Source organism: Centroberyx gerrardi, chromosome 9 (genome assembly GCF_048128805.1).
Source record: "Centroberyx gerrardi isolate f3 chromosome 9, fCenGer3.hap1.cur.20231027, whole genome shotgun sequence".
NCBI classification, from domain to species: Eukaryota; Metazoa; Chordata; class Actinopteri; order Beryciformes; family Berycidae; genus Centroberyx; species Centroberyx gerrardi.
This window is the reverse complement of record NC_136005.1, coordinates 2,189,916-2,253,070: the sequence shown is the minus strand read 5'-3', so window position 1 is coordinate 2,253,070 and position 63,155 is coordinate 2,189,916. Positions and strand designations below refer to the sequence as shown.

The 63,155-nt window shown below is 42.4% G+C and overlaps 2 protein-coding genes across 4 annotated transcripts; both read left to right on the top strand.

Annotated features, from left to right (window-relative positions):
• Positions 1-34,227: 34,227 nt before the first annotated feature.
• On the top strand, positions 34,228-45,008 carry ifi44g (interferon induced protein 44g). The gene is made up of 8 exons (XM_071921572.2): positions 34,228-34,305; positions 35,976-36,091; positions 36,837-36,885; positions 38,263-38,458; positions 39,450-39,602; positions 41,473-41,644; positions 43,452-43,552; positions 44,444-45,008. Exons 2-8 carry the CDS (start codon positions 35,977-35,979, stop codon positions 44,630-44,632), a joined length of 975 nt encoding a protein of 324 aa, XP_071777673.2. The 5' UTR covers positions 34,228-34,305; position 35,976; the 3' UTR covers positions 44,633-45,008.
• Positions 45,009-50,039: 5,031 nt separating this feature from the next.
• On the top strand, positions 50,040-59,049 carry LOC139928866 (interferon-induced protein 44-like). 3 transcript variants are annotated; one of them, XM_078285482.1, is made up of 7 exons: positions 50,040-50,574; positions 52,401-52,452; positions 53,678-53,873; positions 55,771-55,923; positions 56,044-56,215; positions 57,133-57,233; positions 58,680-59,049. In XM_078285482.1, exons 1-7 carry the CDS (start codon positions 50,103-50,105, stop codon positions 58,872-58,874), a joined length of 1,341 nt encoding a protein of 446 aa, XP_078141608.1. In that variant the 5' UTR covers positions 50,040-50,102; the 3' UTR covers positions 58,875-59,049. The 3 variants fall into 3 exon arrangements, with proteins under 3 accessions (XP_078141608.1, XP_071777664.2, XP_071777665.2); XM_071921563.2 differs by having other exon boundaries at positions 50,044-50,585; positions 52,412-52,452; XM_071921564.2 differs by having other exon boundaries at positions 50,045-50,574; positions 52,404-52,452.
• The last annotated feature ends 4,106 nt before the right edge of the window (positions 59,050-63,155 follow it).

Sequence of the window (63,155 nt, the reverse complement as noted above, 5' to 3'; positions counted from 1 at the left end):
TTGTCTTTCATTCAAAGGAAAGCTGAAACCTGTCAGGTTTGTTTTTCTCGTTTTTCTCAGCCAAGCAGCTGTTTTTAAAGTGTTTTTTAAGAGTCATCTTTCAGAAAAACATGCGTGTTGGGTGAGTGGGCGGGGCTTGGCGGGGTGGGGGCGGGGTCAAGGAGGCTGACATGGCTCAATGGCGACGTCTCTGTCATCTTTGGATGTTTTCATCGGTGGAACCGGTTGGACAGTCTGTCAGTCCAACGCTCGACAACACATTCCTCTCTGCAGTCACCTGGAGGCTGCTGTTGTTTTCCACACGCCTAACATGACAGGGAACTTTTTTTTTGTCAATTTAAGAACTTTTCTCCCCAATATTTGCACTTACATGACAGGGAAGGCTTTTGTGGAACAAGTTATGAACTTTTTTCCTGAACATTTGTCCTAATATGGCAAGGAACTTTTTGGTCAAACAAAATAGGAACTTTTTTCCCTAATATTTGTCCTAATATCACAGGGAACTTTTTTTGTTGAAGAAGATGGGAACTTTTTTCCCCAATATTTGTGCTAATATGACAGGGAACAATTTTCCTAACAAGATGAGAACCTCTTTTCCCCAACTATCCTAACAACAGGGTTGTTTGTACCAATCATAGGAGTTTTTCCTGTTAACATGGTAGGGAACTTTTTTTTCCATCTAACTTGATGGGGAACGCTTTTCACCCAACATGACAGAGAACCTTTTTCCTAACAAGATAGAAAAGTTTTTCCCAACATGACAGTGTAGGTCATTTGTAATTTGTAGACAGTTTTCTCCTGACTAAATAACTTTTTTCCTAACAAGATAGGAACTTTTTTTTTCGTAATATGGTGGGGAACCTTTTTTCGCCCAACTTGACAGGGAATGGTTTTCATAATGAGATAGAAAATGTTTCCCCAATATGACAGGGAACTTTTTTCCTAACAAGAAAGGAACTTTTTCCCAACATTTGCAGGAAGATGACAGGGGAGCTTTTCCCATACTTAACAACTTACAACTTAACATTTCTGTTTTGTGAAAAAATTTTCTCAAACATGCCTGGGGACTTTTGGGTGTTGTGAAGCTGATCTTAAAGAGAAGTGATTAAAGTGACTAAACCAAAGCACATGACTCCAGAGTGAAAGCGGCATCACAGCCTGGTCAGGTAGAGGTTTTCCCCACACTGCAGAACCGGTCTGACATCTGAAGGCATGGATGACATCACTGTTACAACACAGTGTGCAATAACCTGGACTTCCCCTTTAATTCCAGTTCAGTGTGAACAGCCAGCCAAGTGATATTACAGTCATGTTGCACTGTGCTGAGGTGTGGCTGCGTGCTGGCATCACCAGAGCAAGGCAGTACGCCGAGGGTTAGAGGTTCCACTCCCATCGCGTCCGCACATACTGATAATTAGGGATGCACCGATACCAGGCTAAAATAGAATATCGGTCAGCCATGAGTAACATGTAAGAAATAAAAGCAAACTGTCTTGATTTTATGCATTTGTGGCACATAGAAGCCTGTATTTCTCAAACAGTGGGAAAAACAAGGATTTTATCTCAATAATTTTGTCCATTGACCCCAAACTAAAGAAGTAAGCCTGCACTGTTCAGTAAAAGTAACGGATCGGATCGGTACTCAGTATCGGCCGATACTTAAACTTTCATACTCGTAATCGGTATCGGCATTGAAAAAGTGGCATCGGTGCATCCCTACTGATAATGTTGCACTCATGTTACTGTGGCGAGGCACCACAGGTGGAAAGGACATTTTTGACTGGATTGGTCAATTTTGAGATATTATAATATTTTGCTTCTATAATTACACTAGTTTCATAAAATATGAAAAACACCCATCCAAAACAATTATAAATAGGTAATTTATCAGTTTTTTTATACCAGCTGTGTTAAGCGTACCTTGTAGATACAGTATGTCCACTAAGGTTGACCTGATGCTTCTTAAAGCCGCTGGAAAGTTGGCTTCAAATAGTAAACATGTATATATACAGTATAATAACACAGTTGAGCATCATATTAAGCATCCACCAAAATATGAATAAAGACAATATATTTGATGTTGGTGTGCTCAAATTCAGACTTAAGTTGGTGAAGTGAGTTTGTTCCAGGTGAGCGCAGGCCGGAGCCAACTGAGCCTCCAGGACACCCTGAGGAAAAAAGCATTGTTTAGTTTACTGACTGATAATTAGTTAATTAGTACTAATTAGTTCATTTAGTATTAGTTAAGTGGCTGGTAATACTGCCATGGTACTGCTGTGTGTCTGTCCTTTACATTCCTGATGTCAGGATCCGGTGGGAAGAAACTCACCAGGGAGTCTTCTGGGGAAACAGAACTGGGAAAACAGAAAGAGTTTATGTTGCTTCAACCCCCAGCCCACCAACGCCCCATGGGAACCCCAGCAGATTCAAACCCCATCACCTCCTCCTCCTCCTCTTCTTCTTCCTCCTCCTCCTCCTCTCCGCTCCTCCTCCTCCTCCTCCTCCTCTCTGCTCCTCCAGCCAAAAGCCCAGCTGGAAAGTCACAAAGTCCGGTCAGCTGATTTAATCCTGCGGCCGGGTCACAATAACACACAAACTGGGAAGACGACAAACAGACTAAACATGTTCGGCGTGTTGTTTTTAAGTTGAATAGGCCAAAATTTGGTGTGAAAAAGACATTTTCTCATTCTAAACATGGAACAGACAACAAATACAATAGATGAGAACAGTTGAAGAGATAGATAGATAGATAGATAGATAGATAGATAGATAGATAGATAGATAAATACTTTATTCATCCCCTTGGGGAAATTCAGGTGTCCAGTAGCTCACACAATCTGTATTAACATATAACTATAGATTAGAGACAATACACAATAAAAGGTAATGCAGCATGCACAGGGTTAAAAACCAAAATTACTTAAAAGCAAAGAGTCACATAAATAAATAAATAAATGAATAAAAGGTGCCAATAAAAAGCACCATATAGTCCAAAGAGGACACTTGCCACCACCGACTGATAAAACGTGCAGCATTTTACTGCACACATCAAAGGATCTAAGCCTCCTTGGGAAAAAGAGCCGGCTCTGCCCCGTTCAGTAGAAGGCATCTGTGTTCAGGGACCAGTCCAGCTTGTTGTCCAGATGCACACCTAAGTATTTATAAGTCTGCACCACCTCAATGTCCCCCCCCTCGAATGTTGACTGGCCGGAGAGGGGGCTTAGACCTGTGAAAATCCACCACCAGCTCCCTGGTCTTGGAGGAGTTCAGCAGTTCTTATCGCTCCGGTCGCTGAAGGTCTTCGTCAGCTTCCTGTACTCCCCTTCCTGCCCATTCCTGATACACAACAGCAGTATCATCCGAGTTCCCATAGTTAATCAAATTTCCCAGCTGTGAATGAATGAATAAAATGTGTCTTGTACATGCATACGTCAGGCAGTGGAAACCATTCAAACCCAGTTTACCCAGCTTTATATTTGTGGAACTGAGTTTACTCTCTCGTTAAGGCAGATTTAAATATTTATGACGTAAATGAATCTACTGCGTCACAGAAAGCAGTTTCAAACCCTGGTAAGCTATATCAAAATAAAGTCATTTCAGGGAAAAGGGTCATAAATTAACGCTTATCTGAAAATATAATTGATTTTTGTTTATACTGGTGGTTGTTTGCCTTATGATGATCACCGACTGGAGGCCATACACTTTATCCAGCTTTTTATTTACCACTACATCACTGGATATGACATATATATGGAAAAATTAAATCAAATAATTTTAAAATGTAAATTAACTATTAAAACACACATTTTAATCTCCCAGCCACGTCGCATTGAGTAAATTAGAAAGTAATTGGTTGAAAATAAGTGTTTTATCTTTAACAGCTCTCAGCATCTCTTTGTTTTTGTTCTCTGTATTGTTGTGGTTATAGTTTGCATACACACATACTGTACATATATATATATATACTGTACATATATATATATATATACTGTACATCCATACAGCCTGCGTGTTGTGTTGGGCAGCATCTGTCCTGCGTTACGCTCTGAAACGCTCGCCGCTCATTTTCCTGTCTGTCAAACGCTCAGAAACAAAACTTTGCAAAACAACTGCAAGGGATTACGCAAGCAGCCGCCTGCAGTCACGCAATACTTTAACACAAGACAGCAGAACAACATGGAGTAATGATGGAGGGGGGAGAGAGGAGAGAGAGAGAGATTGAGAGAGAGAGATTGAGAGAGAGAAAGAGTAGAGAGAGAGAGAGAGAGGAGGAAAAGAGAAGGCCCGAGAGAGATTGTGAAAAAGAGAGATAGAGGGCAAGAGAGGGAGATTGAGAGAGAGGAGAGATCGAGAGAGAGAGAAAGAGAAGAGAGAGAGAGGAGAGATCGAGAGAGAGAGAGATTGAGAGAGGAGAGATCGAGAGAGAGAGAAAGAGAAGAGAGAGAGAGAGAGGAGAAAAAAGAGAAGGCCCGAGAGAGATTGTGAAAAAGAGAGATAGAGGGCAAGAGAGGGACAGAGAGAGAGAGAGAGAGAGGGAGATTGTGTGAGGGAGGAATATTGAGAAAGAGAGGTAGGGAGAGAATGAGACAAGAGAGATAAAGAGGTTGTGTGCAAGGAAGGAAGATTGAGAGAGAGAGAGAGAGAGAGAGAGAAAGAGAAGAGAGAGAGAAGAGAAAGAGAGAGAGAGAAGAAAAAGAGAAGGCCCGAGAGAGATTGTGAAAAAGAGAGATAGAGGGCAAGAGAAGGACAGAGAGAGAGAGAGAGAGAGGGAGATTGTGTGAGGGAGGAATATTGAGAAAGAGAGGTAGGGAGAGAATGAGACAGACAGAGAGAGATAAAGAGGTTGTGTGCAAGGAAGGAAGATTGAGAGAGAGAGAGAGAGATTGAGAGAGAGAGAGAGAGAGAGAGAGAAGAGAGAGAGAAGAGAAAGAGAGAGAGAGGAGAAAAAGAGAAGGCCCAAGAGAGATTGTGAAAAAGAGAGATAGAGGGCAAGAGAGAGACAGAGAGAGAGAGAGGGAAGATTGAGAGAGAGGGACGATTGAGAGAGAAAGAGAAGAGAGAGAGAAGAGAAAGAGAGAGAGAGAAGAAAAAGAGAAGGCCCGAGAGAGATTGTGAAAAAGAGAGATAGAGGGCAAGAGAGGGACAGAGAGAGAGAGAGAGAGAGAGAGAGAGGGAGATTGTGTGAGGGAGGAATATTGAGAAAGAGAGGTAGGGAGAGAATGAGACAAGAGAGATAAAGAGGTTGTGTGCAAGGAAGGAAGATTGAGAGAGAGAGAGAGATTGAGAGAGAAAGAGAAGAGAGAGAGAAGAGAAAGAGAGAGAGAGAAGAAAAAGAGAAGGCCCAAGAGAGATTGTGAAAAAGAGAGATAGAGGGCAAGAGAAGGACAGAGAGAGAGAGAGGGAGATTGTGTGAGGGAGGAATATTGAGAAAGAGAGGTAGGGAGAGAATGACACGGACAGAGAGAGATAAAGAGGTTGTGTGCAAGGAAGGAAGATTGAGAGAGAGAGAGAGAGAGAGAGGAGAAAAAGACATGGACTGGGAGAGAGACAGAGAGATTATGTGAGAGAGGATTATTTGGAGAGAGAGGCAGAGAGAGAGAGAGAGAGAGAGAGAGAGAGAGGAGAAAAAGACATGGACTGGGAGAGAGACAGAGAGATTATGTGAGAGAGGATGATTTGGAGAGAGAGGCAGAGAGAGAGAGAGAGAGAGAGAGAGAGGCAGAGAGTGAGACTGAAACTTTATTGCAGGTGTCATATTATCATGTTGATGATGAAGCCTGTTGTGTTTGTACAGGAAACAAGAGTTAGAGTCTCTAACTGCTCAGCAGAAGCACAAAACATAATAGAAACAACAACAACAAACAATGCAAATGTGCAAAAAAACAAACAAACAATATGCTCACATCTCTGCTGTCATGAAAACCCTGTAACTTGTTTCAGGTTTTAACTTCAGCTGAAGGATTGCATGTTCTGTTATGGGAGGAGAAAGTTCTTCAACACTGTGGAGAGGAACGATTATTTCTTTTAAAGTGAGAAAGAGAGCTGCAGGAAGTGAGGGAGAGAAAGAAGAGAGAGAGGGAGGGAGGGAGGGAGGGAGGGATGGAGAGATAAATAAGTTTGGGCGTCCTGATGGCTCATACCATGCAACTGCTCCATGCTGCGTTCAGGTCCGTCCCTCTAGGTGAGCTTTGTCCTCATTCAGCTGTAGAGCAACTGTTATGCAAAAGTTTGAAATGTGGCAAAAACTAAAACGTGGATTAGGTGTTTCCACAAGCTGGGCTCAAATGAATAAATCGTCTTCCTGAACGTAAAAAAACCCAAAAACCATCCACTACAAAAACGAAGAGTCTGAAAAATTGATTCTAATGCTTCAACTAAAGGCCATGCAGCCATGATGGAGACTTAAACATGTAGGAGACAGAGTGTAACATGAGAGAGATATTTTAGATATTACATAAAGTCCAAAGCCACTTTTGAACTGCATCCAGTTGTACTAAGCTGTTATTATTTATTTGACAAACCTGTTTCCACCACAGTTTTCTGCTTCAAGCGAGCGTAAAACATTTTTTGCAACATTGAGGAAATGTTGAGGAAATGTTGAGGAAACATTGAGGAAAACGATAAAAAAACAAGAGTTAAAAACAGTAAAAACAAGAGAGAAGGAGAAAGAAAGTGAAATGGAGAGACAGAGTACATAAAAGGGGAGTGGACGGGGTGAGCAGGGGTGAGTTTGTTTTGTATTACCTCTGCTGCTTATCTCTGTCCTTATCACCAAACCAGGCGGGGGGGGGCAACCCAACCCTCACCCAGGGCACTGGAATTGGATACTGTAAAGGCGGGGGTGGGGGTGGGGGGGGTTGTTTGATGAAAGGCAGGCTGGGCATGCGATGCCACGCCTGGGACTCCCTGTACCTGGAACCAGGGACGCACAGGAATGCCTCTGACACAGAAGGCCAATTGTGCATCATATCTGACCTGAAATCAGCAAAACTGGCAACCAAACAACGAACTGACAGACAGACTGGTGGATGGATGGATGGATGGATGGATGGATGGGGGAAACAGAAGGACAAACAGACAGACAGGTGACCCGGCGGTGGGAACACGGCGTACCTAGACGACGAGCCAAGACAGGAGCGTCCTGGAAACAGGTTTGAGTCCCGCAGCGTCGAAGATCTGATCGCTCACACTGGCGGAGACGCGTCTGGCCTCATTAACAACCAAGTCTGAAGTCTGCCGTCCAATCAGCATCGCTCCTTTCCCTCATCCGTAGACTTGCTGTAGCGTTCACAGCAGCTGCAGACTGTACAGTACCTGCCGTCCTTCCTGTTTCCGTCTGTGAGAGTTGTAAAAGACGACTCTTTCTACCTCACATGAAAAGTAAATCCAGGCTGTGCAGCGTCACGTCCGATGACCCCACACCCGCCATGTTTGTTGTTGTTGACGACGCCTCCTCCCCGCCTGCTGCCTGCTTTGCATATATCTGACATCTGTAGTCGTCCACAGCTGCTGCCCGCTTCGTTTGGTGAAATCAGTTCAGTTCCTAAGCTGTTTTAATATGAATTTTTTACCGTGACATAATATCATATTGTGAAGACTTTGTGAAACCCAAACGTTGACGCTGAACTTGGCCTCCTCCTGCACGCCGCTTTATCATTTACATGATAAAGCTTCATGTCAGACTGAAAAGGTGCTAAACTCTGTTCTGCAAATTAAAAGGAAGGTAAAGTTTAGCAGCGTTTCTCCTCCTCTGCGTCGCTGCTGTACGTCTCTCTGCTAAATGGACAAAATAAAACTAGAACTACAGCCAGGGAAGGAAGGGAGAACTGCTGTAGGAACATCTGTTTTAGTGTAGTGTGTGTGTGTGTGTGTGTGTGTGTGTGGGCATGGATGTACACAAGCACATATACACACACATACTGTAAACACAGGGTCAAAAAGGGACATGCATGTATACTACACATACACACACACACACACACTAGACAAACAGGCATGAGTCACAATTGCTTTTTCCAATACCAAGCATACACACACACACACACACACACGCACACACACACACACACACACACACACAGGCTCCTCTGTGCAGCAGCACCAGCTGTGTCGAGGCTGCAGACATTTAACTGCAACAACATATGGAGGATGTGCGTGCCTGAGTGTGTGTGTGTGTGTGTGTGTGTGTGTGTGTATGTGTGTGTGTGTACATATTTGGTATTTGACGGAGCAATTGTGCCTCATGCCTGATGGGGTGTGTGTGGTGTGCAATGTGAATGTGCATGTGTGTGTGTGCAATGTATGTTTATGATTTGCTTGTTTATGCATGTATGTTTGCATGCATTCAAATACGTGTGTGTGTGTGTGTGTGTGTGTGTGTGTGTAAGTGGTGTGCACACTGTTTTCGTTGCTTCTCTAAGTGTCAGACTGTTTGCCACCATAAATAAAAATGTGAATGAAAACAGAAGAGAAAAACAATATACAAGCGGAAATGCAAAAACTAATTTCAAACAAGAGTAAAAATAGAATACAGACCATGCTAAGTAAAAATAAGTAAAAATGTTTTTAGTGTGTGTGAACGTGTGAATCTGTGTGAATGTGAGAAACGGCATGGAGTCAGCAAACCTGCAGAAATGAATGTTAAAAAACTAAAAGAACAGACTCAGAGTTGCTTTCTAACAACACTTGCCAGCAGGATGGGAGTCAACAACAAAAGAACAGCTTTGACCTTTGACCTCCTTACTGTTGCTTGTAATGTTGGTGATCTAGGAATGTAAACTGGTTCTGCTGTTGACCTCGCTGTACATCACTGGATAAGAGCATCAACAGCCTGAAATGTGAAGTTTAGAAACCAGTAATGCACAAATCCAATCTGCACATTCTGTATCTGCAGTTTCTGTCCACGTCCTTCTGCAGACTTCTGAATATGAATCACATTTTGCATCATGTGTTTCCTTCATATTCTCCAATTTCTTATATATTACACATATCTTGATCATTTGCAACTTCATGTTTTTGGTATATTTTCATATTGTACGTATTTTTGATCAGTTTTTCTCAGTAAGTTCTACTGCAGATTCTAGTGTTAAACTTGTTTTCTCTGTTCTGTTGTGTTTAAATCTTCTTTATATTTAGTTGTTCCTGTGTTGTCTGCTAGTATGATGATCTGCTGCTGCAGGGGATCGTTAAAGTTTTATCACATGTTATCATCAGCGTCAGGAGAACATCGAGGCGAGAACAAAGCCTCGACACACACTCAGCTCTGCTTCTGGCTGCAGGTCGGGAGTCGACAACAAAAGGGAAGCGAAACCAAAAACTGTGTGTGTCTGAGCAGGCAGACAGCTGGGAACAACAGGCCACGCCCCCTGCCCGCTCCCATTGGCTCTGCTGTTGTCAAGCTCATTTAACGAGGAAACAAGGTCCTGCTCAGCCAATCAGGACAGAGCTAGAATTTCCCCCAACTTACCAACAACACTGTGTGGTGATATCACACGGCCCTTTAAACGGCAAACCACAAGAGTTTAAATGGCTTGGCAAGGCAGAACACACGCACGCACACACACACACACACACACACACACACACACACACACACACACACACACCAGACAAACCTGTTGCAGCCCTGTGTGCCTTCTGCAGGCTGGCTGACATCTGACCTAGTTGGAGGCTGTTTGAAAAGTTTATAACAACAACGACACAGTAGTTTCTCCTAATATACTTCTGTATAGACTGATATATATAGTTTATTGTCTATATGTAGACTGATATATATAGTTTATTGTCTATATGTAGACTGATATATATAGTTTACTGTCTATATATAAAGTGATATATATAGTTTATTGTCTATATGTAGACTGATATATATAGTTTATTGTCTATATGTAGACTGATATATATAGTTTACTGTCTATATATAAAGTGATATATATAGTTTACTGTCTATATGTAGACTGATATGTATCTTTTGCACTATTCTTATTTTATTTTATTATTTTTTAATTACCTTCTCTTCGTTCTGCTACTGTACTGTACACTGCTGCTGTGACACCCGAATTTCCCCTAGGGGATCAATAAAGTGCATCCTTATCCTTATCCTTATCAAATTGATTGTGATACCTTGGTATAATTACTGTAAACAAATGAGACCAACACAATCTCATAAAATTTTGTGAAATGAGTACAAACTCTGAAACACAGACTGCGTTACATTCCTCCACCATGAATTCGATTGCGTGACAGCAGCAGGAATTGGACACGACATTTTCACTGCTAAGGGTTAAGTTTAGGCAAGCAAAACAACTTAGTTAAGGTTTGTGTTCAGGTTTTGGTTAAATAAGAAAAACTTAAGCTTAAAAGTTAAAACTTAAAACCCGGGTCATCCGAATTGAAGGCAAATCCACGCGCCCGTCCACCACGATATCTCAGTGTCAGACTTCTTCCTGTTTCTAGTCGTTCCCTCCGTAACATCCGCAGAATTCGCCCGTTCCTTACGAGGGAACTCCTGATCCAGGTCTTGTGTCCCGCCTGGACTCCTGCAGCGCTCCTCTGGCCGGCGACCCTCCGCCATCAGACCTCTACAGCGCATTCAGAACGCTGCAGCCGTCTGCTGTTCAACCAACCAAAATCCTCCCGTGTCACTCCCCTCTTCTGGTCACTTCATGGCTCCTGGCACCGGTCTCCCCTACAGGACGGGACCTCAGACCGCCCCTCCCTATCTACAAGCACCGGTCAGGTTCCAGACCCCGCCTCCTCCGCCCTCGCAGGTCGCCTCGCCCCTCCATCGCTACGTGGGCTCAGAAGTCGCTCATCCCGGTCGCGACTCCTCTCCTCCCTGGAGCCACATTGATGGAACAAGCTCCGCCCCCCTCTGTCAGAACGGCTGAATCATCACCCATCTTTCACCGGGGACTGAAGACACATCGCTTCGTTACACCTGGACCCCAACCTATCTATCATGTAATGACTTTCTTCCCCTTGTACTACTAATAATAAAACTCCCTGACTGCAAATATTACTTATTCCTACTGAAGGCTTAGCTGATGAAGACCGTTTGACTACAGTTGACAAAATGCACTTATTGTAAGTTGTATTTGCATTTTAAGACATCGTGCTAATTTCAAGAAATTTCAGGAGCTCAGGCTGAATGAGAGCCTGGAGGAGACGGTCTGTGGTTTTGTGAGTGCTCAGGTTTCTCAGTATTAACACCATATTTTCCATCAGCTCCCTGTTGCTGAGAGGGGAATCCAGGTGAGAGGGCAAATGACTTGTTTACGGTCCTGCAGAGGGGACACTTGGACCCCCTGCCTCTGGGACAGAGATCTGGGACAAAGGTCAGAGGTCAGAGCCAAGTGGGTGATCGACCAGAATTTATATTTGAAGGGTTTCTGTTCAAAAATGCTATATTATCCATTCTGGAAAAAAGAACCGCTACCTGAAATTCCTCATAATAAAAACATACTTCATTAATCCCCATGGGGAAATTCTGTTTTTGCTTTACATCCTTTCTATTGTGCTTTTACTTTCATCTTTCATTTTGTAAGTGTAGGTGTCAAATTTTTCAAATGGCAGATAACTCACTTTGGAATAAAACGTCCAAATTTCACTTTCCGTTTCAAGCCATTGCATTTAATTTCCAATTGTGCCTTACAAATTCAATTTTTGAATTGAACAGTTCAATATGAGCATGACAAATTCAAATTTCTGTAATTCAAATTTTCTGCTGGCACTAATTTCACTAATTTTGTGACATCGGGACCTGTCAATCTCTCTGATATCAAACAGTTTTAATATGAAATTTTACTGTGACATAATATACTGTGAACATTTGTGTTTTTGTTTGTGTTGATGCTGAACTTCCTCTTCCTGCTGTGTGCATGTTTATCACGACTTTGAGGCCGATTACTGCCACCATTTGGCGTCATGACTGATCTTTAACAGTAGATCATAATCCATTCTACACTGCAGATGTTAGCGTCGATAAAATGTTGATCGGTGACAATTATTTGCACATGATCTGCGTGTTGATCTGCGTGTTGTTTGTCCAGTCAGATCTGATGTGGCTCTGGGCGTTATTGGTGTTTTTAAGAAGACATTAAAGACCTATCTTTCTAATCTGGCATTTCATTTTACTTTTTAGTTTTACTCTTATATTTGTTCCAACTATTTTATTGCTGTTAATCGCTTAGCTTTGTGTGTCTACCACTTTGCTTTTTGTTTTTGTTCTATTTTTTATGTGAAGCAGTTTGGGCTAAATTTTGTATGAAAGGTGCTGTACAAATAAAGTTATTATGTCAAAACTATCTGAGGTGTTAAATGAACTGTGATGGATGCGGACTGATAGAAATACTAATGTTGATTTTTAACACTGACAGTTTTGCTGTGCATGCTGTTGAATAACAGCTTGAATAATCTCTCTGCAGTCGAAGTGATTCTCCTCCCTTCCTGCTTTTAGCATCAGTCTAACATCAGATCGTCATGCTGTGCAGGCGTGGATAAACTTAGCCTGCGTGTCGTCTGCACACACCCCTCAGTGCGTCAGTGAGCAGGCAGGAGGCGTGCACGCCAACACACACACACACACACGCACACACACACACACACACACACACACACACACACTCTGAGGCACTTTGCACACAGTGAGAGAGGAAGTGAGAGGAGAAGAGCATTTCCTCTGTTTCCTGTGTTCCTCGGCTTTGGACATGTGACTGATCGACTAGTGTGGTGAACAGGAAATTCACCACACACACACACACACACACACACACACACCAGCACCACTGTAGAAACTACTGTACATTAGATAAAACCTACCAAGTTCTGCCCTTTATTCCTCTATTCCACTAAACGCTATTGATCACTGTAAGGAAATCCTCTTTTCGCTTGGGTTAGTGTGTGTCTGTGTGTGTGTGTGTGTGTGTGTGTGTGCTCGACCGGCCTGTGACCTCAGCGTCTCCCTCCACTCCCGCTGTGGAACTGATAGGCAGCAGTTGTTGGATCGACACGCTGACACCGAAACAGCAGTGAGGCAAAACCTCGACCACAGCTACTGGCTTTCACCGCCAGATTTCCAGTTCTGATGTTCAGACCGCAGAGCCTGAATGGACAGAACGGGCCTTCCGCTGTTTACCATGGTAATTTGACTTGTACAGCATAAAATGACGATTATGGAATTTTAAGTGTTAGTTGCTATGGTGACAACACAAGCCTGGGCAAAAAAGCGCTGGAGCTGTTTTTTCATTATTTCCTATGGAAACGTTGTGCTTTCAGCGCTTGAAGCTGGACCTGTTCTCAAGTTCAAACAATTTCAACTTTGTCTGAAGTACATCGCTCATAAATGTCAATTCAGAGCTCCACCAACCAATGAGGATGAAGCAGGGGCGAGACCAAGGGCCGGCATCCTGCTGTTTTGTAGCTAACGTTAGCTAGGCTAACGTTTATCATAGCAACAACACCAGAGATGTCGTCTCAGCTCCCGCTCCAGCGCTCACCTGACGCTGCCAAGAGGCCGCCCCCTAAGGCTGTAAAGTCTGTCTCACTGTGAGAACTGAGCAGATGAGTCTGTTAGCAAACTGTCAGAACTCAACTGGAAGCTAACGTTAGCGACGAGGCTAACGTAGCTTCATCACAGACTGTACTTCTCTCTCTAGCTCTTCTAGTCAACATTAGCATGTTAGCAATCCATGGCAGCAAGGAGACAGAGAAGCTGCTTTGGTTCTTGCTGTAAAACCTCTCAGCTCAGTGACTTGCTGTGAGTCTCTTTATACAGAAGCTAGTCCGACGGGTCACAGCAAGATGGCCGCCGCTCCGACCGTCCAGGAACGCTGATTTGAACGGGAATAACTGTTCTATTCGTTCAAGTTCTGATACAGCGGTCAAACTGGAATGGCACAGAAGGAACTCTGGTCAAAATATAAATAAAAATATAACTGGCAGTGATTTCTTTTTTCATTCCTTCATGACCATGGCATCATGATGTTGAAGGTCAGCAGCTAGAAAACTAGTTTACCTAGATAGCTATAGGCTAGGATGGCTAGTTTTGTACATGGTAGAAATTGAGAGATTTTTTATTTTTACCTTGGCCTGAAATACAACTAAATATATAATATAAATATAGGCTTTTAACAGGTTTCAAGTTCTCAAGGACTCATGGAACTCACTCAACACGAAAAATAAGCACACCAAAATGTTGTTGACATGTTTTCCCAGTACAGCAGAAAAGTGTTATGCGGTTAATAAACTTCATAATAATAAGCACATGTTGGCTCCCTCCTCAGCCGAGGGGACGGAGCTCACACACACACACTCACACACACACACTCACACACACACACACACACACACACACACACACTCACACTCTCACACAGTCTGGGGAGTGCTGGGCCTCCATGTGTTTTTACAGTGAGAGCGTCGGGGCTAATTTGAGGAAGTTCTCTCACATTCTCCCCTTTAAACTCCAGAAAAAGAGCCAAGCTGAAAGAGCGTCCTTGAATGACGGCAGTGAGCTCAGCGCTTTTATGGGAAGTCGGCTCACCAAAACCGCTAGCAGCTCCCCAACAACAGGAAAAAGCCTTGTCAACTTGGACCTCTCCGGCTAAACTTTGTGTTTTGCTCCCAGATCAACAAATTCTCACACCGTGTCCAAAACGACTCTTACTGTAGACGACAGATCGACTCACAGGTCCAAAAACTAAACTTTTCCCTGCGGTGAAGCCTTTCGCTGACAAAAACAAACCAACCAAACCCCCTAATGAAGGTTCAGAGACAGGACAGAAGTGAATGTGGAAAACATACGGGTCTAAACGCATGTAAGGCTGCAATTACACCCAAACAGATTACTGGACCGCTCTTATGTGCTCAAGTCTTTCTAAACAGGGAGAAACAAGATGGATTCTGATTTTTTCTCCTTGTTTTTAAAACCCAGGAGATCACAAAGGGTTAAACATCCGATTCTCTGCTGCTGTGTAAATGCAGCCCAAGATACTCGTCTCGGGGAAAGAGGAGGAAGTGTGTGTGTGTGTGTGTGTGTGTTTTGTTTTGCTGTCCTTGTCAGAACCAGTTTGAGTTTTAGTCCTTAAGAGTGGGAACAATTTCATGAAGCCGATTCCTACTTCTACAAGGGGAAAGTTTAGGATCAGGACTTTAGGGTTTAGATTAGAATTAGGATTAGGTAAAGGGTGACATTAGTTTAGAATCTAGAAGGACTTTGTTTTAGGGCTAAAATCAGAATTATATTTTGGTTAAAGTAAATTTAGGGTTAGGACTTGGGTTTAGATTAGAATTAGGATTAGGTTTAGGTTAGGCTCAAGGTTAGGGTGAGGGGGAGAACCAAATGTTTAAAACCTTTATTTAAATCCTGTTGAGAGTCACACATTTACAACGTTATACACAAACCCAAAACTAAACAAAAACGAGGATGAGAAACATCAATCAAAGCAACTGCATTCCAATAAATAATAATAATAATAATAATAAGTAAAAAAAAACAGTAAAACCAAATTCATAATCAAACACCGCGGGTCACTCCAGGTAAGGTGAAGGTGAGGGGTCAGGGAGTGGAAACAGACAGTGGACGGTCCTCACAAGTATGCTAAAACAAGTGTGTGTGTGTGTGTGTGTGTGCACGGAGGAGGAAGCAGCAGGCGGGGGTGAGGAGGGGAGGGGCGGGGGGGGGGGGGGGGGGGGGTGTAACTCCCAGCACTGGCTCACGCCGGTTTGCGCTGCTTCGCTCTGGCCCGGCGCCACAGCCAGGCTGCACAGTCAGGAGAGGGGGTGCGTGGGGTTTTTTGGGCACGTTACTTAGCGCCTCGGCTGCCCTTTACGTGCCAGACGCAGCGCTGGGGGCCTTGGCACGGGCGTCCGGCGACATGCCGGCCGGGGATCTGAGTGTGGGAGAGAATGCACGCAGCGTCCGGCAGCCTTCCCTCCGCTAAGACTTCTGGACAAGATACTCAGTCAGATCATATGGGTGTTGGTTCACATGCACACTGCTGATTCACACATGCACACACACACACACACACACATGCAGTACAGGCATAATAGACACTTCACACACACACACACACGCAGTACAGGCATAATAGACACTTCACACACACACACACACACACACACGTGCACAGCATTGTTATTACTGCAGTGTGGTAACCTTTATTGGACTTCCCCTCATCACTGAGGTTCAAACCAGATTTACACAACGCTCAGAAAGCAGAAGTGAAAGTTAAATGATTACGACTTTTGACGCAGAATCCAAATGAGAAACAGCAAAACTGGAATTTAAAATAATTCTGTTAGTCAGATCAATATCTGACGAAAACTATGAAGATCCTGTGGGAGAACTGGATCCTTCATGGCTACTTTGGGCCACAGGTGAACTTTTCCCGGCTCTTACAGCAAAAATTCAGCCAGTCAGCCTCCGAACCAATCAGCCTCCTTCATGGTTGACAGCCCACCAATCAAAACCCGTTTCACCACTCGACTCTATCGATAATCACTGGAAAACAACAGTTGTGAAATGACTGGTACGGGCTACAATGAGAAAACAGCAATTATTTACAAAAGTGGCCTAACAAGGCTCTACAGCAGCAACATGATCTTGTGTTTACAGAAGATACCAGTGGAAGTGTGTGTGTGTGTGTGTGTGTGTGTGTGTGTGTGTGTGTCCAGTTAGCAGGGCAGGAGCCTGGTTTACTGCTCAGCTTTGTGTAGAGGACCCTCAGAGGGAATTCACCCTCCAGTCACTGGTCACACAGCGCTTCAACGTGTGTGTGTGTGTGTGTGTGTGTGTGTGTGTGCACGTGCGCTGGCCTGCTGTGAATAGAGCTACTGGGAATGGGGGTGAGGGGGGGTGAGGGGGGGGGGGGGGCGTCACTTACACAGCTGTTCAGCCCAAATACCAGCAGCAGCAGCAGCAGCAGCATTACTGCGGCGCTCGGTCTGTTTCAGTGGAAACAAAGCAGAGAAGATGTTAGCTTACACTGCTGTTTAGGACTGACTGCAGTGTAAGCTAACACTTACACTTCTTAGGCTGCGTTCACACCAAGCACGTTCTGAGCGGTTTACTCTGCAACGTTTCCTCGTTTGTCCGGGTGAGAACGATGGGCCTTATTTATCAAGTGATTTCCAAAGGGGTTTTGTTCGTAAATCCTTTGTATCACTGTGTTTACACATGAAAATCAGGATTTATCAAGTTTTCGTACGTCTGAAATGTACGCCTGACTCACACTGAACATGTGTGAACGTGTGTAAACTCCACAGTTCGTCTTTTACCTCAAGTCTTTCACTTTAATTAATGAAACTGGAGGGTAACTGGGCTGTTTTGAACGTATGCCTACTTTTTCTCAAATTATTACGTAGCATAAAGGAAAAAGAAAGCAATATTTTAAAGAAACGAACATTAATTTGTCCTAATTCAATTAATGCCTGAGCGTACGTCAGACGCACCGCCAGCACTGACCAACCGTCCCGAGCGTCTAATAAACCTGTTCAGCTAAAAAAGCGTTTCCCCCCCCAGTGATTCACTTTGTTCTGAGTGTCATGTTGAACACTGGCAGTCACACTGACTGTTATGACGAGGCCAGCGACGCTAAAAAGGAAAGTTTGTTTCTGTGATAGAAAGTCAAACATGATGCCGTTTCTCACCGCCAGACTCCTGCATGTCTGCCTTAGCACTGGATAAAGCAGTAGCTGTGGTACTAGTCACACTTTCTTGCATTTTTACTGCATCTATTCTGCAGAGAATGCTTTATTGAATAATACACAGCAGAACCAAATTTGTATATTGTAATACAGACCATTCCTTGTAACTTCTGGTGGCTGCAAAACTGGATTTTTCCAAACATTTCCTCTTGCAGACGGAGCCAAAGTGCAGCGGGAAAACGCTGAGCTTACAATGGACACAACTGTACGCCCATTCATCTTAAAGGGGAGGGCCGCGATGTCCTGAACCCTCCAGAGAAATAAATAAAATGCAGCTGGAGAGTTATGCAATGGAAAAACTAAGTGCTGCTGGCCGCCTCGCCTCTCTCCAGGTGGAACTGATTTTCGGCCGTGGATATTTTTAGGGGCAGATGGAGAGTTTTCGCCCCCAGAATGCTCGTCTTGGATCAGCAGACACGTTTTTCCAATCGATGGGGGTGGTGAAGATTTGGATTTGGAGAGGAGAAGCTCATTCAGCGTTTGTGCTTTTGGGAAAACGTTTTTTTTTAACCTTTATTTATCCTGGGGAAGTTCGCGGAGCGCCAGGCTCTTTTTCAGCGACGCCTTGCTTCATATTCATACAGTTCCACACATTCCTGCCCAGTACAACCACAGGCTGCTGCTGTCCGCCGCTGGGAGTTAAAGTGCCGCTGAACTTTACTAGTATCTTGAGTTGTTCCTGGCCGTGATAAAACCCCCAAAATGGGCGATCTTATCTGTAGAGGAGATTGGAGAATTGCTGAAATCCGGTCGGAGGAATTTATGAGTTCACTTCTTCAAACTGAAAGGTTTAATAAACATAAAGAAAGAGATTCACTTAAAAACATTTCAGCAGCATGACTCGTTTTTTAATATATCGTCAGAATCTGCTTTGTCGGCGTTCCTTTATGTGCTAGAAGTGATTTTCAGACTGTTCCTCCAGACGATGGCAGTGAATGAGAGAGAGAAAAAAAACACAATTCTCCAGTCTGCTCTACCGGAGCAACAGATCACAGAATCACTGATTTTGGGGTTTTATCATGGAGGAAGAGACACGACCCAAGACTCTACCAGAGTTATACAGAGCTTTAAGTTTTCCTCACCTTGACTGTTATTGTTGGAGGATGACCGAGGGTTTCTCATTCATTTTTACTACCCAAACCCTCCCAGCCAGTCTGGGGATTCGAACCAGCGACCCTAACCCTGTCAGTCTGGTCATGGCGCTACGTCTCTCATTTTAACATCAAGTAATCTTTACCACATTCATTTTGAGACATTAGTATATAAACAAACCAGAGCATCAGCGGTCAGCCTGTCAGCCTCTACCAGCCTCTACTCTGCATCCTCCATAGTTTCTCCACCTGGTGGATCTGGAGGGAAATCTGCTGGATCGCTTTACGGCACAAAACAGGAAGAGGTTCTGTTCTTCCAGAGCAAACGGAGCTAAAGCTGAAAGAGTTTCTGGCAGCAGATGGTGGAAGGAGGGAAAGGAAGATGGAGAAATCACTTCCAACATGTTGATCCTCTTCAGGGAGGGGGAGGGGGAGGGGGGGGCAGGAAGCAACGGGGCTGATGGGAAATGTAGTCTTAATGTGGAGAAACACTGGAGTGAGATACAGGCGACCAATCGTCTCCACCATGCTATCATTGGTTTACGGTATTTACACCAAAGTATCACAATTAATGTGACAATGATATATTTACGTTTAAAAATGATCCACATAGCAGCTTTAAGTTAATGCTCACACTGGATTGTTCGTCAAAAACATCTTGGAAGAAAGTTCATTTCAGTTTCGTTGTTAGTGAGAGAAACAAAGATGAACTTACTGTTAAGATGCATTCTGGTCTGTTCCAGCAAGTTGTAAAACCTCTGACTCAGCGCAGAGCGGATATGACTCACAGCAGAGTGGAGTGATGATCGTCCTGCATGCAGAAAGTCATTTCAGCAGTTACGGGGCGAGGTCAAAGGTCGGGACTCTGAACCCTGGCGCGGCCTCCTCATGAGCTCCGGACACTGGATCCAAAGAGTGTGTTTAGCCCAGGACTTTGGAGTCCCATAAACAAGACTCAGAAATAAGGTACAGCACGTGTTTCCTGCCCAGACCTTCACCTCATCTGTCATGTAGAGGCGGTCACAACAGTTTCTCACTTAGTAATAATCCACAACATTTTCATATCTACATATTTCCACTTTGCTACTCTGCATCTCTGATTATTATAACGCAACAGTGATTAAACCTATATATCACGGCACCAACATTTAAAACCCGTGTTTTTACCACTGACAGGCTCAGATTGTTATTATAAGTGTCTGACAACATTATGGAAAGGACCCTACAGAGAAATGAAACGTTTTTCTTTACCTTTCGCTTGATCCGGTCTGTGTGTAACCAAGTCTCGCTCAAGTCTCGCTCAAGTCTCGCGAGAGTTGGGTTGTTGTAGGAAGTTACACACAGACTGGATCAAGCGAAAGGTAAAGAAAAACGTTTCATTTCTCTGTAGGGTCCTTTCCATAATGTTGTCAGACACTTATAATAACAATCTGAGCCTGTCAGTGGCAGAAACAAGAACTTTTAGTGGACGTACATTGACGGTGCGATTTGCCCCGTCGGATTACATCGCAGCTCGTTTCGCGGATGCCGGCTGAAGCGATCTCGCTCAATACTGGACCAATTTCAAAAATTGTTGTCCCCTTTAGTCACTTAGACACAAAAAGATGGGAAAATAGGGTCCAGGTTGAAAAATACCGAAGTTACCCTTTAATATGAATTTTTACTGTGCCATAATATCATATTGTGACAATTTTTTGCTCGTTTGGGTTGATGTTGAACTTGGACTCCTCCTGCATGTTGCTGTCTGTCAAATGCTTGATAGTTGTCTAATGGCGGAAATCAATGATCCACATCACTGATATCTAATCGTTTCTTTGCCCAAGGCCTATCTGTCTACCAAATTTCATAGAAATCTGTTCAAACAAAAAAACGAACAGGGGTGAAAACATAACCTCTTTGGCAGAGGTAACAATAAATGAATAAAAATGTGCAAAGCCTCCCTCATATCAGCGGTGGATGAGCCGATGTCTGATATTTAATAAAAGGCCAATATGAGCCCGAATCATTGGTCTAACCTAATCTCCAGCATGGAAACTGTGGAGCTGAAGTGAATGGGTTGCAGTGTGCGGCGATGACAATTTTGCTCCGACGTGCGAAGATCGCTGGGAATGAAACCTGCGTATATTTAGATCGCTCCTGATCTCCGGTGACGAGACGCTGCAGAGTCACCCGGTCCAGGAAAATAAGTTTAGGACTTGGCAGCTGGCTGAGTCCAGGAATAGAGCCGGCTCTCGTCAGCCAGCTCACATCAGTCCTGACCGCCCAGACAGGAAGACACGCCCGCTGACCGGCCGCCGCTCCGCTAGCAAGCTTTCAGAACCAAACCTCTGGGTTAGCTCAGTTAGCCGCTAATGTACAAACCAGAGACTGTGAAACAGATGGAGTAGAGAGTGTGAAATCACCCGTTGTCTCCTGAAGGGCCGTTTGAAGCCTGGAGATTGGGTTTACGGTCGCCGCCATGTTGACATCTTTTGGCTGAGGGTCGTCCGCAGCTCCACCTGCTATTGGCCCATAATCCATGACCTGATGTTCACTGGACAAGCGACCTGTCAATCACTAACTAAGCAACCCCGTTTTATATCCATAATATCCCGTTAATGACACAATTATTTTGAAAATCACCACATGGACACACGTTAGAAGAAATTAAATTAGCTACTGAGGCCTCTAGTGGATTTTAGAGGAATTGCCGCCTCCCGCCGTTTCTTTATTGGCTTCACCCATGGTGAGGAAATGTATTGACTTTATATTTTTAGCAGAAGTTGGTTGTGGTCCATTGACTTCATGGAGTTGGGCGGTTTGGAGTCGTTTTGGAGCCGGACTCTAGCGGACGGTAGAGGAACTGCTGCTGCTGGACTTCAGGATCGGCTTCATAATTCACCCGTGGTTTTGGCCGCTTGGTACAAACTGACATCACAACACAAGTTTTATTGTAAATCAATGATCAGTGTTCGTTTTCCACCATTTTTTTGTCAGTTTTCTCTCAGTTGATGATGTCACAGTGATGATGTTACTTCCTGTTTCTCTAAGTTTAAATAAGCAATCAAGGCAGCCAGTAACAATGTATGTAAATCCTTACATGTTAGTAATCCAATTAATTTTTAATAACATTTTTGAAAAGTTTTGGCAGCTTACATAACCCCACACTTGTTTAGGTTGTATTGTATTGATTTTATTGTTTTTATTGTTCCATTATTGTTTATACTGTTTATTTTAGTGCCTATTTCATATTCTATTTGCGTGCTTATATGATATACAGTATACAGTATATTTCCTTTGACTCTGCTGTATCCTATATGCTGCTGCAAGGACCTCATTTCCCCATGGGGATCAATAAAGTTTCATCTTATCTTACTGTTCATAATATACATACTGTGTATCAAGATCTGTATTTGTGTAATTGTGAACCATGATCAATGAGAAATTGCTCACTCCATCTTGTGAAAATATGGCCTACATGAGATGAATTTGCCTGTCTGTGCCACTAAAGTGTCACCGCTCCACCTTGTCTTCATAGTATCCAAATATAGATCTACAACTCAAAGGAGCCACAAATAGATCCCTGATGCCCCCCCCCCCCTCCCCACCAGGCGAAGCCGCATCACGGTCTGGTTTTAACCCCTCCGCCCCGACATGGGAACAAACCATCCCACGGAAGGTATGCGATGCGTGGATGTGCACGGCAACCCGATAATCAATACAGCTGCCTCCTGACGCGTTATGTAACACAGAGGGAACAGGGACCAGGGACCCCCCCCCGACCAGGGACCAGGGACCCCCCGACCCCCCCCCCCGACACCCCCCCACTCCCCACCCCCAGATCATCTTACTCTGCTGAGGAATGTAGATCCAAATGTTTCCTGGTGACAGCGAGCGTATGACCGAGCGCTAAGAGAGAAAGATCAGCTGGACTGAGTCAGAGGGAAGAGAGGAGGGGGGGGGGGGGGGGGGGGGGGGGGGGGTACATGGCTGTGAGAGTCGGACTACACCGGTTCAGACCGGTTCCTGTCCCCTTCCCCTTCTCACTCCTCTTCCTATTCTCCTCCTCTCCTCCTCTTTCCTTTCCTTCACTTTCCTTTACTCTTATCTCCTCTTATCTTTTAACCTCTTTTCTCCTCTCTTCTTTCCTCGTCCTTTCCTTATTTCCTTTCCACTTTTCTCCTCTCCTCTTTTTTGTCTTCTCTTGTATCATTCCCTTTCTTTTCCTCTTCCTCTCCTCTTCTCTCCTCTCCTCTTCTCTTGAGTCCTTCCCTCTCCTTTCCTTCTTTACTCTTTTCTCCTCTCACCTTTATCCCCTTCTCTTGTATCCTTTCTTTTCCTCTTCCCTTTCCTTTCCTCTTTTCTCCTCTCCTCTTTTCTCTTCTCTTGTGTCCTTTCCTTTCCTCTTTTTCCTTTCCTTCTTTCCTCATTTTCTCCTCTCATCTTTTCTCCTCTTCTCTTCTTCTCTTTCCTTTTCCTTCTCATGTAAATACAGGGTGCACGCTTTACTCACTACTACATCCTTAGAGACAGAGAGAGAGAGAGAGAGAGAAAGAGAAGAGAGAGAGAGATTATGTATTATTGTATAGTATTTGTTTTCAAACCAAATGATGTATCATCTCAATATGAATGTATAAACTGATGTTTCTAGATTTTTTTAAAATGAATCAACAGAAATCAACAGAAAATCCAAGCTCCGCCCACACTGTTTGATTGACAGGTGACCTCTGGGACGAGCCTTGCAGAAACACCACAGCAGTGAGGCTGAGCAACAAAGATGGAGAGTAAATGAAAATCACCAGTTTAGGAGTTTTGCTGTGCGGGCGGTGCGAGTCGGAGCCGCGGGGGAGACGGAGGCTCTGTCCTCACGCTCCCGGCTCGCCTCCGCCCGGTTATCTTTGGCTCTGTCATGCATGTGCATAACAGTTCTGTGAAATCAGATTCAAGTCGAGGCTGTTTATCAAGTTGTTTGCGGGACCCTGCGCCAGAGTCCCGTGCACAAACAGGCAGCTCTGGTGACGGGGAGACATCCGATCGCTCGACTTCCTAATTAAGGCTTGTTTACAGCCGGTGTGAGGTGGCGGCGGAGTCGCTGCACATGTCGGCCAGCTTCACTGACCTCCTTACAGCCCAAGACCTGCTGTTTCATACAAGTCAAGTCAAATCCTTTCTGCCTCTCTCCTCAGCTCTTATTTCTTTTCTGTCTTCAGGACACTCTCTCGCTCTGACCCTTGACCTCCTTACTGTTGGTTGCTTGTAATGTTGGTGATTTAGGACTTTAAGCTTATTCTCCTGTTGCACTCATTCTGTGTAAAAGCCTCAGCTAAACGCTTAAAATGTAAAAAGTAAACTAGAAGTAGAGCGCAAACCTCCACCAATGCTCAGCAATTGTCCAATCTGCAAAGCTGCAGCCTCCGTAACAGTTTATGTTTGTTTATCCAGGTTTGATTTTCCAAGAAAATGAGTGTAACGCTGTTTAGGAGCCGACTTGGAAGTCGTTTCCCACTAGCAGTTGAATGCAGCATAATATTTATAGCTAAAAAAAATAATCGACTAATGGTGGAAATCCCAGATCCAGATCATCACCAAAAACTAATCACCTAATCCTTGGCAAATGGCTATCTGTCTACCATATTTCAGTCAAATCCATTTGTCACTCTTGAGAGGCAGACTTCCTGGTGCCTTTCACTAGTTTGGTACAAATATCAAAGTGGTCTCTTGTTGTTTTGTGCTTCTCCTGTTTTTCCATAACATGCAAAGCTGAGCGGCAAAAATCTCTTTATCTTTATGTGCCATTTAGTGGATGCAAAGCTCCTCACAGTGAACACAGTGGGAATCAAACCTCTAACCTGGCAGTGTTAGTGCCTTGCAGGATCACCGGTGTTCTGTAATGCAGCTGACGATATCTGTGTTTACTGCACATGTTTTCACCATGTTTCTTGTCAAAGGCCCTCCGTGACTCAAACTGTTTGTCCCTCCGAGATAAGAGTTAAAAATGTTTTGCTGCAGAGCGGCCGACAGCAGACTCCGGCGGTGATGAAAACTACCAAACCGGTTCTGGTGTTGTGAGGCGAGTCCAGACCCGTTTCTCCCAGGCAGAGCAGAAGACCACAACAACCTGAAGGCAGGCGCGGGAAAATGACATCATGTACTACCTGACTCATCACACCTGGCAATTTACATTCTCCATCCATGAGGCAGATTGGGAAGCACTATTACTATGATAATAATAACTATATTCTATATACTCATACTTTGCTCCCTGGACTTAGAATAATCTGCAGAGCATACTACATATTAATAAACTAGTCCCCTTGGAAAAATGTAAAGCCATGTTAAAAGTCCATGTAACTGAGAAATGCAACTGCCTTAATTGAGCTGGATATAGTCTCTTCCTTGTGTGTTTGATGTTTGTATTCCCTGTCTGTTGTGTTTTATTTCTATTTAAACTATAACTGTAACTGATGTTTGTATTCCCTGTCTGTTGTGTTTTATTTCTATTTAAACTGTAACTGAGGAGAGAGACCAGTTTCTCCACCACAGGAGCAGGAGAGAGACCAGAATGCACTGCAGCATCCAGACAGGCTGGGGTTTGAATAAGGAGCGGCTCTCACCTTTTCTCAGAAACTCTCACTCTCTTGCTCTTACTGTCACTGTATCCAGTCTCCACCTCCGCATCAGTCCCACAGCTGAATACTGAAACGTCCAGGCATGTTCTCTGGCAGTTGTAGAGGCATTCTGGGAAATCTAACTACAGGAGGTGGGTGGGTTCAGCCAAAAGAAGTAAATTGGACTAGAATAAAGTAGACAGAATTAGTAGAACAACAACAGAATTTGTAGTACTGCAACAGAACTAGCAGTACTGCAAGACAACTAGTAGTACTGCAACAGAACTAGTAATACCACAACAGAACTAGTAGAACTACAACAGAAGTGGCAGTAGTACAAACAGCCAGCCCATTCTTTCTGGAAGGTTACAGACTGAAATTAATCGCTATACTGCAGCTCTCTTTTCAAAGTTTTCCTTGTCAGAACATTCAGATGTTTTCTGCTGGCTGAGAGAGAAAGAGTAAAGCTCCGGACTGCTGCACCAAACCAAACCAAACCAAACCAAACCGAACCAGTGTCGTGCTGCGGCCTGCAGCGGCCTGCGGGGACATTTTACCTGTCAGTCCTTTATTCTCAGAAGTAGGAGAAGTTTCACAGAAGACTCCAGACGGAAACCTGAGCTCAGTTCATCGGTTCCTCCGATAAACAGGAAATAAGGGCAGTTATGTAACACTGTGTTGGCAAGTGCTAATCTGTGTTAAAGATCAACTGACTGATCATTTCATTCAGGTTACATTGGAGCTGAGCCACCAGCGCTGCACCTCCAGCTCACTAATAAAACATGTCAGTCAACATGCCTTGCCCTCCGGTGCACACGGAGGAAGCTTTTCCTCATTAAAGTGCTGCTGAACTTTTCAGTTTGTGACCAAAATCCGGTCGGAAGAATTTCAGTGTTCCACTTGTTCAAACTGAAAGTTTAATAAACATTTCAGCAGCATGACTATTTTTTTTTATATATATTGTCAGAATCTGCTTTGTCGGCATTCCTTTATGTGCTAGAAGTGATTTTCAGACTGTTCCTCCAGACGATGGCAGTGAATGGAGAGAGAAAAAAAACACAATTCTCCAGTCTGCTCTACCGGAGCAACAGATCACAGAATCACTGATTTTGGGGGTTTTATCATGGAGGAAGAGACACAACCCAAGACACTATAAGTTCAACATCACTGTAAGTGTTCAAGAGAAGAGTGATGAAAAATGATTTTGGGTTTTTTCTGGCTCCTATCCCTCTGTGCGGTTTTACATTGATTAGCTAAAAGATGTTTAAATGGTTCTAGAGCTCGGCAAAAAAAAAAAAAAAGGCTAAAATTCGGCTCCACAGGGTTTAACAGTGAAAGTTTAATAACGTCTCCGTCTTAGACTGCGTCTTCTGGGGTAAATGACAAAAATAAAGCTTGTACTTGGTGCACATTTTTGATATGTTTAAATATGTAATAATGTATTTACCTGTGCTATACATAGCCATAGTCATCTGTGAGGCATGACGAGTTTACTTGTTTTTACATGACGTGCAAAAGGGACCAAAAAGTGCAAAAATTTTAAAAAGTGCCAAACAGACAAGTTTAATATACAAACAGGCTGTAAAGTGCATCCATCACACAGACTGAACCTGGCTGGCTGTGTGTTCATCAGACTGTCTGCGATGAGTTCTTGACCTTTCTGCAGAACGCAGAGTCATCTCTTTTCTAAAGCTTTCTGACTGCCTGAAAAACAATCAAACAGCATCTCAGAAGCACAACCAAGGTCTTTGTTGTTCTACTTTTCTTCCCCCTCTCCTCTCCTCTCCTCTCCTCTCCTCTCGTCTCCTCTCCTCTCCTCTCCTCCTCTCCTCTCCTCTCCTCCCCTCCTCTCTTCTCCTCTCCTCCTCTCCTCTCCTCTCCTCTCCTCTCGTCTCCTCTCCTCTCCTCTCCTCCTCTCCTCTCCTCTCCTCCCCTCCTCTCTTCTCCTCTCCTCCTCTCCTCTCCTCTCCTCCTCTCCTCTCCTCTCCTCTCCCCTCCCCTCCTCTCCTCTCCTCCCCTCCTCTCTTCTCCTCTCCTCCCCTCCCCTCCTCTCCTCTCCTCCCCTCCTCTCTTCTCCTCTCCTCCTCTCCTCTCCTCTCCTCTCCTCCTCTCTTCCTCTCCTCTCCTCTCCTCCCCTCCTCTCTTCTCCTCTCCTCCTCTCCTCTCCTCTCCTCTCCTCCCCTCTTCCTCTCCTCCCCTCCTCTCCTCTCCTCCTCTCCTCTCCTCCCCTCCTCTCCTCCTCTGCTCTCCTCCTCTCCTCTCCTCTCCTCTCCTCTCCTCCTCTCCTCCTCTCCTTCTTTCCTCCTCTCCTCTCCTCTCCTCCTCCCCTCTTCCTCTCCTCCCCTCTCCTCCAGCTGGCATCATCCAGATCGCTGCCGTCTTCTCATTTCCATCCTCTCAGCACTTTGGGTTAACGAGGCCGAGCGACCGTCCTCATAGTGCAGGAACCAGACAGAGAGAGAGAGACAGAGAGAGAGAGAGAGAGAGAGAGAGAGAGAGTAGTCTGAGTACATGTGTGACCCAGTGTGGATGAAGGGGGGTTGGGAGGGGGGGATTCTTGCAATGTCACACGACTGCATAGCCTGCATATCTCCCTGTTTAGCCATCTGTCTCTCTCTCTCTCTCTCTCTCTCTCTCTCTCTCTCTCTCCGTCTCTCTCCCCCCTCTCCCTCTCCCTCTCTCTCTCTCTCTCTCACTTTCCCCCTCTCTCTCTCTCCCTCTCTCTCCCTCTCCTGAGTCAGAGCTGCAGCTGTCTGAACTTCCTCACCTCACAGCCACAGATGCTGAGGAGGTGCTGCTTCAAACTGAAGGCGTTTGGTGCTTTAAAGGTGCCATGTGTTTCATTTTAACGTCAATAAATCATCACCGTGTTAATTTTGAGACATTAATATAATTACTGTAAACAAAGACCATCATCAAGAAGCCTGTCAGCCTCTAACAGCCTCTGCGTTTTACATTGGATGTGATTGGATTTGGAGGGGAAATGAAATGCTTTACGGCACAAAACAGGAAACTTCTCTCAGCTTCACATGATCTCACGTGGTCAGAATGCATAATTAGCTGTTATCAAGGTGTTTAATTGGCTCTTATCCTTCTTCTGATTCCTCAAAACAAACAGAGCGATGGCAGGGAGGGGGAGAGGGGGTAACATCCCCCCTGGGCCAGGAAGCAACAGGGTTTATGGGAAATGTGGTCTTCATTTTGAGAAACACACAGTGGGCTGAGGTGCGTACCATGTAAGCGTGACGTCCCGGGTTCGAATCCCGCTCAGGACCTTTGTCACATGTCATCCCTCTCTCTCTCTTTCTCTCTCTCTCTCTCTCCCTCTCTCTCTCAATGCTTCCTGTCTTTCTGTACATTCATCTGTCAAAAAACAAAGATGCCAATTTTTTTTTTTTCTGAGAAACACAATATGCTACACGTAGCACCTTTAAGTGGTAGTGTGTATGTATATACTGTATGTGTGTGTGTGTGTGTGTGTGTGTTGGGGGGTTACCTGGGATCAATCCAACCATGTTTGATCGCAGCTGTGAAATTCTTCCTACTCTTCCTCTTACTCTCTTCTGGGTTCAGAGTTCAGACTCTTTTTTTTCTCTTATTTCTATGATTTTTGTTTATGTTTCTCAAATAACACAGCAAAGTCAAAAAGTGCTATTTTCCAAAAATAATCACAAAAAAAGCATCTTTTTACGTCCATTTAGAGGTGTGGTTAGGCATAATATTTCCAGTGAGGTTAAGGTGACGGTTAACGTAAGAGAAATGTCCATAATGTCAAATTATGAGGATATTTTACTAGTACATTTTGTTTTAGATCACAACAATCTCCACACTGCATAAAGTTTGTTTAGGAATTAGTTTGTTGACATCTCCTTGTGACACACACGTAGAGGGGTCAGAGGTCAGGGGTCAGAGGTCAGGGAGACACAGAGACCGGCAGTAGAACCTGGTTTTTCTGTTACAGGACGGCTGAATCTCTGCCAGGCGGCGAGTCACGCGGTCTGTTTTGCACACTCACTGTATTTTGGTTTGCGTGACGCCAGTTTGTCCGGAGCAACATCCTGGTCCCGATAACAGCCTATAGATAGTCCGCTGTCAAACCCTCAGCGGTGACTCTGCGTCTTAATGACAGCCGGTCGCCGCCGCCGCACCACGCCAGCTCGTATTTTAGGTTTCGGTTTTGCCCAGAGATAAGTAAGCTGCTCCGACTATAGCAGAAACTGACCTGTCAGACGAATGTTGCATGTGTCACTTCCTGTTTGGGAACATCAAGTACCCGCCCCCCCCCCCCCCCATGCTCCTCCATCCTAACGACGACTCAGCATTTCCGAACCACACACAGAAAAATAATGGTTCTTAACTGGTTGTTTAAAAGGATGAGTGGATCCATGGAGAACCATCACCTACTGAAGAACCACTTTGTTGTTTTTAACCTTTTTAACTTAGCTTTTTGCCTTTTACCGTTTACATTGCTCTTTATTTTACTGTTTTATTGTTGAAATTATATTAATGTTATTTTAATGCAATGTAATGGTTTTAACCCATTCACTGTTTTCAATTAATTTATTGTTTTAATCAACGCATTTTATGTAAAGCACTTTGAGTTACGTTCTATGTATGAATGGTGTTATATAAATAAATAAACTTAAACTTAAATTTAAACTATTGTTCTTCATGTTCCACACATGTTTCTTTTTTTATTATATTCTTTATCCTATTCTATTAGGTTCAGGTGTCTAAAGGAGAGCAGAAATGGTCTGACAGGTTCTTCTCTCAGAACAAACAGCTGCCACCTTTATTTTTCTGAGTACAGTCTGCATGGATCTCCCAAAATAAGAATGAGGATCCATTATTTTTACTGACGCAGCGAAAACCTGGGCGTGGCCACAGGTCAGAGAGACAGAGCGGCTTGTTGTGTGTGTGTGTGTGTGTGTGTGTGTGTGTGTGTGTTGTCTGTTATTATGTCTGATCTGTCATGCCGACTCCCTGGAGAGAGAGAGAGGCTGCGAGCCACAACAGCCCAGATAAAGCCTGCATGACACACAGCAAACCTGAAACAACAACTGAAGCAAACATATTTTTTACATTTTGTTTACCTCAGGAAGGGTTCTGCTGAGTGTGCATGAGTGTTTTCAGCTTCACATTCATCCAGTTCCACACCTTCACACTGGGAGCAGACCAGTACAACCACAGGTATTATTGGGTTCATGCAAATCAAAGAACAAGAACAAGCTGAATATATATTGTGTCGGCTGTGAAGTGTCAGTAAGTAACACAAGATCATACTGTGATTATTTTGCTCAATATTGTGATTACGATACAAATTGCAATACAGTATGAACAGATTTTTCAATGTTTTCGATTTTGCAGCAAACAAGAAACATTTATAATCTAGTCTGTTTATATCGCCCTTTGTCACAGTCGAGTCTCTAAGGCCTTTACATACCATAATATACATGTCATATACCATACTACATTATACATATACTGTACATACTACACGTACAGTATATACACATCATATACATCCTATACTAGGTCAGGTACATACTTCATATACTTTTAATTGCCACAGATTGGGCTCAGCAGCAGAGCAGCATGTTCAGGAACAACTGCGGCCTCTTGATTTAGAAGCTGAAGCGACTCATGCTGCGATTTTTTTTTTTTTTTCAAAGCTCAGGCACATTCACTAACAGGTGCCTTGACCTGTAATACTGTAAGAAACATCACTACACCTCAGAGATGGACTGATACGGGTTTCTGAAGGCCAATATTTTTGGATTGAAGCTGCTAACAGCTGATATTTATTATATCTTTAAATATAACCATTTCCACGCCCAAAGAAATAAATCCAAGTATTCAGTGTTTCCCCAAAGCCTCTGAAACAGCATTTAGATCATTATGGGACACTATAACTCTACATGACACTAAAACCACTGAAACCCAGGATACTACTACTAGTAATAATAATAATGATAATAATAATAATAATAATAATGATGATAATACGTATTCATGTATACTTGTCCAGTCAACATGTTGCATTAGAATCAATCCAGGTTTGGGACTTCTCATAGACAATCAATCAAAGAAATGACATCATGTCCATCTTATCTGACTTGGACGACACTGACTGGTTTTTAATACTGATTGAATACTGATTTTTAATAAAAGGCCAACATCGGCCTGATGTATCGGTCTCACCCGCCTCACACACCTTAGAGACACACACACACACAAAGCAAGTTCCATATCCAGCGAATAGCAATCACCACCATCAACTACAGGTTCAACAGGGCTGAAAACAAGCTCTAATTAAAAACTACTGAGAGACGACAGTGTGCGTCATGTTGACTGGAGGAGGAAGTGTTGAATACCAGGCTGCTACTCAGGAGGAGGAGGAGGAGGAGAGAGGAGGAGGAGGAGGAGGAGGAGAGGAGGAGAGGAGGAGGAGAGAGGAGGAGGAGGGGAGAGGAGGAGAGAGGAGGAGGAGGAGAGAGGAGGAGGAGGAGGAGGGGAGAGGAGGAGGAGGAGGAGGAGGAGGGGAGAGGAGGAGGAAGAGGAGAGAGGAGGAGGAGGAGAGAGGAGGAGGAGGAGGAGGAGAGGGGGAGAGGAGGAGGAGAGGAGGTGGAGGAGGAGGGGAGAGGAGGTGGAGGAGGAGGGGAGAGGAGGTGGAGGAGGAGGAGGAGGAGGAGAGAGGAGGAGGAGGTGGAGGAGGGGAGAGGAGGAGGAGAGGAGGAGGAGGGGAGAGGAGGAGGAGGAGGAGGAGGAGGAGGAGGAGAGAGGAGGAGGAGGAGGGGAGAGGAGGAGGAGGAGGAGAGGAGGTGGAGGAGGAGGAGGAGGAGAGAGGAGGAGGAGGAGGAGAGGAGGTGGAGGAGGGGAGAGGAGGAGGAGGAGGAGAGGAGGAGGAGGTGGAGAGGAGGTGGAGGAGGAGAGGAGGAGGAGGAGGTGGAGAGGAGGTGGAGGAGGGGAGGAGGAAGAGGAGAGAGGAGGAGGAGGTGGAGAGGAGGTGGAGGAGGTGAGGAGGAAGAGGAGAGAGGAGGAGGAGGTGGAGAGGAGGTGGAGGAGGGGAGAGGAGGAGGAAGAGGAAAGAGGAGGAGGAGGTGGAGAGGAGGTGGAGGAGGAGAGGAGGAGGAGGAGGAGGAGGAGGAAGAGGATGATGATGATGAAGGACGGCCGCAGGCTGAACTCTGCTGTCAGTCAGCAGCTCAGCGTCTGCAGCCTCAAACAGCAGACTGCAGCTCCCTCTGCTGGAGCTGCTGGGTAGAGACAGGGAAACAGGAGAGGGGGTGTGTGTGTGTGTGTGTGTGTGTGTGTGTGTGTGTGTGTGTGTGTGTGTGTGTGTGTGTGCATGCGCATTGTGCATATTTGTATGTGTGTATGAACATTTGTACATGCATGTGTATACTGTACATTTGTGCATGTTTATGTGCATCAAGGCCTATGTGTGTTTGAGCATGTGTGTGTGTGTGTGTGTGTGTGTGTGTGTGTGTGTGTAATAGTAGTAAAGTAGTATTTTCTGGGTTTTAATGGAGAGTTTTAGTGTCCCATCATCTAGCAGTAGCAGCAGTAGTAGGCCTAGTAGTAATAGTAGCATCAGTTGTAATAATAATTTTTAAAAAAGTGCTACAAAGATAAAGTTGTTTATTATTATTATTACAACTGATACTATAACTGAACACAGTACAACTGAACACAGTAAAACCAGTAACGGAATGGCTGATCATAGTCAGCCATCATAAAAAGAAGTCATAAAAAGAAATATATCAATATAAAAGACCAGAATAAAGAGAGTTGCAATAATCTGAACGGAGATGAAGGTGTGAATAACACTCTCCAGATCAGCAAAAGATTAAAAAAAATAAATTAAAAAAAACGAATTTTGGCAACATTTTTTCTTTCTTAATATGGTATCAAAGCAGCAGCTAGAATCAAACAGTAGTAGTAGTAATAGTAACAGTAGTAGTAGTAATAGTAACAGTAGTAGTAGTAATAGTAACAGTAGTAGTTGTAATAGTAACAGTAGTAGTAGTAATAGTAACAGTAGTAGTAGTAATAGTAACAGTAGTAGTAGTAATAGTAACAGTAGTAGTAGTAATAGTAACAGTAGTAGTAGTAATAGTAACAGTAGTAGTTGTAATAGTAACAGTAGTAGTAGTAATAATAACAGTAGTAGTAGTAATAGTAACAGTAGTAGTTGTAATAGTAACAGTAGTAGTTGTAATAGTAACAGTAGTAGTAGTAATAGTAACAGTAGTAGTTGTAATAGTAACAGTAGTAGTAGTAATAGTAACAGTAGTAGTAGTAATAGTAACAGTAGTAGTTGTAATAGTAACAGTAGTAGTAATAATAATAACAGTAACAGTACTTTCTGGGTTTCAATGGAGAGTTTTAGTGTCTTATAATCTAAATGCTGTTTCAGAGGCCTTGACTAACAAAGAATGTAATTCTGGGGGAAACACTAAATGCTTTTATTTTTTATTTTTGGGTGGGGTGGCATGAAAATTGAAGATACTAAATATTGGCACGAATGATCCTCTGTACTTGGCTCCAGCTTCAACCCCAATTTCCTTTCAGAAACTCATCGGTCGAACCTGCTCTGAAGTATCCCGGGATGCTTTAGGCGACAGGTGGAATATATATTTTCTGTAGCTGTTTCTTTCATTAACAAACGGGTTAAAACACTCACAGGTGGAGGTTTAATTGCCAGATTACCAGATTACTTCTAAACTGCCACACCTGTTTCCAGCCGCTGCAGTGTTGGACTGAGGGCTGCAGCAGTGGACAGTTGGTATTAAAAACAAACAAACAGGTTTAAGTTTCACTTTCGTTTCCCCAGAAAGGAATCCGCTCCTGTCAGAAAGCTGTTCTCTAAATCTGTCGGCAGCGTTTCTGATCCTGAGACACTTTGGAACAAACAGGTAGGACGGATGGAGTTTCACCTGTTTATCTGCAGAATACCGTTTACTCTCCTTTACTACCTGACATAAATATTTATGATGTGTATTCATAGTGAGTGTTATCGAACTGGTGCAGGTTACATGGTATGACGGAAGGGTTTTAAAGCCCCCCTTTAAAACCCTTCCGTCATACCATGTAACCTGCAAAAACGCGTGAATTAAAGCTCTTTTCTTTACTTTGATTATATTGATGGTTGTTTGCCTTGTTGTGATGCGGAGGTCAAAGTTTACTCTCCTTTTTAACAGCTTCATTACCGTGATGCAGCGTTGCAGAAGTATTCAAACTACTTAACGTTTTGCACATTTTGTTGTGCCATTAAGTTATTTCAAAATGCATTTATTAAGGATTTTTTAATCGGACGTGTATGCAAAGAACTCTTTTCCATCAGAGTCAATACACAAAAGTAAAAGCATACAACACCATTGCTGTTTGGCAGAGATGGGACTCGAGTCACATGACTTGGACTCAGGTGCATGAAGAGAAGACTTGAGACTTGACTTGACTTGGATCTGGTGACTTGACTTTGAAAAGGTTTCTAAAGTCTTGACTTGAGATCTTGTGTTTGTGTAAATGACTTAGATTGAAAGTGATGAGATTTGTTCCAGCGGAAGACTGAATTTAAATTCTGTTTTCTGAATTTGTATGGAATGATTGAATTTATTGAAGTTGAAACTGATTATAGAAATCAAACTCATGATGCTCTTACCAAGTTTTTATCCTATTAAAACCATATTGCATTGAAAAGTCCTAGATATTTAGTTTTCTTTAAGATATTAAATTGATACTGGACTCTTTGATTTGTTCTGACTTGACTTGCTGTTCTACATTTAGACTTGTGACTTGATTTGAGACTTGTGCCTCTAGACTTGAGACTTGACATTAATGACTTGGACTTGACTTGGTAATCTACATTTAGACTTAGCCTCAAGACTTGAGACTGACTTGGGACTTGAGCAGAGTTGACTTGGTCACACCTCTGCTGTTTTGGCTAAATTACCACACTAACACAAATTTGCTCAACATCTCATGTCATTTAGTTAATTCTGAACAATGTTTTCCATTCAAAGTTTTTATTTTTTTTTATTTGTCTTTCTTGCTAAAAAGGTACGATGAGATCCAGTCTAGATCTTCTTGGGACTTAATGGGATTTTAGGGTGCGGACTGGACTGGATGAGATATATGGTTCAGTTATGGATGGCATTGGAGTCCAGTTCTTGAGGTTTATTTATTTATTTATTTTTATTTCACACAAAATGTACATATGGACATGGACAAAAACCTTAACACATTATGGCAAATGTCAAAAAGATGAACAAAAACATCTGAGGCTGTAAGTCCCTTGTTGGAAAAGAAAGAGAGAGAGGAGGAAAAAAGCTAAATAATAATAATTTTGCAATGTTTATAACAGCAATAACAAGTAAATAAGGGAAAAGAAAAAAAAAGGTGAAAGGGAGAGAAGGTTCTTGAGGTTTAAAAGAAAATATAAATCAGCTGTTTCCAGTCCCTATAGTTAAAAATATAGAAAGTGCAGTTTCAGAGGGTTTCGCGGACATTCACGTTGCTGCTTCTCTTTCTTCCTTCTCACTTCTCCTCTGATCCATGTGAATAAATATTTGTTTTCCCTCATCAGCATGGCGTTTAATTTTGGAGTGATTCCCTCCACCAATTACTTTGTGGAGGGTGCCAAGGTGGACAACGCCACCACAGAAAAAAACCAAAAGATCAAACCACGGTATACATTCTCAGGTAGGACAACAATATTCTGCCTCACTGTGGCATCGCCCTGCTACAAAACAGAATAAAAAATGTTACCTGAAGTACCTGCAAAACATTACCAGGAGTTATTTAGTGATGAAGTGTTGGAATTTACTTTTTTGGCGAACCCACTTTCCCTCAACCTGCCTCGTCTACTTCTACTGCTACTTCTGTTTCCCAGAATGCCTTTCATAACTCAAATGATGCCTTTTTGCTGAAAGAGGTTACATTTTGTTATCAACAACAACAACAACAACATCAAGTCATGTTGTGACTTGTGGCTGCAGTGCATTCTGGTCTCTCTCCTGCTCCTGTGGTGGAGAAATTGGTCTCTCTCCTCTTCTACGATGGATTTCTCTCCTGTATGATTGTTGAACGTCTCTTGGTGCAAAATGGCGGCTCTAGAAAGAAGCCCTCGCTCTTTGATTCTGAGGGACTGACACCAAAACCTGACGTTTACCGCTGATGTTTTACATCCTGAAACATTTTCTCATATCAAACTCCACTGTAGCTGCTGGAAATATCTGGAGGTGACGTCACCTCGTCTACGATTGGCCGGTTATCCACCAAGAAGAAAAACTAACTACTGAATGCAGCCAGACAGAGCTGCTCTTAACAGTGTGAAACTAGTTTTGGGTGGATTTGACTTTTTAGTAATCAGCTTTATTTTCATGCATTTCACTTTGTCAGGATTTTCAAACATTGTATATTTCATTAAAACTCTTCAACTCGACAGGTGAACCAAAGATGGTTCCTCAGTGGAGGGAAGTGCAGTGGACAGAAGAGTGAGTACAGCCTGGTTCTGCACTTCTGTAACAGCTGTGGGTTTGTGAACACACACACACACACACACACACACACACACACACACACACACACAAGCTATTAAAAAAGGTCAAAACGCCAAAAACATTTTACACTCAGACTTCAGACTCGCCTCCATTCTCACTTTGGGCAACCAGCTCACCTCTTTGGACCACAGTACGAAACCAAACCCCTTAATTTTATCCCTGAAATGTCCTTAATTTCTCCATTACATATAATAAGCATTAATCATCCTTTAAAAATAACATAGATTTAAAAAAAAAGTAAGGTTAGTAAGTAAGGGATTTATTCACAGGTTGATTCACAGAGACACTAGACATTAAGGGATTTTTTCATGCCTTTTGTGCAGGTTTACAGGCTTATTAAGTGGAAATTAATGGAAGTTCCTGTCTCCCTGAAACTTTCATTAAATTAGAAAGTAAGGAGTCAAGATTAAGGAGGTTTTTAAGGAGGTTTCAATGGGATATCCTCCATTAATTACGCCCTTAATTAATTTGAAAGGGATTTTGCATAAATTAAGGGGTGAATTAATGTAAATTAATGGAAATGTAAGGTTATTTTAAGGGATTACTGGTTCGTGGAGAGTACATTCCCCATACAGGTCAGATACAGTTCCTGTCTTTATTCTGCCCCATAACAGAAACTTAGTTTAACTATGGCTCTAGTGCTCTTATTAATATAGTTTTTATAGTTTTTAGATTTACACGTCCTTTTGCATGGGGAGAACTGACTTGAATTTCTGTCTCACACTTTGTTATTGAAGTATGTATGTGAAGCTGCCAAAATAATTTCTTTCTTTTTTTTTTGAGAATATAAAGGTTTGCTAATTTTGCAAGAGAAAAGTGTTAAGGCTCCAACTGTAACTAGAATATTACCTCCATTCCACCGACTCATCTGTCTAGACCAGTGATTCTCAACCTTTTTCATATCAAGGACCCCTAATTTTGTCCACATTAGAGCCACGAACCCCCATTTGATGAGATTTTGTCACAAATCTGAGCATATTTTTATTGCTAGATATGATTTTGTCCAGAATTCCATGACTGTCTGTATTGTAGGTAGAGAGATAACAGAGAAACTATGATCAAAACAGTCATTCTTCTACATTCTCTAATTGTGTTAACTTCTTGTAAATGAAATAATGCTGAAGTTTAACAATTCATCAATTTGCTGGGGACCCCCTGGAACCCCCTCAAGGACCCCTGGTGGTCCCCGGACCCCACGTTGAGAACCACTGGTCTAGACAAATACACTCTTCCTGTGCATTTATTGTTCTTGTAGATTATGAAGTGGTTCTCATTCTGAACAGCCAGTGAGCATCTTAAATTCAAACCTAGGCAGAAGAAGAGCCTGATGCAGAGGGTCGGCTCCTACGGGCCGGGCTCCGGGGAGGCGACCCGGGCGCGGGTCCTGCTCCTGGGCCCGGTGGGTTCTGGGAAGTCCAGCTTCATCAGTTCGGTCCAGTCGGTGTTTGATGGACGAGTCACCAACCGAGCCATGGTGGGCTCCTCCTCAGCCAGCTTCACCAAGAAGGTATGAAGTTACAAACGGAGACACAGAAAGACATCAGTAGAGTTCATTTCCCTTTTTTGGGGGAAAAAATCATTACCTTAAGGCAGTAAGTAGTGCATCGGGATTTCAAAAAACTCTATGGGTGCTCGTTTTGGTGTTGCGCCTTCCTCAGAGTGTTCACTCATTACCTGAAGTTCATTGTTCAATATCTCTAAAATGTACAGTAGAGATATTTGGCCTGCTGAAGCACCTTTGAGTAAAACACTGAGTCCCTGCCGGCTCCAGCAGGATATCTGCAGGGTTCAGGAAGCTAAATTCAAGACTTTTTAAGACCCTTTTAATGTAATCTGGAATTTAAGGACAATTTGAAAACCAAAATAAAGAAACAAATCAGTCAAAACAAGCCTGTTTCTGACTGAACACAGCTATTTAACGTTGTGAAACTATAAATGGCAGAATAAGAAAAAGGACAAGAAATGAATAGTTTAGGAACATGAAGTCCAGCTGTCTTTAGAAGGAGAGCAGATGCAGATTGTACTACAAACCCTGTTCTGCATTGATCTGAGAGTGGACATGCCATGAAAAGAAACCTTTCATTGAGTGGAGAAAAAAGTAAGACCTCTAATACCTGTATTTAAGACATTTTAATACTTTTTAAGGGCTTAAATATAGATAACTTAGATAACTCCCCGACCTAGATCTAGTTAGAGAAAAGAGAAATAATGTTTTATATATTATTATTATCATTATTATAAAGGATTCAATTTGGAAAGGTGTTATGTTATCGACCGAGGACTCGAGTTCCCTGCGATCCTTTTAAAAATTACTCATTGGTTTAACTTTTGTGTTATCGTTTTGTAAGACGAGGCGTCACGTTTTTCAGATGGTGGCATGAAAACTCTTTGTAATGCGTCTAACTCTGGAGGGTCACTGGATCAGATGTGCTGCACCTCTGAGGATGGAGAGCCGGTACAGAGGTACATCAGGTTAACTCTGTTGTTGTTTCCGCCAGCTGCAGTCCTTCGCCATCCGCAGCCAGAAGGGGGAGGATCCTACCGGCCTGGTCCTGTGTGACGTCATGGGTCTGGGCGAGGGAGAGATGACCGGACTCACCCTCCATGACGCCCTGGCCGTCATTAAAGGCCACGCCCCCGACGGGCACAAGGTGAGCAGGATCCTGACTTTGATGTTGTTGCTTTATGTTCTTCGTTTGCGACTTTTATGTTTATCATACCGCTGGTCTCTCATAAAGCTGCGCCAGGCAAGATGTTAAAATACACCTGTGCAGCAGAGCAGAGCGTCCCATCCCATCCCGTCCCATCCCGTCCCATTCCATCCCATCCCGTCCCACCCCGTCCCGTCCCATCCCATCCCATTCCCGTCCCGTCCCGTCCCGTCCCGTCCCGTCCCGTCCCGTCCCGTCCCGTCCCATCCCATCCCGTCCCATCCCATTCCGTCCCATCCCGTCCCATCCCGTCCCATCCCGTCCCATTCCATCCCATCCCGTCCCATCCCGTCCCATTCCATCCCATCACGTCCCATCCTACAAATTGTGGAGACGCTGTACATTCTCCCTGTTTGCCCAAATTAAATTTGCTCACTGGTGGGAAATGTTCTCTGCACAGAGGAAGTGACAGACCGAAAACTTGAGAGTGAAAACCAAAACTTTCTCTAAATGGCAGCAAAGCCCCCCCACACACACAAAGTTTCAGTTTTGGTTCATTTGCACAATAGTTATCATAAAAATAGGACAATACAACAATAAATACAAACATACATATACTGTATATGCACAAGAGACAATGGAGGTTGGTCGCTCAAGCACAATCTGTGTTAGATATAAGATATTTTTTTTAATGTGATTTAGAAGGAATAGAGTATAGTGTAGTGTATTCTATTCCTTCTTCATCATCTACCTTTTTGGTTCTTGTCCTACGCACCTGTCACACAAATACCTTGAGGTGTGCAAAATGTATTTTTCTTGACTTTAAATGTGATTTGAAAGCTATTAGAGAAGATGACTTTGAATTCAGAATTCCATACACAAGCTCCTCTATATTTGATGAAAAACTGATGGGTGGAAGTACGACAGTAAGGTAAATGAAAATCCTTCGCAGGCCTGGTTGGATATGAGTGATTGTCTGATGATAACATAAAAAGATTATGGAATGAATCCGGGAAGTTTTGTTTTTAATGTATGTGCTTAAACATAAACACACACGTTATACACACAGGCAATAGTTTATATTTTCTAAACAAAGGGGCAGATGTAGATGTAGGAATCATCAGAACTTTTTTTTGGATTAAAAGTATCTAGTTGGGATATGATGGATATGTAGCTGCCCAAACAACATTACAATAATTAAAATAGAAGAAGACATTTAGTTTACTGACCTCACCACAAAGGATGTCTGGGTTTTCAGGTCCTCGAAATTCAAACAGTTACCTCTTCCTGCCACTTGGGGCCGCCAATATGCAGAATTACTTACTGCAGCTTCAAAAAAACATTTTCAGTGTCAGTGGGACTACCTGGTTTACGGAAGAGGATTAGGGCCACATGTGAAAATGCATTTGAGTTCTGAGTTTAAACTTTAAACTTGATTAAACTCAGAACTCTTTGATTAAAGTCAGAATTCTGAGAATAAAGTCAGAACTCAGAATTCTGACTTCATTCTCAGAATTCTGACTTTAATCAAAGAATTCAGACTTTTTTCTCAGAATTTTAAACTCAGAACTCAAATACATTTTTCACATATGGCCCTAATCCTCTTCAGTACTGGTTAAATAAAGGTTTAATGCCATTTTTAATGGGACAGTGGTCGCCTGAAGCTTACAGAAGCAGGTCTGTGACCAGTCTGTTGGTGGTTCAACTCTTCAGATCGAGAACCTGCCTGGGTGGGGAAAGTGAATGAGTAACGCTTCTCCCACTTCCTCAGAACTTCCTGTGGGGTGCTGTTCAATGGAGCTTCTCCATTTAAACATCACCATTGTTAGACATCTGGATGTTGTTGAATCTCTTCATTCCTCTCCTGCAGTTTAGCGCGGAGCAGCCGGTGAGGTCGGAGACTGCGGGCTACGTGAAGAAGCCGAGCCTGAAAGACAAGATCCACTGTGTGGTGTTTGTGGTGGACGCCTCCAAAGTGCTGTCCTACTCCAGAGGGCTCTGCACCTCCTTCCAGCAGCTGCGAGAGCACATCAGCGACCTGGGTGAGCACAGGACCAGGACTGAAAACAAACACACTCTCAAACACTCAGACGATGATGTACACCGCCCGTCAAAAGTTTGGGGACATCTTGCCTTTTCTAATTTTCTAAAAGTATCATTTTCTCTGTTATTTTTCAATTAAGAAGTAAGTGAAAACATGCTTATTTGCACATTTCCTAATACCTTGGATCTATTTCTTCAACAGTCAGCTTCATGTTGATCAAAGTGTTTTTGGTGTGAAGAGAAGGTTTTTCATGGCAGAGCGTCTCTGACTGTCATGAAGAAAGTGTGAGCAGCAGTTCAGCTGCTGAGGAGGTTTTTTAATGAACGTATAGTTTAATTGTTTTAGTGTTATCCTCACAAATATTTGCATGTATGATTTTTTTTTTCCTCAAACTAAACCTACTAAGTCTTTAATGAGGTTAACTTATTATTAACGGACAAAGAAAACTTATTTATGAAACATTTTCAAAAGCCAGGTGTTCCCAAACTTTTGACAGGCAGTGTGTATGCAGCCCCCCTGTTAGTTCCTAAAGCACAGCCTGTCTTCTGCAGCCACTCTACAGTATAGCTTGTTCCTGCCACATTAGCAGCATTTTGGGTATGTGGACGTCCCTAGGAGAGCCGGCCTCTCTATTGCCCTCTACTGGCTGGCTGCAGAACAACTTGGGACTCCGCCCACCTCAGTATAAGTCAATGAGACACAGGCCCATTCTCTGTAGGTTATAGAAGTGTAAAGGCAGGGGCTCTAAGGATCGCAATGTCGGTCGGTCACTTACTGCAGACTCTCAATCAGGAGACCAGAGTGACCATGATTTTTTTTTTAAATTTTGCCAGTAGGAAGATATTAGTGTGAATTTCAATGCATGTAAATGGGTGTGTCAGCATAATCCTGTTCTTGGCGATGACAACAGATCTGGGCTACATGCGGGCGTGGTTAATGACCCTGTAAGGCAATTTGAGGGAATCAAGAGTCAGATCCACCAATCAGAAGTAATGGAATGCTAACCTTTAGTTATGATGCGTTCATGTCATGTCGGATTTAACGTAAATACCAGCTGCCGACTGAGGAAAAGCTGTTCACGTCAGCCTCCTAGTGGTGTTTCCAAGTAGGACATGGAATTTTTAGGTTTTTTTTATCTGATATTCACCATTTGGGAAATCAGAGCTGCAGTTGGTTTTAAATTCCTAAACAAAAATAATTTGTTTCATAATATAAGTAATATATAATAATATAATTAAGTCTCAAAAATAAGTTCCAACGAGTTAAACATGTTAACACTTCCAAGTTGTAGCAATGAGATGCCTTCCTGTTCTTCTGCTTCTTGCAGAATGGGCGTGGCATTAGTTCCACCAATCAGAAATCATGTAACAGTAGCCTGTAGTCAGTTCCACCAATCAGTGATAATGTAACAAGACAGTCAGTCTCAGCTCAGCTGGGTTGGTCCCTGCAAGTAACAGTGAATAGCGGTCTACTGTCGGATTTTAAACCATTACATATTTAATTGAAACAGTGGGGGAAAAAAACAACAACAAGATCAAATCACTGAATTAAAAAAAATATTATTATTTATTATTATTAATGATTAACCCACTAATTTATGATTTTACCAGAATTAGATTTGCTTTAATGTGTTGCATCTGGCCACGACTGCAATATGTCCCCAAAGCTCTATTGTCAGATAATAACTTCAATAAAACTCCGTAGTCCACTTCATCATCACCATTAACCATTTTGTCAGTTTTTCAAATGTTGTATCTCTAATTTTGCAATGAACCTCCTTCATGTCAGCATGTCCTCTCTGCCAGGTGTTCACCAGGTGGCCCTGCTGACCCATGTGGACAAGGTCTGTATGGAAACGGCCAAAGACATCACCCAGGTTTACAAGAGCCAGATCATTCAGCAAATGGTAGGCTACAATAAACCATGTACAGACTGCAGTTTTAGTTCTTCAAACATTTCTCAGAGGCAGAGCTGCTCTGGAGGCAGGAATAATCTGATTGGTTGAGCTAAATCTCAATGGGCGGAGCCAAAGAACCACAGTTTTTCTAGCAAAGTTAGACTGAAGCTCAGTGAAGAAGACAAGAGGTAAGAGAGGAAGAAGCTAATATTATGAAGCCTAGCGCTCTGCTGCTAACTGAAAAAATACAATCTATCCATACTAAGTTATCTAGGTTAGCTAGTTAGCTAGCTGCTGACCTTCCAAGTTCAAACTAGCCATACTAGCCTATAGCTATCTAGGTAAGCTAGTTAGCTAGCTGCTGACCTTCAACATCATGTTGCCATGGTGATGAATGAATGAAAAAATGTCATTGCCATTTATATTTTTATTTCAATTTTCGATCAGAGTTTCTTCGTCACCTCAGAAAAACTGTGGTTCTTTGGCTCCGCCCACTGAGGTTTAACTCAACCAATGAGATTCTCTGCCTCCAGAGCAGCTCTGCCTCTGAGAAATGTTTGTCGAACTAAAACTCCAATCTGCAAACTGTATGAGAGAAATTTTTCACTAAGACTAGCTGAGTTTCCATCCAAGTACTTTTAAGTCATTATAATGTCTCGAATTAGAAAAGTTGGGAAAGGCTGCTATCAGATGTCAACATCTGTCTCCTTCTACCCATAATCCCTTGTGTTATGGGGTGGTTTCCTGCAGTTGGTTGGATTACGTTCTCACTCCGAATGAACCGCACAGCAGTTCTCTTGTTAGAGGACTGAGGTCTCGGTGCCGTTATTTGGTACCACCAGAGTTCAAATGGCATTGTTCTATTTGTGTGTGTGTGTGTGTGTGTGTGTGTGTGTGTAGATGGAGAGAGCCGGGGCTCTGCTGGGGATGTCCACCTCCTACATCGTCCCGGTGAAGAACTACTCGTCCCAGCTGGACCTGGATGTGAACTCTGATGTGCTCCTGCTCAGCGCCGTCGACCACATCCTGCAGTACGCCGACCTCTACTTCCAGGACAACACAACCACAGAGCACAAAGTGTCACTGTAAAACATCCATCTCTAAACTTCCGGAATATGATTTTCTATTAAAAGCCATTTTTTTACGTTTCACATTCCAGTAACTGACACTGTTATGCAGAGTGACTTCAAATGGCTTCGCTTAATCCTTGACTTCAATTTACAGGCATTTTTGTTAATACATTTTTCTACAAAATATTTTTCTTCTTTGAACTTCTGTAATTCAGAATAAAATGAGTGGCCTGTAATATTAAAGTGATAGCAGCCTGTGCTTTGTTTCCACAGAACTGTGAACCTAATCACATGCTGTTTCTTGGCTTCTTTTATCTTCTATTAACTATATACAGTAAATGAACTAAACTAAACAGAAATCAGATAGTTGTCCTCCAGGATAAAGCAGAGACAGAGGCTCCATTTAAAAAGCATGTTTGCTCATGGAGGACTCAGTTTCTGTACAAATGAAACTCAACAGGTCAAAGTACCTTGTAGTATCATAAATGATATACCAGTGGAAAGTTCACACCCTCGGCTTTCCCAGATTCTCTGTATTTGCTGATTAGTCTCTGATTAGTCTCTAAATTCCTTTGAAGATGGCTTTATCTACAGAATTTATCTCCACTTCTTTATTCAAATGTAATATGTTCAGTAGATTATCATATATTCTGTATAGGCTGCTGCTCATTGTGAGCCCAAGAGAGACGATATAGGACTGGAGTTGGATTTTAAGCCTCTGAACAACAGTGTAAAGACAGTGGTGTAGCCTGAAGTAGTTGTCATTGTCAATTTATTAATTTGTGGTTTTGTTTTGTTTCTTTGTGAACTGCATTTGACCAAATTATACACACCAGAGAATTTTGAAGTTTTTTATGAAGTTTTACATCACAGCGTCCCTCTAAAAGCTGCGGCCCGGCTGCGCTGCTGTGCCACATCACAGCAAAACAGTCATTTACATTTAAATCTGAGAGTAAAAACCAGCGCTGTGTCAGTGTTTCTATCAGTCCACAGACATCAGAGTTCATTTAACCTTCAGGTGGTTTGGACCAGCCGCCCAGAGTCAACAAACACTCCCATGAACACTCAACATGCACAGCGGACTGTGGTGGTTTTCAAACCTGACCTGATTTGACATGATCACCTAGCCCCACATCTCTTGTCTTCAAGGCGGCAATAGCAATGTGTGGCCATAAGGTGGAGCTGAATCAATGAGCCACATTAAGGATGCTGTTATGTGTCTGTGTACTGAAGCATAATATGACTAGTAAATATCAGCAGGTTCCTGAATGGTAGTGAGTGAAACAAAGTGAACAGCTGGCGTGCGCTGCAGAGAAAAACACAGGAGCGGGCCGGCCTCCTGCCTCCTGGTGACTACTTAATTTTCACGTATCTAGGCTACTTAAGCATTTATATTTTATGAGACTCGTAACTCTTGGCTTTATAGAGTTTTTTAAGAAAACGAGATTAATGTTTCATCCATCTCGTCAAAAATGAACGAGAAGGCAATCAGCGTGCTTTGTCAGTCCTACAGCATAAAAAACAGTTGATCGCATATCGATAAACCGAAATATTCTTATTTACTGATCATTCTATAGCCGACTCCATGTTCATTTGGCATGTGATATGTGATGTTCATCATCCCAAAATTACATAGCCTATGCCACGGCGGCCCCCTCTGCGGGCGACGCCGGACCTACCCCCCCCTGCCCGGCGTGCCCCCCGCCGTCGTTGACGGAGAAGTCTTATGGCTAATGGAGTAGAATATAGCTTGATATCCTGATAATAGCGTAATTATAAACCCCAGCGCAACATAACTTGATACTGTGCCAGTGTAGTTCAATAGACTGCAGTCAGTAGTAACAGGCTGCTGTAAACCTTTTCTCTCTGTAACATTTGTTTCGAGTGCAGTCTGGCAGGAAAACGAAACTTGAAAGTGAAAGTGGAGGTTGTGCCTGAACAGTGTCAAGCTAGCTAGAATAAACATGAGGACTTCTGGTAATAACTAGCCTACCAAAATAAAATCCTTATTTACACGTTTCAACCTTTATGGACTAATGCAAAGTAGACAACTGAAAATAAAGAAAACATTTAAGAAGGAATAAAGAAAGAATCTGAAATAAATTAAAATACAACTGCTGTTTTTTTTCCCCCAAAATGCCCTTCTCACAGCAGTAGCCATATAGGCCCATGCAAGATGCCAAGAAGTTTGTCTACTATCTTATAAAAGTCAATTTCAGTGGCACAGTTGTTCCTAAGGGCTGTAAAGCCCGGCTCTAAAGCCAGTCAGAGTAACACACTGAAATACACTTTTGCTTCTCAAAAATACCTCAAATTATACAACAAATATACTAGTACTACTAAACCCAGGAACTGGAGCTCCCATCCTACAGCCTTTAGGGGAATTGTGTGTAGAGCCTGGCAGTGACTGTACTGAGGGAAACAATGTATTTCATGGAAACAAATTTTAACTTCTGTGTGTGACATGCTTCTGTGTGTACACAAACAATATGTAAAACATGCATGCGAGTTGCATAAAAAGTGTGAGAATAGATGTTAATTGTGTGTGTGTGAGCCTTTTCTGAGCCTCGGTGTTGGAGAGCTTAATGCTCTGTTTCCTCCCTCCAGTCTGCAGACTGACGCTGGCAGAGCCATCAGCTCGCAGTGTGTCTGTTGTTCCTGACTAATAAAAACTCCTGGCAGGCAGCTGTCAGCAGGCAATGCATTGATAACTCATCCTCATTTTTTCATCTGAAGTAACTTTTAATCAACAAATCGACCCATTAAACCTAAATATCTTTATTCAACAAAAGATCAGACTAATTAAACTAAACAAATCAATGTAATCAAGTTAATTCAATTAATTATGGCAAGTAAGTGAAATCAGTTTGAAAGTTAAGCTAAATTCGTATTATTCCATGATTTTCAAATTTTACGCTTTTATTTTGGAGGCAAAATCGTGGTACTTCCGGTGTTATTTCGGCTATCAGCTGCAGCATGAACTGCTTGACTAGCAACACCCTGTTCGGATGACAAGTCACAAATCCACACAGGTAAAGAGAATCTGCATTTAAACTGACAAAACATGTTAAGACTGATCACTTAATTTAAAATAATCTACAGATTAGACCTACTATTATTTTGAAAAATGCTGTTTTCATGTTTTTAAATCGTAATAACTGTGTTGTATTCTTACTACTATTTATGTTGGTTGACACAGAGCTGTTTCAACCAACATACATTCTAACCTTATGTATACACAAACAGAGGCATATGAATATGCCTATGTTTAAAAAGGACTGCAGTACTGCACTTTTTTATTTTTGGAGGAGACAATTCGTGTAGCAATGTCACTTGAAATGTATAATCTAATTTATTGCAACATTTTGTTTAAGCCAAGTTTTATTCTATTTTAATTCTCTTTTGGGGTTTTTTATTAACTTATTTAATTAATTAATTAATTAATTAATTACATTTATATAGGCTGCCTATATATTTGTATGGGAACCTCGGAAGCTTAAAAAAGTTCACTAAACAATTTGGTTCATTAACAATAATTTTTCAGGTGTATATTGTGTCATAGTAATCTTCATTTATGATTTACAGTGTTGAAGCAGTGTTTTCTTATTTGATAAAATAGTGAAATGTGATTCAGAAAATATCGTTATCGTCCTGACAGTGGAAAATCGCCTCATGAAGGGTCATGAGGCGTTTGACCTGTAGGTTACTAGAGATGACCTCTTTGGGTGTGTATGCTCTAACCACTCTATCTCTGATGTTTCTAGTTCTCTTAAAAGTAACCATTGGTGGATCTTTAAAAGTATCTGTAACAAGGGAGTCACTCTGGAGTACATGTCAGTGTTTCAGTACCACATTCTTGATGTTGCTGGTTTTGGGAGTGTAGGTGGTACAATACATGAGGCCTGGGTTGGATGCAAGTTTCTTATTGTGATGAAGACAGATATCACAAGTTTTAGATGCCACTTTGTTTTCAGCGGGCAAGAGCCAGTCCTCATTATAGCCTCTATCTCTAAATTTGGTCATGTTGTTTGGTTTGTTCATAATCTTCATTATTGTCACAAATTCTTTTCAACCTGGTAAGTTGACTTATGGGGAGGCTTTTCTTTAAGGGAACTGGGTGGCTGTTGGCATGTAAGAAGGTGTTTCTGTGTGTGGGCTTGGAATAGAGTGAAGAAGAGTGGCCTGTTCCTTTTTTGGTAACCTGGATGTCAAGGAAGCTAACTGTATCACAGCTGTAGTTGAGAGTGAACTTCAAACCACAAAAGTTAGTGTTTAAAAATTCTAAAAACTCAAGGAAGGTAGTCACTGGACCACTCCAAAGCATAAAAACAATCATCAATGTACCTTTTCCATGAAGTAATGAAAGGAAGGAAAGGATTTTTTTTGTGGTGAATATAGTACATGGTCTTCTAGTTTGCCAACAAAAAGGCAAGCAAAACTTGGTGCCACCTTTGTCCCCATTGCTGTGCCTGAAATCTGAAGATAAGGAGTCTCATTAAAAAAGAAAATATTCCTCTTTAAAACAAAGGAAGCCAAGCTGACAATGAAAGGAGTTGAGGGTTTTAGTGTGGTTCTAGTGTTAAGGTAGTGCTCCAAGGTGTCAAGACCTGGTTGGTGGTCAATGTTTGTGTACAGTGACTCAATATTTAATGTACACATGACAACATCTTGGTTGAGGGGCGGGAGTTCTTTAAGGAACAAGAGAAATTGAGTACTGTCTTTCACGTAAGAGTTCAAATTGGGTACAAAATCTTTAATGTGATGGTCAACAAAGCTCAATATTCTTTCTGTCAGGCTGCCAATCCCAGAAACAATGGGTCTGCCAGGTGGATTTTGGGGGGTTTTGTGAATTTTCAGTAAAATATACACATATGCTTTTAGAGGATCTTTGGGAAATAAAACTTTAGCCACATTTGGGGAAATGTCAGAGTTGAGAACACCACCTTCAAGAAGTAGCCATAGCTCATTAAGATATTGTTTGGTAGGATCACATTTTAACTGTTCATAAGTACATGAGTCTTTCAATTGTCTTAGAACCTCATTATCATAATTGCATTTGTCCATAATAACAATGGCACCCCCCTTATCTGCAGGTTTGATCACAATTCTCTTATTCTTTTCAAGTTCAGAAAGTGCTTGCTGTTGTTCCTTAGATATGTTGTTTTGGGTAAAAGCTGTTCCCTAAACCCTGATGAAGGCCACGAGCTGAAACGGGTTGGTTTTACTAATAAACGTTTGTTCCCAGTACTACAAGTGTTGCTGGAATCTATTCTTCTCTAGTTGACTGGGTGCAGCCTGGAAGATACACCAAGAGTACAGTTTCCCCTCGAGGATCAATAAAGTTCAGCTATCCTGCTTGAAAAAAGCTGAAACACTATTTCTCTTATATGCAACTCTGTTTGTTTTGGATTCAGAGACCACAGTGAGTGAACTTCAGAGGCTACAGACAGTCAGGATCCTTACAAACCTTAGCAGACCAACCATCCACCATGAACCCCAGTCTAACCAAGAGCCAGCAGAGAGCGCTCTGCTCCCAGCTGGGACATGTCAAGCTGCAGCTGCTATACAAGGCCAGCATCCATGGTTTCACCGGCACAGCCTTCCATCAGCAATGTGACAACAAGAGTCCCACAGTGTCGGTGGGCTATAATGCCTCTGGCTACGTCTTTGGAGGCTACACCAGTAAACCTTTTAATCAGTCTGGACAGTACATGCAAGATGACCGGGCATTTCTTTTCACCTTAAAAGGAGCAAATGTTCTCAAATATCCAGTCACCAGTTCTGCTTATGCAGTGAGAATGATGAATAACAGTGGTCCTTATTTTGGAGAAGCATTTGTTCTTGTTAATGGAAGCCAAGCAGTAGCCTATAGCTGTCCAGGAAAGTATTACAACTTCACTGCTGCAGAAATGCATGGGAACGACCTCCAGCTAACTGAGTGTGAAGTCTATCAAGTCGAAGGTGAGTTCAATGTACACAACTGAATTTTGATGCTTAGTCATTCCTAGCCAAATATCAATGTAAATATGACATGTACTGCATTTATTAGGAAAACATATTCATTTAAATATCACTTTAAACAGAAATCATATTTGGAAACCACCATCTACATATATGACAATAAATGGATGTATGTTTATGGCAAAACAAACACTATGGAGCATTTTATATTTCATTTTTGTGGCCACCATTATTAAAATGCAAAAACTAGTTCCAGCCATTTAGGTATTCCGTTGCATTTCTTGTTCATTTAAGTCGAGCACCATAAGGGCTGTGCATGGCACTTCCATAACTGGGCCATGATATGTTTCACAACACATTAATGAATTAACATTTATGACATCTTCATTACACATTTGGGTAAAATATTTTGATCTGTTAAGTATGTACATTTTTGGTTAGTAGGGAAATTTCTGCTGAATTTAGCCATTTTTAAGTTCATCACATGCCTTATCAGCATTGCTCCCACCACATTTCTGTAGTAGTGTTTGATGCAGTTAGAGTATTTTATCTATTATCAATAGCATTTCTCTTTTCAAGTTTCACTCATGTAAAGGTGCAGCCACAAGCCTATGGTAAAACTTCAGTTTTCATTCAAAACTTTTAGAGAAAGTTGTCTCGACTCCACTCTAGTTTTCATGAATCAAAATTATATCTTTGAGATTTTTCAATCTGGTTTTACAACATTGCACACAAAGGGGACTGCCCCCAGTAAGGTAGCAAATGATCTATGGAATTGGAGTTGGCATTAAGGACACAGCACTAAAATTAGAAACTCATCATTATACACAGCAGACGTTACCTGCAGGGTTTCATGGTGCAATTTTAGGTCCCATCCTTTATTTCTATTTACATGCTCCCTCTTGGCCGCATTATCCCTAAACACAATGTCTCCCTCCACTGCTCTGCTCACGATACGCAGCTATACCTATCCCTGAAATCCAAAAATTCAGAAAACGTAATCACTCTTAAAGAATGTCTTGATGACATTAAGTGTTGGATGCCTCAGAATTTTGTACCAGTAAATGAAGACAAAAAATAAATGGTAGTATTTGCCATCATAATGCCATACACTTGATACTCCATCAGCTAATATAATGTCATCTTTGATGTTGACTTTGCCTTTGATGTTCATGTAAACAGAGTTATATCTCTGACCATGAGATGCCTGAGTGCAGCCTTTAGGTTCCTGGGCCGGGCCGTCTGGTCATTCCTACATCTAGACTTCAGACTACAGGAGACCGGTCCTTCACCGTCAGGACTGACAGAATCAGTGTGATCGTTTGACTATCTTCTTAAGACAAACATAACAAACAAACAAGATGACACGTAGACTTAGGCTTCCCAACACCAAGTAGGCCAACTTGTGATTTGATGGTTTTGAATGTGTTGTTACTGCTCTCTCCTTGCTTTACTGTCTGCACTGCTACTTTTCAATAGAAAATTTTAGCTTTTTTGGCCCTCAAACTGCATGTAGGGGGATGGAGGGGAACGTCCTTTATCAAATCTGTTGACAGACAAAGGGTTAAAGTGATTTTTGCCTTTTGTCTGAGGGATTTTTATTTTGAAATCTCATCATGTAATCATGTTAATCAATGTTTCATAATTGTTAAATATATTTGTTACAAATGCTGATTGCTGATTCATTAATATTATAAAACGTGTTGATTTTTTTATGAATGTGCCATATAAACCCCTCATAAATAGCCTTTTTTTTTAGCTGGATGATGATATTTTTGACACATTGGGTCAAATCTATTATTGTGAAAGTTGTTTTTACTCTTCAACAGAAAGAAAGGACCTAGAGAAGCCATGGAGGACCATAGTCTGGGAATCTGAGTAAGCTGGATAGATGCACCATTCTGTGCAATATTATTATGTTAAGCTTTGCAATGCTTTAATATACTACAACTTACTATACTACACTATGCCACTATGTTCATGCACCATAACATTCCATGCTGCTATGCTTTGTTATGTTTACTATGCTGTACTACTTTATAATGAAATCAGTGTCTCTCTCGACACAACATACTATGCTATGCTATTTTTTGTTATGCAATACAACGCTGTCTATAGAAGCCATGCAGTTTTGTCACAAGTCTCCCAGAAACCATGGCTGCCGCCATCATGGAGATCCATTGGAGAATTAGCTGTGCACAAATACTGTCTACCAACCAGGCTAGAAACAGAGAGCAGCTGAGTCAGCTTGTTGTGGTGTGGCTGTAGATCCATTCAGTAACGTTCTCAGTAAAAGTGAATAGTGTGATAAGGTGGATTTGGTTACTGTGACACAGTAAACTGTCTTGTCTTTAGCCCTAGTCTCTACTCCAAAACACTCTGAGTTGTAGCTTGAGAAGAGTCAGCTCAGTTAACCTGAACAAACTGTTAGCTGGCTAACTAACCAGAAGGATCATTTAGCAAAGACACTGATATTAAAGCTGCTGTAGGCAACTTTGGAGAATTCAGCAAGAATATCATATTAATATGGTTAGCTGTTAGATAGCACAATATCATTCAGATTTATCAGTGATGAAATCATCAGTTGAGATGCACAAGCTGCACATTTCAAAACAGAATCAGCTTTTCACAGTCATGTTGACAAGATTTGTGGACTTCCAATATGGCCGCCAGATGGAGCATTACGTCACCTGAAAGCCAAGCCTAGTTTAGTTTAGATTATAATGAAATTAATGTGTGTCTATTATAGTATGCAATAGCCTACTTAGATGTATGTAGCCTACGTAATCTCCATAGATTTAAAGATGACAACTGCAGTTTTCCCTTCGGAAATTAAATGAAGCAGTACCTTTATCTAACCTCTGTATTATATATCAGTGGCTCAATCCTGATCCTTGAGGCCCAGATTACTGCTGGTTTTTATCCTACCGGCTAATTAATTGCATTCACCTGGCATCCCAGGTGTAAATCAGCCTCTTATTAGATGGCTTAAATGAAAACCTGCAGGGCTCTGGGTCCTGAGGACCAGGATTGAACCACTATAACAGAAGTCTATATTTACAACAAGCTGAAAAGGTTTATTTATCTGCTCTTGTTCCAACAGGAAGAGGAAGGGGCTGATGGACAGTATTAAACTGTACAAGCCCACACACAGTTCTGTGTCCCAGGCTCGGGTCCTGCTCATCGGACCGATGGGAGCTGGGAAGTCCAGCTTCTTCAACTCCATCAACTCTGTGTTCAGAGGCCACGTCACCAGCCAGGCCATCGCCGGCAGCTCTGGCACCAGCCTCACCACTCAGGTCAGTTCCTGCTTCTTACTGACTTCCATTTGAGGAGTTTGGTTTCAAAATGAGAATCCAGCATCTGAAAAACCAGCAGCCTGTTGCACCAGTTAAACCTAAATGTCCATTCCAATGAAAAACACAATTTTGTAGCTTTCTGCATGGTTATGAGGCATTTGGGCTGTAAATTGGCATGAATGAATACTGAAAATCAGGGTTTGTGGTATTTTAAATAAACATTCTATGACCAAAGAGACCAAATATTGCTTTAACAGTCTGTAATATCACCAAGATGTCTATTGAAACGGGACTAAAATGATCAGAGCACCCTTGAGTCTAGGAGCAACAACAGATCAGGCGCTCGGTCAGCCACACAAGCTCACAGAACGGGACCGCCGAGTACTGAAGCATGTAGCGCGTACAAATCGTCTGTCCTCAGTTACAACACTCACTACCAAGTTCCAAACCACCTCTGGAAGCAACGTCAGCACAAGAATTGTTCGTCGGGAGGTTCAGGAAATGGGTTTCCATGACCCAGCAGCCACACAGAAGTCTAACATCACCATGCACAATGCCAAGTATCGGCTGGAGTGGTGCTTGCCGCCATTGGACTCTGGAGCAGCGGAAATGCGTTCTCTGGAGTGATGAATCACGCTTCACCATCTGCCAGTCCGATGGATGAATCTGGGTTTGGCGGATGCCAGGAAAACGCTATCTGCCCAAATGCATAGTGCCAACTGTAAAGTTTGGTGGAGGAGGAATAATGGTCTGGGGTCAGTTTGGGGAAGGCCTTTTCCTGTTTCAGCATGACAATGCCCCCATGCAGGCCCTGATCTCAACCTCATCAACACTTTTGGGATGAATTGGAATGCAGACTGCGAGCCAGGCCTGATCGCCCAACATCAGAGCCGACCTCACTAATGCTCTTGTGGCTGAATGGAAGCAAATCCCTGCAGCAATGTTCCAGCATCTAGTGGAAAGTCTTCCCAGAAGAGTGGAGCTGTTATAGCAGCAAAGGGGGGACCAGCTCCATATTAATGCCCATAATGTTGGAATGAGATGTTTGACGAGCAGGTGTCCACATACTTTTGGCCATGTAGTGAACCTCCTAGTAGCTGTAAAGTCTTTTGTGAAGTAGCTGTTGGCATGGTTGATCTATCTATCTATCTATCTCTCTATCTATGTCCATCAAGGCTCAAACGTAGGTTTTATTCTCAGTTTACATGGCAGCACTTGTCCTCTGCTTCTGCTTGCATGACATTGCCTTCCACTTCTACGCCGACGATACTCTACTATATCTGTCAGTAAAACCGAATGACCAAGGCTTTGGTCATGGTAAATAAGAAAAACTTAAGCTAAAAATTCAAATTCCACTCACAGTAGAAATTTCCTTTGTAGAAGCTGGGAATTAAACTCCGGTCACCGGCATTGAAGGCAAATGCATACGCAAACCCACCACCCCAACTACAACACCCTTACTTAACACCCTTACTGCACCGCGCTACTTCAATGTGACACTACTTCCTGTTTGTAGTTGCCTATTTCATGTAACCGTTTCATTCTGGGAAAATGGAAGTTTAACACTTAACGTGCCACCAACACATCATTTGGTGTTATGTCGTGTTCATTTCACGTATTTGTGTGAGATTAGGTTGAACCCACCACAGAGGTATAAATGGTCGGCATGTCTTCACGTTGTGCTGTACACAACGCAAATCACACAGACATCGCAGAGTTATAAAAAGCGGCCTTACTCATTCATTTTCCCTACCCACATTTTCCAAGCCGGTCTGGAGATTCAAACCAGTGACCTTCCAGCCACAAGCCGCCTCTCTAACCTCTGGGCTTATTTTTTTTTTTAATCTTTTAAACAGCACTCTGATACTGATAAACTTCACCATATTACACCCTACAGTTTCGCACCTACTCTGTGAAAGCTGGACGAGAAGGAAAACCTCTGCCAATCATCTTGTGCGACTCCATGGGATTGGAGGAAAGCACGGGGGCGGGGCTTGATGTGGATGACATCAGCAGCATCCTGAAAGGTCACATTCCAAACAGTTATCAGGTAGAGATTCCTCTGATATTTCTCTATTAAAGCTTTATGTGGCAGTTGATTTGCTCATAGGAATCGTCTTGTTTGTTTCTATGAAATAAATTGTCTTTGTCTTTCCCGTGTACGGCTCAGTTCAACCCCTCTGCCCCTCTGCAAGTGGAGTCCCACGGCTACCGCAAGTCTCCAGAGCTTAAGGACAAGATCCACTGTGTGGTCTACGTCATCGACGCCTGCAAGGTCTCCATCTTGCCCGCTAAGCTGGAGGAGAAGCTGGTCGCTGTCCGCAGGAAGGTCAACTTAATGGGTCAGTCAGTCATACCAAAGGACCACAGTCCACAGAGTTCGGTCAACATTTGAAAAAAGTCCCACATACTTTTACAAAAGACATATATGCATATGCTTACAAAATACCAGAATGAGTCTGTCTGTTGTCAGAATCAGAATCTCTCTAGTACAATACATACACAGTGTGTGTATGTCTACAATAGAAAACACATAATTAAAACAAATGATGGCACACTTCAAAGAATAGTAGCTAACTTAAGTCCTTGGTTGACAGAATGGTAATAATTCTACAGACTAGATACACTGCATTTTCAGAGAAAGATGTTCTTCAGGTAATGAATTTTTTAGTGTTTTGGAAATTAACTCTTTGACCCTGTTTACACTTGGTTTTAAAATGCGTCTTGGGCGATCGGATCACAAGTGGACAGCCGAGACACATCGCTGTTTACACCTGTGTTTATCATGCGTCTCCAAGGTGTCCAGCTGACCACTTGTGTTCAGATGTCATTACTGCCTACGTCACTTCCGCTAGAAGGTCAGAGGGCCCTGCGCACAGTTATTACGTCAGTCTGTCGCCAGACAAGCGCCAGATTTGTTTAGCACGGGCTAGCTAAGAAAACAACAATGTTTCAAGAACTAATATACATGTACGGGCTATTCCAACTGTTGAGATTGACAGGACAAAGTCATTTGCGATTTGCAAAAGAGCGCAGGACAAGACGACTGTTACGTCCTTGTCGGGGACGCATCAGGACACATTACACTACTTTACACTACAAAAGATATGTGGTCAAATGCGTCCCAGACCACCTCGGCAAGTGGTTTGAGTGATCAGATCACAATACGTCTTGATGGTCGTTTAAACTTGTATTTAGCGCTGTCCACTTTTAAAACCAAGTTTAAACAGGGTCTCTGTGTTCTGATGTTGTTTTTCAGGGATTCCCCAGCTGGTCCTGCTGACTAAAGTAGATGAAGCCTGTCCTGTTGTGGCAGAGGACCTGAGGAACATTTATAAGAGCCAGTACATTAGGGACATGGTGAGATCTACTTCAAATTCACCTTCACGATTTTCCTTAACTTTCCCAAAGTGCATTTCAGTTATTTGATGAGGTTTGTGTTATTAGTTAGGCACTGATGGAGGGAGCTGGCTGTCATCACGGCACTGTTAGCACTTAACTCTCTGTTGGGATATTTGTTTCCTTGATTAAAGCAATATTCCACTTAGTTTTAACATGGGGGTTATGTGGCCCTTGACCGCCATGAAAACCAGAATATAAACTACTCACCAAGATCGGATGCAGCTGGGCGAGTTTGTAGCGTTCAGATTTTTACTTCCCATTCATTTGGAATGGGAAAACTTACATTTAACAAGTTTGTGAACAGATTCAACAACATATCCTGCTTTTAAGAGAATAAAGCAGTCGGTCGTCATTTTGCATTTCTATTCTTGGTTTACACTAAAATTAGCATTAGTAATTATTTAAAAATAAAAGTAGATCAAACAGGAATCATCTGTCCTAAATGGTATACCTCCTCTATGTTCTCTTCTATCAATAAAAATGCTATTTGGCAAAATTCTGTTCTAAAACATTGGACCAACAGTCAATTGAAAATCACAGTAGCAGGATCTGTTGTTGAATCTGTTCATAAACGTGTTAAATGTAATTTTTCAGGCTATTTCTGTGACCTCATTCAAAAGTACAAACGCTACAAACTCATCCAGCTGCATCTGATCTTGGTGAGTAGTACATATCGTGGTTTTTCATGGTGAAGTGCCAAATAACCCCCATGATATAGCTAAGTGGAATATTGCTTTAACTTCATTTTCTGCATCAAGTCTGTTTGAATTTATCTAAATAAATTCAAGGCTTGCTGGTCAGGCTGGAGTGCCTGATGTAAGCCTTGTATGGCTCTCTTCCTATTTTGACAATTTCAGTATTTTTCTCAAAAAGCACCTTGTAGTACCTGGAGTTTGTGATATTTTTCAGCACTTGGCCGCTCTTTGAATTGATTTCCATGTCAGTTTCTTTTATCTACGTAATTCAGTTCTGAACTTGTTTTTTTGTGTTTGTTTCTTTGTTTTCTTCTGTTTCATTTGCACAAACAAAAATTTTTTTTTTTTGTCTCTTCCTCCTGCGTATAATAATTTTATATGTGCAAATAAATAGACTAAACCAAACTAACCTAAGCCAAACAAAGCTACAGTAAGCAGTGTTACTCGTACTACTCGTCCTGGACTGGAACTTGAATATTAATGACTCGGACCCCGCCTCCCCCCCCCCCCCCCCCCCCCAACCTGGCAGGATGACAGGTTACCAAAACGAATCCGAAGAATGAATGAATCAAATACAAAAATGCAACAAAGTCAACTTTTCCACTCTGGTTCAAACCAAAGAAAACCAGCTGCAGGTTTGATCGCAGCCTGAACATAAACTGCCCTAACCTAAATGTCCAGGCGGTGGTTTTGTGGTTTTGTGTTCCAGGTGCAGGAGGTCAGCGCTCGGCTCGGCGTGCCGCTGTCCTGCGTTGTTCCGGTGAAGAACTACTGCGAGGAGTTGGAGTTGGACCTGAACTGTGACATCCTGCTGCTCAGCGCCGTCCTCCAGATGCTTCGCTTCGTCGACAACTACTTTGATGACCTCAGTGACCGATTCAGCAACCTGGAGACAAAAGAATAGGGAGGCTTATAGCAACTGATGTAATGAATTTGAAAGGAACTGATGATAACTTGTCAAAATGTAATGAAATGTCCCTCTAAATGAGTCAAAAACATAATACAGCCTGATAGTCATGATTTTTTTAATGATAATGTAATACATTTTTACATTAACTGCCAATGATTACTTTACAAGGGGTGTATCAGATGTTAATACATTATCTGGCAATTTATTCCATTAACAGGTTTTATTAAATTTTTGACACATGGTGGAGTTTATTACAATTTGACAAGTTATTACATTATCCTACATTTATTGCATTATCAGTTACTATGAGGATGCAGGGTTATTCTTTGCTGCAGCAGGACTAAAACAGCTTGAGATAACCGTTTGGCAGTAGGCGTTAGATCATTTTGTGTCCTGTACTGTGTAATTTAGGGAGTGTTCACACGCAGCATGTTCTGAGCAGAACTCTGCAGTGTTTCCTCCTTTATTTCAGTGTGTTTGTCCAGGTGAGAAGAGATGACCTTTGAACTCTGGAGGCACCAAATAACGGCACCGAGAGTCTCAGTCCTCTAACAAGAGAACTGCAGTGTGGGGAGAAGCGTAATAATGTGATGACATTTTGTTGCTACAACTTGGAAGCGTTCACGTGTTTCACTCGGAACGCTCACATCCCAAAACATTTTTATTTATTAATTTAAACCAACCATAAACAAAGTGCAGCAGACCTTACTCACTGTAAGTACGCTTGATTGTATTACTGTGAAAACAACTGATAATTTTAATTTTTATTGTCTTGGACTGCCGACATCGATGGATTTGCTGCAGTGTGTTGAAACGTTTCCGCAATTCATGACGCAAAATGGGAGAAATCAGAGCCCGCAAAAAAGCCACTAGGAGGTTGATTGGTAGTAAATCCCATATGACATGAACGCGGCATGAGAATTTAATCCAACCAACCACAGCAAATAACCCCAAAACGCAAGGGATTATGGGTACAAGGAGATGGCGTTAACATCTGGTAGCCAGCAGTTCATCATGCTGGGAAAAAAGATAAAAAGGATAACCAACACAGAAAATGATAATCAAATACAAACTTTACCTAGTCTGAAATTTTGACTGCTGAACACGAGTCGGAGTTAGACCTCCTGCTATTCAAATACTACTGTGTCTGTGTGCTATGTGCATTTCCTTACATACATTTCCAATTGCTGAGTCTCCTCAGAGCAAAATCTCGTAATCTCCCAGATTCCCATGGAGGAAGAACAGCACAAATGGTAGATGGCCTGGTATGGAGCGAAACTTTACACTAAAGTATTGTAACTGCACTCAGAGTTATTGTAACTGCATGACAGTAATCTGAGCTGAGCAAACTTGTAACTGAAATAGTAACTAACTGTATTCAAGAGTATTGTAGCTGAAAGAAAACAATTCACAAGTGCACATCTTGAGTCACATGTGTGTTTTTGGTGTTTTGTGTCATTTCAACTATCTCCCCACACTTCTGATTCCCACAGCACAGCTTGATCATGCACATGGCCATAGTACAGGACATGGCTGCTGCTGCCTCTGATGACCGCTCGGGGGCAGCATGAACTGTTTCCTCTAGAGGATCTTTGTGTTGATTGCTTTCACCTGTTTATCATTTAGTCATTAGTTTCACCTGCTCAGTGGCCTATTTAAGTGCTGTGGTGTTTTCATTTGTTGCTTAGTATTGAGTTTTTTTATGCCTAGTGCTGTGACCTCAATCCCTAGCTTTTTGAATTGTTGCCTACTAGTCAATCAGTAAAGTTCTGCTTAAGTTTACTTGCAACTGTCTCCAGCTTCATCTCTGCATTTTGGGTCCACTCAGCTTCCCTTGTTTCAACTACAGAGCTAGCCAATCAGATTCGATTGTCAAAAATGATCAAGTCTGCATAAAAAAATCTCACATGGTAGGAAGACAGCAAATCCAGTTCATTCTTTGGAGCTGCTGTTTTTCTAATGTGGGATTTTCATTCTTTTTCAGTGGAAGTTGTTTTTCATATTGTACAAGAATGAACGGCAGCAACTGGCTTCTTCTGAAGAGAGGAAAACAAGACTTGATATCTCCAACCATGACTGAGTGCAGAGACAGAGAGGAAAACAATACCGGTGTTATCCTTTAACAGGAAAGACAACAATCGTTCAAAACTAAGAATACGCAACTAAAGTCAATCCGTCACCTGTATGTTTCTGAAGCCGTTTTGGAGACTCTGCATCATCACTGCAGATGTGTGACATTCTGTTAATGCTAACTGTTCAGTCATTAAAATCTCATTTCCCATGTGTCCTTGTTAGTGAAAGAGCAAGGAAACAAAGAACATCTTTTCTGTTGTGATCACAGCAAACCAAACATTTCACAAAGTAACGTCTGCACTTGTGTTGCGTATTACAAATGGGCATACAGATACATAAGTATTTCAAAAAAGACAAATTGAATACTTCCAGGTGTGGACTGCAAATGGGGTAAAAAAAAAAAAATCAAATCACTCAATTGAGACTCTGGAGCAGTGCTTAATTTGTGCACCTCGTGGTTTTGGACTACCTGCATTCCGGTACTTTGCGTGGACCCGGCACCTCTAGTGGCATGAAAGTTTTTTTGTTTTTTTTTGTCTGCCATGTAATAATCCCAATAGTTGACTCTTCCTTTCCCCTCCCTTCCAAAAACCTAATTGGCTCATTTCCATCGTCATGGCTAAAAAGACAGTTGAATTCGCGGTCCATATGTTCGCTGTGTGGACTATTTTTGGAAAATTAGACAAGGTAAGCATGTTTTTTTTTTTTTTGTAAACGTGTTACAGTTCTCTGCTGGGACAATAATATCTAAATTCATATTTGCATAGATGAAAACAGATTGTGGAGTGCGATTTCATTATTCGCTGACATTGTTTCCTACGTTCAAAATAGATATGAAAGTACCGTATTTCCTCTAATAGTGGCCGGTAGTCAATTAAAAGCCGGGTCTCCGATAATGGCCAGGGCGTGGTCGACACGAACAAATAAAGGCCGGCCCCAAATAAAGGCCGGGGGAAAAAACAAAGGAAAAAACAACGGTGGATACCGGTAAACTCCTGGTGCCTGTTATATAATGTAACTGTAGTTTGTAGTAACGTACAAGTGCCACAAGATGGCAGTAGCTCTATCCCCATTCAAGTTAGCAGAAGGCTAACCGGAAGTTAGCCCGCTCGGCCGACGGAAGTCTCTGGAGCATGCCGTCGTCGATTACCGTAATTATCGTAATGCATTGCAGTAACAAAAAAACGGCTACCTAACGAACCCCAACAGAAGCAGATCAGAAAACAAGGAGGCTTCGTACTAAAATATGAGCAAATATACTTATCAAACAGAGGGAATTAGAAATAAAGGCCTGTCTGTAATATAAGCCTGCTTCCAATAAAGGCCTGGCACCCTCTGCAGTTGAGGTAAATAAAGGCCCGGGCCAATATTAGAGGAAATACGGTATTTGTGTTGAATATTAATGCGTAACTACTCAAGAGTGTTTATGTATGATTAGGATGTCTCACAGCCAAGTATGCGAGCATTTTTATGTTGTGCACAGCGCAGTTATATCTTTAGTCCACTACTTGAAGGGCAGGTTTGGACAAAATTAGCATTATGTAGCCTATACAATAATCAAATATTGTTATAGGCCCCCGGTAGTCGGAGCTCTAAGGTCATATAGTCGGTAATTTCGTAATGTTCAGGCTGTTGGTCTACAGTAAGCTGTATGGCTGTACTGAGCACCACCGTGCCTCCAACACGCGTGTTGTCTTGATATGTTCCGGAACCTTTTCCCTCCGGACCGACCCGCGGGAACACCGACCCCGTGGTGTTCCGGGACCTCAGCATTCACAAATTAAGCACTGCTCTGGAGTCAATTCAACCAATGGCTGGAAAAGCCCTGTTGGTACATTTAACACAATAAGAGCACTCATGGCATATAAAAAGGGTCTCAATTTGTTTCAATCTATAGAACAAAAAAGGACAGTGGCAAAAAAAAACAGCTCAATTATATGTTTGCTACTTTTGCAAGCCAAAACCACTGGGTAGGAATTATTTGGACCCCAGCCATCTAGACCAGTGGTGGGAAGTGTGTGTGTGTGTGTGTGTGTGTGTGTGTGTGTGTGTGTGTGTGTGTGTGTGTTTACAGAAATTATGTGTTAAAAAAAAAAAAAAAAAAAGTTAAACATGAAAATAGTTTGAATTCTTTGTGGATCTTTCTGGGTCTTGCTGATGCACTAGAAATGAGTAAAAACCACAACTACTAACATTACATTG

Bases quoted from the DNA above. Each gene is read 5' to 3' on its own strand.
- ifi44g (XM_071921572.2), top strand. From the start codon at position 35,977: ATGGCGTTTAATTTTGGAGTGATTCCCTCCACCAATTACTTTGTGGAG. The intron at 36,886-38,262 runs GTGAGTACAGCC...ATTCAAACCTAG, and splicing joins GAAGTGCAGTGGACAGAAGA to GCAGAAGAAGAGCCTGATGC. The intron at 39,603-41,472 runs GTGAGCAGGATC...CCTCTCCTGCAG, and splicing joins ACGCCCCCGACGGGCACAAG to TTTAGCGCGGAGCAGCCGGT.
- LOC139928866 (XM_078285482.1), top strand. From the start codon at position 50,103: ATGAACCCCAGTCTAACCAAGAGCCAGCAGAGAGCGCTCTGCTCCCAG. The intron at 50,575-52,400 runs GTGAGTTCAATG...TTTACTCTTCAA, and splicing joins TGAAGTCTATCAAGTCGAAG to CAGAAAGAAAGGACCTAGAG. The intron at 55,924-56,043 runs GTAGAGATTCCT...TGTACGGCTCAG, and splicing joins ACATTCCAAACAGTTATCAG to TTCAACCCCTCTGCCCCTCT.